The sequence below is a fragment of the Carya illinoinensis genome, chromosome 15 (assembly GCF_018687715.1).
Source record: "Carya illinoinensis cultivar Pawnee chromosome 15, C.illinoinensisPawnee_v1, whole genome shotgun sequence".
Lineage (NCBI taxonomy): Eukaryota > Viridiplantae > Streptophyta > Magnoliopsida > Fagales > Juglandaceae > Carya > Carya illinoinensis.
Window position 1 is genome coordinate 21344721 of NC_056766.1, and position 72089 is coordinate 21416809.

Sequence of the window (72089 nt, forward strand, 5' to 3'; positions counted from 1 at the left end):
TGTACCTAGTTGTTCTATGCGTGAGTTATTGGTGCGTGAGGCACATGGCGGGGGATTAATGGGACACTTTGGTGTCAAGAAAACCTTAGACATATTGCATGAACATTTCTTTTGGCCTAAGATGAAAAGAGACATCAATCGCATTTGTAGCTGGTGCATCACATGTAGAAAGGCCAAATCTAAGGTTTTGCCACATGGGTTATATACACCCTTACCCGTTCCTAGTGAGCCATGGGTAGACATATCTATGGACTTTGTTTTGGGGCTGCCTAGGACAAAAAGGGGTAGAGATTCTATTTTTGTGGTTGTGGATAGATTTAGCAAGATGGCATATTTCATTCCATGCCATAAAACAGATGATGCCACAAGCATAGCTGACTTGTTTTTCAAAGAGATAGTGCGACTCCATGGTGTGCCCAGGAGCATTGTTTCTGATAGGGATGTTAAATTTCTTAGCTACTTTTGGAAGGTGTTGTGGGGAAAATTAGGTACTAAAGTCTTATTTTCCACTACTTGTCACCCACAGACTGATGGTCAGACTGAAGTAGTTAATAGGACTTTAACTCAGCTTTTACGCACTGTTGTTCAAAAGAATTTAAAGAGTTGGGAGGATTGTTTGTCATTTATAGAGTTTGCATATAATAGGACCATGCATACACTACTACTTCATACTCTCCTTTTGAAATTGTTTATTGTTTTAATCCACTTACTCCATTAGATTTGATGCCTTTGCCTATTGATGGCAGGAGTAGCTTAGATGGACAAAAGAAGGCAGAGTTGGTGAAGTCACTTCATGAGAGGGTACGGCTTCAAATTGCCCAAAAGAATGAAAGGTTTGCTTCCCAAGCCAATAAAGGGCGACGACGTGTCACCGAACCAGGAGATTGGGTTTGGGTTCACATGCGCAAAGAAAGATTCCCAGCACATAGACGGACTAAGTTGCATCCTCGAGGAGATGGACCTTTCCAAATTCTTGAGAAAATTAATGACAACGCATATAAAGTGGATCTTCCAAGTGAATATAATGTTTGTGCTACCTTCAATGTTTCTGATCTTTCTCCTTTTGATGTAGGTGAAGATTCGAGGTCGAATCCTTTTGAGGAGAGGGGGAATGATGGGAACCAAGGTGGAGCTACCCTTAAAGATCCCTTGCAAATTCCAGATGGGCCAATTACAAGATCAAGAGCCAAGAAGATCAAGGAAGCAATGCAAGGATTGGTGCAATCCACTTGGGATGAAGCTAGGAAAAGCCCAACACTCAAGATGGGCTTCAAGGAAAAAGAACCAGTTTTGATCCACTTGATACAAGCTATGGAAGACATGACTTAGAGATTGGGCCTATTGTTGTTAAGGCTTTCAATTTGTTTAACGGTATTTTATTATTAGTTTAGAAGAAGTGGGCTTGAGGATGCTTGGCCCACGTATGTCTTATTTCCAATGGACTAGGGTTATTTTTGGGAAGGCCTTGTATTTTTGGCCAAGGGTTTATTTGGAAAGTTAAAATTTTATGTCTTACTAGGGTTTCAGAAGTAACTGTAGCGCGGCGTATGGCGCTGTTCACGCTACAGTACCAGACGCATTGTTTACTTAGGGTTTTTGGGGATTGTCTATTTAAACCACTTGTAACCTCATTTGAGAGGCAGACTATATGGAATTGTGATTGAGAGTGTGTTATCTCCTCTTGTTCTTCTTGAACTTCTGAACTTATCAAGGGTAAATTAAACCTTTGTGGCGTTCTTCCTTTGTAATCTAGGTTCTTGAGACGGGTTCTTCAGTGGGTCTAGATTTTGATATAATCTAGGTTCTTTGAACGAGTTCTCATTGGGTCTAGATTCTCCATCCATATACCTGAGTTTGGCTTTCTTGGGGTCGTTTTTCTAGTATTGTTGTTGGGTCTCAAAGCAAGTCTATTGGGGTTCACATCATGTACAGTTTTAAAAATGATCGAAAAACAATCAAACTTGCTCCTTTAACTCCAACACAGGTCTATGAGGACCAACTCAAGTTGAAAAGTGAGGTTGATAAAAAAAGAAAGAGTAAAAGTGAGGTTGAGGAACAAAGAAATAATGAAACCTCAAGAAAAAATAAAGAATGAGTTGAAAAACAATTGTGAGGTTGAGAGTTCAAAAAAAGATGTTGAAAGAGGGATTGAAAGAAATGAGGATGAGGTTGAAACCACAAGAAAAAAAGAGGGTGAAAATAAAGATCAGAGTGAAAATATGAGGTCATGATTCCTAGCGGTGTGATTAGTGGGTTGCCACCTATTAGATAGATAGAGCAATACATTGATCCTGTGCCAGGTGTGACAATCCCTAACCGACCTTTATTTGAAGAGCATAAAAAAGTCCTTGACACAATTGAAGGGACAAGTTAAGTTGGATAGAATGCATGCCAAGTGGGTTCAATTCATTGAGACCTTTCCTCATGTAATTCAGTAGAAATATGGTAAGAGAAATCTTGTATTTGAAGCATTATCAAGAAGGTATGTCCTTGTCTTCATTTTGGATGCAAAGTTATTGAGATTTCAATATGATAAGAACTTGTTTGTTAATGATGATGGCTTGACTAGTGTGTATGGAGTACATGAGAAAGCATCTTTTTCTCATTTATACAGACTAGGTTAGTACTTGTTTAGATAGAAAAGACTTTGTGTGCCTACTAATCTTATGCGTGAGTTGCTTGTGCATGAATGTGGCCTGTTGAGAAATTTTGATATAAAGAGGACTTTAGACGTATTGCATGACCATTGGTGGGAGTACTACTTGCTATTCATTAAGTTTGCATATAGTCGGAGTGGTCACTTTGGTGTAAAGAAAAGTTTACGTGTATTACATGAAAACTTTTGGGATTATGGTTTGCCATTCATTGAGATCACATATAATTGGAATGGTCATTTTGGTGTAAGGAAAGACTTTAGATGTGTTTCATGAACGTTTGTGAAGTATCATTTTCCATTTATTGAATTGTTACATGAACGTTTGTGGGAGTATCATTTTCCAATTATTGAATTGTTACATGAACGTTTGCGAGAGTATCATTTGTCATTTATAGAGTTTGCATATAATAGGATCATACATATTGATACTTCATATTGTCCTTTTGAAATTATTTAAGGTTTTAATCCATTTATTTCTTTTGATGACATAAGTAGCTTGCATGGACATTTCCAAATTCTTGATAAAGTTAATGATACTTCATATCTAGTGGATCTTCCAGGTAAGTATCATGTGTTTGCTATTTTCAATGTTACTACTGACTTTTAAAGAGAGGGGGAATGATGGGTCCCAAGGCGGACCAAGTCTTAAGAATCAATTACAAGATTAAGAGTCACGAAGATCAAGGGAGCAATACAAGAATTGGTAAAATCCAATTGGGATCAAGTTAGCAGGAGCCCAACACTGATGGGCTTGAAAGAAGAAGAACCAGTTTTGATCCACTTGATCCAAGCTATGGAAGACACGACTTGAGCTTATTGTTATTGAACACCATGGATTTATTGATTTCATTAAAAGGGCTTATTTTATTAGTCAAATGAATTAATCAAGAATAATTGGGCTTGCGGGATGTCCAGCCCAAATGTCTTTTTTCTAATGAACTAGGGTTTGGGGAAGGCCTTGTATTTTAGCCAAGGGTTTATTTGGAAAGTTATAATTTTATGTCTTACTATGGTTTCAGAAGTTACTGTAGCGCAGTGTATGGCACTATTCAATTGTAACTTCATTTGAGAAGCAGACTATATGGAATTGTCATTGAGAGTTGAGTTATCTCCTGTTGTTCTTCTTGAACTTCTGAACTTATCAACGGTAAATCAAACCTTTGTGGCGTTCTTCTTTTGTAATCTAGATTCTTGAGACGGGTTCTTCAATGGGTCTAGATTTTGATATAATCTAGGTTCTTTGAACGAGTTCTCATCGGGTCTAGATTCTCTATCCATATACTTGAGTTTGGCTTTCTTGGGGTTGTTTTTCTAGTATTGTTGTTGGGTCTCAAAGCAAGTCTGTTGGGGTTCACATCAAGATCTCCATTGGTCACTCGGGTTGAAGCTATGCACTTTTATCCTCAATGGTTGTAGGAGGCATACCTATCCCAAGTTTCCTAGTACCCCACTGCCACCCAGAGCGGTCGATTTCAGATCCCTCCTGGTTACTTAGGTTGAAGTTACGTGCTCATGCCTCAGCATTCAAACACCACTTGATGCGTTCCATTTTAGATCCCGCCTGGTCGGTCAGGTAAATGCTTCACACTCAGACCTTGACAAGTGCACCTCTCCCTAGATTCCAGTTCCCCCCCTGCCCCACACTACCCAGCACGGTCAATTTTAGATCCCCCTAGTCTCATAGGTCGATACTCTACGCACGTGGCTCAACATCCAAATTTTAGCTTGTGCTATAGGCTTCAAATCCCACCTAGTCACTTAGTTCGATACTATATGCTCGAAATATCACAGGCACAAGAGGGAACACCTCTCTCAAGTGTTCCAATCCCCCTTTGCCACCTAACACGGTTGATTTCAAATCCTGTCTGGTGACTTAGGCCATTGTTCTACCCTCACGCCTTAGCATCCAAATGCCACACAATGTGATTGATTTTAAATTGCACTTGGTCACTCAAGTAAATGCTTCGCAGTCAAACCTCGATGGAAGCGCTTTTCCCAAGGGTCTTATGCCCCCGTCAACAACTAGCATGGTCGATTTGTGATTCATCATGGTCTCATAGGTCAATTCTTTGCGCTCAGGCCTCATCATCAAAACACCACCAACTACGGTCGATTTTAGAGTCCATTTGGTCACTCGGGTGGAAGCTTTGTGATTTAACCTAGACGGATGGATGAGGGAACAACTCTCTCAAGTGTTCCAATCCCCTTTCGCCACCCAACACCATTTATTTCAAATACCGCCTAGTGACTTTGACCAATGCTACGCCTTCATGCCTTAGCATCCAAACGCCACACTGTGCAATCAATTTCAAATCCCATCAGGTTACTTAGGCCAATGCTTTATGCCAGAACCTCGTCATCCAAACAAAACCCGGTGCAGTCAATTTGATATCTGACGTGGTCGCTAGGGTCGATGCTTTGCCCTTGAACTCGATGGGTGTAGAGGGAAGAGCTCTACCAAGTGCCCCAGTCCCAATCTAAGACGGTGGATTCCTGATCCTGCTTGGTGATCTAGGTTGATCCCACCTGCCTAATCGGATCAATGCTCTACTCTCGAACATTGTTGTTGGGGGAACACGTCTCTCATGTGTCTTAATCCACCTCTTGCCACCCAGTGTGGTTGATTCTAGATCCCACCTTTACTTGGGGAGCCTCTAACCACCATTTAACAGGGTTGACCATACCCCACCCCATCCTGCCTAGTCACTCAGTTTGATGCTTCACGATCCAACCGCAACGGGCGCAAAGGGAACATCTCTCCCATGTGGGATTCTCCTTTGCCATCCACCAAGGTCGATTTTAGATCTCACCTGGTCTCTTAGGTCGATGTTCTGTGCTCGCAGCTGAGCATCCAAATGCCACCCAGTGCAATCAATTTTAGATCTCACCTAGTCACTCAGGTCGATGCTTCGCGCTCGAACCTCAATAGGTACAGGGGGGATTACCTCACCTATATGCGGTTGACTTCAAATCTCGTGCGGTTGCTTTGGTTGATGCTTTGGAGTGCTCCTCATGGTCCAAAAGCCAGAGTGCGGCCACCGTGTGCGGTTGATTGAAGTTCCTGCCTGGTAACTTAGGTCAATGATCTAGACAGACGAAGGGGTTAACACCTCTCCCAAGTTCTCCAGTCCCCACGCCGCCTAGTGGGGCCAATTTTAGATCCAACTGGTGACTTAGGTTGATGCTCCACACCTGCAACTTTTCTTTTCTTTTCTCACTAAATCAATCAGAAACAGCAACAATGAATTCAAAAAACACACAAGAATTCAGAAAACCCTAAGAACAAGTATATATTAGCAGCCCTTGGAACAAGGAATTTTGACAGCCCATTGGAAAAAAAAAAATGAATTTCTGCATTTTTTTTTTTTTTGTTTGAGCAAGGAACAGGATATAAAAACGAAAATAAAAGATAGTCAAAGCTCTGGTACCAAAATGATACGAACTCCACAACCAATTGTGATGAAACCTGAAACAATGATGGCTTGGAACCCCAAGATCGTGAAGACAAGATATGTTGAGTCTTGACCCGTCACCTAAATAGATGAAAAACCAAGACTACAAATGATTGAAAACGCCACACCAAGAAAATCTAAGAATCTCTCAAGGATTCAAGGTGATAAGTTTGATTGCTTGAACCACACAAGATTAGCTTGATAAGGTTCAAAGAGTTCTTTTTAAGAACCAAGAGGAACACAAGACCTCTCAATAAAAGTAATTTGCTGAATCATCAAAAGCTTCTTTCAAATTCGAAATACCCCTCTATATACTTGGAACAACCCTCCGAGAATAGGCAAAAGTCATAATTACAGCTTTAAAAACAACACAAACATTAACCTAAACACTTCCCCACGTGTTTTAAGACTCCTGGACTTCTAAAAGCACCTAAAAATAGCTAAATAGTCTTTAATGTATTTAACATGCCCAACCAAGACCAAGTCCATTCTCCTATTTAATATCCTTGAAACTCGACAAACTCATGCTCTTCAATGGTCAGACAATGCAGGTTACGAATTTGCATGCTAGTTAATTTCTTCAATTGCTTTGATGAGATGGACTAAGCCTTGAATATTATTTGAGCCCATCTTGGTCTTTTTGGAATCAGCCCAATTATCTTGGATTAGCCCATTTAATGCTTTCTTGAAACGTTTGGCTCTAAGTCTTGTAATTGGGCCACTAGGAAGTGACAAAGGGTCTTGTGCAAATGCAGTTTCATTTCCACGTGTATGATCAGCATGTCCAGCTTCTTAGTTTGCATCATTCTCCCCCCCCTTGAGAAGGATTTGTCCTCAAATCATCACCTACATCAAAAGGAGACAAATCAGCAACATTAAAATGGTCTATCACCCCGAGGGTGATGGACCATCCTCGGTAAGTCAAGCTTGTAGGCATTATCGTTGATGCGTTCCACTACTTGAAATGGTTCATCACCCCGAGGTAGAAGTTTTGAACGTCATTTCTCTGGAAAACGATCCTTCCTTAAGTGCAACCAAACCCAATCTCTTGGTTCAAACACTACCCTTCTTTCATCCCTTGTTGGCTTGATGAACATATGATTTAGTCCTCCTTTCAATGTTCAGCTTTGCCTTTTCATGAATCCTCTATACAAATTTTGCATTCTTTTTTCCATCTAAGTTCACACGTTCACTCAAAAGTAAAAAAATTAAATCCAAAGGTGACAACAGGTTAAAGCCATAAACAATTTCAGATGGTGAAAACTTAGATGCAGAATGTATACTTCCATTGTAAGCAAATTCAACATGTGGCAAACAATCTTCCCATGTTTTCAAGTTCTTTTTAATGATAGCACGCAACAAAGAAGACAAAGTTTTCAGTTTGACCATCCGTTTGTGGATGACAAGTAGTAGAAAACAACAACTTGGTTTCCAGCTTTCCCCAAAAAGTCTTCCAAAAGTAACTCAAAAACTTTGCATCCCTATAAAAAACAATGGTCCTAGGCATACCATGTATAACCTAACAATTTCTCTGAAAAACAAGTCAGCTATATGCGATGCATCATCAGTTTTATGACATGCAATGAAATGTATCATCTTGGAAAATCTATCTACCATCACAAAAACTTAATTTCTCCCCCCTCTTAGTCCTAGGTAAACCTAAAACAAAATCCATAGAAATATCAGTCCAAGGTTCACTAGGTATAGGCAAAGGGATGTACAAACTATGGGGTTTCAACTTAGACTTAGCCTGTTTACACGGGATACGTTTCTCACAGATTCTTTCCACATCACGTTTCATATGAGGCTAAAAAAAATGTTCGTGCAAAATTTCTCAAGTCTTAGCAACACCAAAATGTCCCATCAAACCACCACCATGAGCTTCTCTCACAAGCAATTCACGCAAAGAACTCATAGGCACAGTTTATTTTCCCGAAACAAAAATCCATCATGCCTATAAGACTTACCAAACGCCACTTTTTCACATGCTTTGAACATATCACCAAAATTAGAATCTTGTTCATACAAATCCTTGATGTATTGAAGCCAAGTAGTTTTGTATCTAAAATAGAAAGTAAAGCATCCCTTCGGGACAATGCCTTAGCCACCACATTTTCCTTACCTTGCTTGTATCCGATCACATAAGGTAATGTTTCAATGAATTCCACCCACTTGGCAGGCATAATGTTTGTTCAACCTTTGCTGTCCTTTCAAATGTTTCAAAGATTCATGATCTGTGTGAACCACAAATTCCTTTGGCCATAGATAGTGTTGCCAATTTTTCAAAGCCTTTACCAAGACATAGATCTCCTTATCATAAGTGGGGTAATTTAGGGCTGCCCCACTCAACTTTTCATTGAAATAAGCAACTGGACGGCCTTCTTGCATCAAAACAGCTCCAATACCTCTATTCCTGAAGCATCACACTCAATTTCAAAAGTTTTAACAAAGTTAGGTGCATTAGTTAACTTTTATTTGACCAGATTAAATGCCTTTTCTTGTTCTTTTCCCCACTTAAACGGCACATTTTTCTTGATGACTTCAGTACGAGGGGCGGCTAAGCTACTAAAATCACGCACAAACTGTCTATAGAAGCTAACTAAGCCATGGAAACTCCTCACTTTCCTCGTCCTCCTCAATTCCTTTTTTACTAACAACAAAACCAAGAGGAACACAAGACCTCGCACTTCTTGAGGTTAGCAAACAGCCTTTCTTTCCTTAGAAATTCCAAAACAGATTTCAAATGCATTACATGTTCTTCTAAGTTTTTGCTATAAATTAGGATATCATCAAAATATACAACTACAAATCTGCCAATAAATGCACACAAAACATGGTTCATCAAATGCATAAATAGCAGTTTTCCATTCATTACTTTCTTTCATCCTTATTTGATGATATCCACTCTTAAGATCAATTTTTGTAAAGACACAAGAACCATGCAATTCATCTACCATATCGTCTAATCTAGGAATGGGATGACGATACTTTACCGTTATGTTGTTGATGGCTCGACAGTCAACGTGTATCCTCCATGTTCCATCCTTCTTAGGAACTAATAGCACCGGAACCGCATAAGGACTCATGCTTTCACGCACGTACTCCTTCTCCAATAATTCACCTACTTGCCTCTGAAGTTCCTTGGTCTCATAGGGATTACTCCTATAAGTAGGTCGGTTTGGAATTGATGCACCAAGTATAAAATCAATTTGATATTCAATTCCTCGGATTGGAGGTAAACCAGAAGGTACCTCTTCAGGAAGAGCTTCTTCAAATTCCTACAAAAGAGAAACAATATCGCTTGGCAAAGCATCGACGAAATTATTAGTACATAAAAGAAACTCCTTGTACATGAGTACAATAAGTGGCTGGTGTGAAAATAATGCTCTCTTGACCTTACTTTTTTTTGCAATGCAATTGAATTTTTCCTCTCTTGCTCTCACTATGGCAGAAATCCTTTCACTTTCTTTTTCACTCTGATCAATGTTTTTCTCTCCTTTTTTTGTAAACTCTTTTTTTTCAATCTCGGCCTTGCTTTCTTTTTCATTTTTTTTTTTTTTTTTTCATCTGATCTTTGTAACTTTAATTGGTCCTCCGTAACCAGTTTTGGAGTTAATGGCACAAGAGTAATAGGCTGCCTTTGAAAATTGAAAGAATATTTATTTGTGAATCCATCATGCCTAACCCTCAAATCATACTGTCATGGTCTTCCTAACAATAAATGACATGCATGCATAGGAACCACATCACAAAGCACCTCATCCTCATATTTGCCAATGGATAATGCCAGTGGATTAAAACCGTAAACAATTTCAAAAGGAGAGTATGAAGTAGTAGTATGCATCGTCCTATTATATGCAAACTCTATAAATGGCAAACAATCCTCCCAAGTCTTTAAATTCTTATGAACAACAGTGCGTAAAAGCTGAGTTAAATTCCTATTAACTACTTCAGTCTGACCATCAGTCTGTGGGTGACAAGTAGTGGAAAATAAGAGTTTAGTACCTAATTTTTCCCACAACACCTTCCAAAAGTAGCTAAGAAATTTAACATCCCTATTAGAAACAATGCTCTTAGGCACAGCATGGAGTCGCACTATTTCTTTGAAAAACAAGTCAGCTATGCTTATTGCATCATCTGTTTTATGGCATGGAATGAAATGTGCCATCTTGCTAAATCTATTTACAACCACAAAAATAGAATCTCTACCCCTTTTTGTCCTAGGCAGCCCCAAAACAAAGTCCATAGATATGTCTACCCATGGCTCACTAGGAACGGGTAAGGGTATATATAACCCATGTGGCAAAACTTAGATTTGGCCTTTCTACATGTGATGCACCTGCTACAAATGCGATTGATGTCTCTTTTCATCTTAGGCCAAAAGAAATGTTCATGCAATATGTCTAAGGTTTTCTTGACACCAAAGTGTCCCATTAATCCCCCGCCATGTGCCTCACGCACCAATAACTCACGCATAGAACAATTAGGTAAACACAATTTATCTTCTTTAAAAAGTTAACCATCATGCTTGTAAAACTTACCAAATGCCACCTTATCACATGCCATATACACATCAGAAAAGTCAACATTATCGGCATACATATCTTTCACATATTCAAACCCAAGCATTTTAGCACTCATAGAAGTAAGAATTACATACCTCCGTGATAAAGCATCAACAACAATATTTTCCTTACCTTGCTTGTAACGAATGACATATGGAAAGGTCTCAATGTATTCCATCTATCTAGCATGCCTCTTATTCAACTTACCTTGACCCTTAAGAAGCTTCAACGATTCATGATCGGTGTGGATCACAAATTCCCTAGGCCACAAGTAGTGCTTTGAAGTCTCTAATGCACGAACAAGAGTATAAAGTTCTTGGTCATAATAAGTAGGCTACTTCAGGGATGCCCCACTTAGCTTCTCACTGAAGAAGGCAATCGGCCGCCTATCCTGCATCAAAACGGCTCCAATCCCTATTCCTGAGGCATCACATTCAATCTCAAAAGCTTTGTTAAAATTTGGTAATGCTAACACGGGTGCAGAGCACAACCTTTCTTTAATAGTGGCAAATGCATTCTCTTGATTAGCCCCCCAATGAAACCCGTCATTCTTTTTAATCACTTCATTGAGTGGTGCAACAATGGTGCTAAAATCTTTAACAAAACGCCGATAAAAGCTAGCTAAACCATGAAAGCTTCTTATCTTAGTGATGCTCTTTGGTGTTGGCCACTCCTTAATGGCCTTGACTTTTCTCTTCATCCACTTCAATACCCTTTGTACTAACAACATAACCAAGAAAAACAACTTCCTCCATACAAAAGGTACATTTCTTGAAATTAGCATACAACTTTTCACATCTCTCAACACATTAAACACATATATCAAATGCTCAATATGCTCATTTAAGTCCTTGTTGTACACTAGGATATCATCAAAGTACACAACCACAAACTTGCCTATTAACGCACGTAGGACATGATTCATTAATCTCATGAAAGTACTGGGCGCATTTGTAAGTCCAAATGGATTAACCAACCATTCATAAAGCCCATACTTAGTCTTAAAAGCAGTTTTCCATTCATCACCCTCTTTCATTCTAATTTGATGGTACCCACTTTTAAGATCAATTTTACTAAAAATACATGAGCCATGCAATTCATCGAGCATATCATCTAATCTAGGAATGGGATGGCGATACTTTACCGTGGTATTATTAACCACCCTACAATCAATGCACATCCGTCACGTCCCATCCTTCTTAGGCACTAGAAGCACTGGTACTGCACATGGGCTCATGCTCTCCCTCACGTACCCCTTGCTCATCAAATCCTCAACTTGCCTCTGAAGCTCCTTTGTCTCATCTGGATTACTTCTATAAGCTGGTCGGTTTGGAATAGCAGCCCCGGGCACGAAATCAATCTGGTGCTCAATGCATCTAATGGGTGGCAACTCATCAGGCATTTCCTCTGGTAATACATCCTCAAACTCCTGCAACAAAGAAACAGCCAAACTAGGAAGAGGTTGGTTAGTTTCATCAAGATTAAGATAAGACTCTTTATAGACAAGAAAAATCATAGGGCGATCTGCTAAGAAAGCTCTCTTAACCTCACTCTCTCTTGCATAGAGACTCACTTTTGTCTTTCCTTTTCTCTCAGCAGACTCTTTTTCTTTTTCACTCTTTCTTTTTTGCTCAATCTCTTTTTCACTCTTTCTTTTTTGAGCAACCTCATTTTTCAGTTTCAGTTGGTCCTCATAGACCTGTCTTGGAGTTAAAGGAGCAAGCTTGGTTGTTTTGCCCTCCTTTACAAAGCTATATACATGTTTTTGAATCCATCATGTATCACTCTCCTATCATACTGCCATGGTCTCCCCAACAATATATGGGCAGCATTGATGGGAACGAAGGTGGAGCTACCCTTAAAGATCCCTTGCAAATTCCAGATGGGCCAATTACAAGATCAAGAGCCAAGAAGATCAAGGAAGCAATGCAAGGATTGGTGCAATCCACTTGGGATGAAGCTGGGAAGAGCCCAACACTCAAGATGGGCTTCAAGGAAAAAGAACCAGTTTTGATCCACTTGATACAAGCTATGGAAGACATGACTTAGAGATTGGGCCTATTGTTGTTAAGGCTTTCAATTTGTTTAACGGTATTTTATTATTAGTTTAGAAGAAGTGGGCTTGAGGATGCTTGGCCCACGTATGTCTTATTTCTAATGGACTAGGGTTATTTTTGGGAAGGCCTTGTATTTTTGGCCAAGGGTTTATTTGAAAAGTTAAAATTTTATGTCTTACTAGGGTTTCAGAAGTAACTGTAGCGCGGCGTATGGCACTGTTCACGCTACAGTACCCGACGCATTGTTTACTTAGGGTTTTTGGGGATTGTCTATTTAAACCACTTGTAACCTCATTTGAGAGGCAGACTATATGGAATTGTGATTGAGAGTTGAGTGACCTCCTCTTGTTCTTCTTGAACTTCTGAACTTATCAAGGGTAAATCAAAACCTTTGTGGCGTTCTTCCTTTGTAATCTAGGTTCTTGAGACGGGTTCTTCAATGGGTCTAGATTTTGATATAATCTAGGTTCTTTGAACGGGTTCTCATTGGGTCTAGATTCTCCATCCATATACCTGAGTTTGGCTTTCTTGGGGTTGTTTTTTCCAGTATTGTTGTTGGGTCTCCAAGCAAGTCTATTGGAGTTCACATCATTTGGTAATCAGAGCAAGTTTTCCAATCAGGTGTAATTCTATCTTTTATCTACTGCATCTTTAATTCTAGGGTTTCATTGTTTTAGGGTTGCAAAAAAAAAAAAAAAAGTGCAGAAATTCGTTTTTCGTAGGGCTGCCAGATTAATCTATCATTTTGGTTTAATGTTTATCAACATTAGGTGGCTAAATTGCTTGTTTGTGGGCTGCCAAAATTTGCAGCATCTGTAGGGTTGGAAAGTTCTGGGTTTCTTGCATCTTTAAGTTTGTCAATTCCTTGGAATGTCGTTTCATTGATTCTCTTCTATTTCCTTGCCAATTTTTATGTGTTTGAATTCAGTTGTTTGATTGTTGCAATTGAATATTGCTGTTTTTGACTGAAATAGTGAGAAAAGAAAAGAAAGGAAAAGAAAAGAAAAGAAAGGAAAGGAAAAGAAAAGAGAAGAAAAGAAAAGAAAGGAAAAGAAAAGAAAAGAAAAGAAAGGAAAGGAAAGAAAAAAAAAATCGAAAAAAAAAAAATCCGAATTTTTATTTTATTTCAAAGGGGCTGCATATATCATTATAGTTGATATATTGTCTTGTGATTACTCTTTCCCTTGTATCATTTCCTTGAGTCTTGTGTCATTTTATTCTTTCAGTGTTTTCTCTTGTTCTTGTTTCTTGGTCCTAATTACTAGTTTGAATAAGACAAGGTTGTATTGTCTTGATTTAGTTCAATTAGTTTTGAAAGAACTTGAGTTGGAAAACTCTTGAGGTAAAAGGCAAGAGAGTGTGAGATCATTAACGGAAAAAAAAAAAAAAAAGCCAATTAAGAGTGAAACACGAGTGGAGTGCTATTATTCGAGTGTAAACACGTAAGGGAGCGGTGTGAGGTCTTTTCCACTAATAGTTTTTTTGTGTGCAGCGCGTACGATGTCTCATAAAAGTGACTCATCACCAAAGGGGATGGCAGATAACTCCTTTATGTTGCAGCTATGCAACAACAGTTTGAACGATTGAACATGATGTTAGGGGAAGTGAGAGATAGGATGGATCAACAAGATGAAGTAATTAAAAATTTACATGGTGAGAGAGATAGGAGGAGACGTGAACCTAGAAGAGAACATGAGTATGAAGATGAAGGAGATGGTGAGGATGAGGAAGATCTAATTTCTGAAGTTGGGATGGGTAGGTATAGAGGAGTCAGGCGTGAAAGAGGATTTAGGGGAAACCCACGGGGTCGTGATGGAGTAGATAGGGACCTTGAGAGCATCAAAATGAAAATACCATCTTTCCAAGGTAGAACTGACCCTGAAGCTTATTTAGAGTGGGAGAAGAAGATAGAGTTGATCTTTGAGTGTCATAACTATTCAGAGGAGAAGAAAGTGAAGTTGGCAGTAATTGAGTTTCACTGATTATGCTATTATTTGGTGGGATCAATTAGTGACCAATAGGAGGAGGAATTATGAGAGGTCTGTCAAGACATGGGGAGAGTTGAAAGCTCTCATGAGGCGGAGATTTGTACCTAGCCACTACTATAGGGACCTCTACCAGAAATTACAAAATCTTACACAAGGGTCTAGGAGTGTGGAGGACTACCATAAGGAGATGGAGGTGGCTATGATATGGGCGAATGTAGAGGAGGATAGGGAGGCCACTATGGCTAGATTTTTGTGTGGTTTGAATAGGGAGATAGCCAATGTGGTTGAGTTACAACATTATGTAGAAATAGAAGACATGGTGCACATGGCTATGAAGGTGGAGAGGCAATTAAAGAGGAAAGAGACAATCAAGGTACACTTCAGTTTCTAGCATTCCTTGGAAACCAAAGTGGGAGAAAGATGATCGAGCTGTAACAAAGGCAAAGACAGAACCACCAAAAGGAAACGATGAAGGAACTAGCAACAAACCCAAGTTGGCATCCCAACCTTCTAGAAATAGAGATATTAAATGCTTTAAGTGTTTGGGTTCAGGCCACATCGCTTCTCAATGTCCAAACAAACGTGTGATGATTATGCGTGACAATGGGGAGGTGATGACTGCAAGTGAGGATGATCCTGATGAGATACCTGAGTTGGAGGATGCTAGTGATGATGATGGAGTAGAATACCCCGTAACAGGTGAGTCCCTTGTTGCCAGGCGTGCTCTCAACACACAAATTAAGATGGATGAAGCAGAGCAACAAAGGGAGAACATCTTCCATACTAGATGCCACATCAATGGCAAGGTATGTAGTATGATAATTGATGGGGGAAGTTGTACTAATGTTGCTAGCACTACATTAGTTGAAAAATTGAATTTACCTACCTTGAAACACTCCCGACCATACAAGCTGCAGTGGTTGAATGATTGTGGGGAGGTTAGGGTGGATAGACAAGTGTTGGTTACTTTTTCCATTGGGAAGTATCAAGATGAAGTGCTTTGTGATGTTGTGCCTATGCATGCTGGCCATATATTGTTGGGGAGACCATGGCAATATGATAGGAGAGTGATACATGATGGATTCAAAAACATGTACAGCTTTGTAAAGGAGGGCAAAACAACCAAGCTTGCTCCTTTAACTCCAAGACAGGTCTATGAGGACCAACTGAAACTGAAAAGTGAGGTTGCTCAAAAGAGAAAGAGTGAAAATGAGAGTGATAAAAAAAGAATGAGTGAAAAAGAGATTGAGCAAAAAAGAAAGAGTGATAAAGAAAAAGAGTCTACTGAGAGAAAAGAAAAGGCAAAAGTGAGTTTCTATGCAAGAGAGAGTGAGGTTAAGAGAGCTTTCTTAGCAGATCGCCCTATGATTTTTCTTGTCTATAAAGAGTCTTATCTTAATCTTGATGAAACTAACCAACCTCTTCCTAGTTTGGCTGTTTCTTTGTTGCAGGAGTTTGAGGATGTATTCCCAGAGGAAATGCCTAATGAGTTGCCACCCATTAGAGGCATTGAGCACCAGATTGATTTCGTGCCCGGGGCTGCTATTCCAAACCGACCAGCTTATAGAAGTAATCCAGATGAGACAAAGGAGCTTCAGAGGCAAGTTGAGGATTTGATGAGCAAGGGGTACGTGAGGGAGAGCATGAGCCCATGTGCAGTACCAGTGCTTCTAGTGCCTAAGAAGGATGGGACGTAGAGGATGTGCATTGATTGCAGGGCGGTTAATAATATCACGGTAAAGTATCGCCATCCCATTCCTAGATTAGATGATATGCTCGATGAATTGCATGACTCATGTATTTTTAGTAAAATTGATCTTAAAAGTGGGTACCATCAAATTAGAATGAAAGAGGGTGATGAATGGAAAACTGCTTTTAAGACTAAGTATGGGCTTTATGAATGGTTGGTGATGCCATTTGGACTTACAAATGCGCCTAGTACTTTCATGAGATTAATGAATCATGTCCTACGTGCGTTCATAGGCAAGTTTGTGGTTGTGTACTTTGATGATATCCTAGTGTACAGCAAGGACTTAAATGAGCATATTGAGCATTTGAGATATGTGTTTAATGTGTTGAGATGTGAAAAGTTGTATGCTAACTTCAAGAAATGTACCTTTTGTATGGAGGAAGTTGTTTTTCTTGGTTATGTTGTTAGTACAAAGGGTATTGAAGTGGATGAAGAGAAAGTCAAGGCCATTAAGGAGTGGCCAACACCAAAGAGCGTCACTGAGGTAAGAAGCTTTCATGGTTTAGCTAGCTTTTATCGGCGTTTTGTTAAAGATTTTAGCACCATTGCTGCACCACTCACTGAAGTCATTAAAAAGAATGTTGGGTTTCATTGGGGGGCTAATCAAGAGAATGCACTTGCCACTATTAAGGAAAGGTTGTGCTCTGCACCCGTGTTAGCATTACCAGATTTTAACAAAGCTTTTGAGATTGAATGTGATGCCTCAGGAATAGGGATTGGAGCCGTTTTGATGCAGGATAGGCGGCCGATTGCCTTCTTCAGTGAGAAGCTAAGTGGGGCATCCCTGAAGTACCCTACTTATGACAAAGAACTTTATGCTCTTGTTCGTGCATTAGAGACTTGACAGCACTACTTGTGGCCTAGGGAATTTGTGATCCACACCGATCATGAATCGTTGAAGCATCTCAAGGGTCAAGGTAAGTTGAATAAGAGGCATGCTAGATGGATGGAATACATTGAGACCTTTCCATATGTCATCCGTTACAAGCAAGGTAAGGAGAATATTGTTGCTGATGCTTTATCACGGAGGTATGTGCTTCGTGCTTCTTACTTCTATGAGTGCTAAAATGCTTGGGTTTGAATATGTGAAAGATATGTATGCCGGTGATGTTGACTTTTCTGATGTGTATATGGCATGCGATAAGGCGGCATTTGGTAAGTTTTACAAGCATGATGGTTACTTGTTTAAAGAAGATAAACTGTGTGTACCTAGTTGTTCTATGCGTGAGTTATTGGTGCGTGAGGCACATGGCGGGGGATTAATGGGACACTTTGGTGTCAAGAAAACCTTAGACATATTGCATGAACATTTCTTTTGGCCTAAGATGAAAAGAGACATCAATCGCATTTGTAGCAGGTGCATCACATGTAGAAAGGCCAAATCTAAGGTTTTGCCACATGGGTTATATACACCCTTACCCGTTCCTAGTGAGCCATGGGTAGACATATCTATGGACTTTGTTTTGGGGCTGCCTAGGACAAAAAGGGGTAGAGATTCTATTTTTGTGGTTGTGGATAGATTTAGCAAGATGGCACATTTCATTCCATGCCATAAAACAGATGACGCCACAAGCATAGCTGACTTGTTTTTCAAAGAGATAGTGCGACTCCATGGTGTGCCCAGGAGCATTGTTTCTGATAGGGATGTTAAATTTCTTAGCTACTTTTGGAAGGTGTTGTGGGGAAAATTAGGTACTAAACTCTTATTTTCCACTACTTGTCACCCACAGACTGATGGTCAGACTGAAGTAGTTAATAGGACTTTAACTCAGCTTTTACGCACTGTTGTTCAAAAGAATTTAAAGAGTTGGGAGGATTGTTTGCCATTTATAGAGTTTGCATATAATAGGACCATGCATACTACTACTTCATACTCTCCTTTTGAAATTGTTTATGGTTTTAATCCACTTACTCCTTTAGATTTGATGCCTTTGCCTATTGATGGCAGGAGTAGCTTAGATGGACAAAAGAAGGCAGAGTTGGTGAAGTCACTTCATGAGAGGGTACGGCTTCAAATTACCCAAAAGAATGAAAGATTTGCTTCTCAAGCCAATAAAGGGCGACGGCGTGTCACCTTTGAACCAGAAGATTGGGTTTGGGTTCACATGCGTAAAGAAAGATTCCCAGCCCATAGACGGACTAAGTTGCATCCTCGAGGAGATGGACCTTTCCAAATTCTTGAGAAAATTAATGACAATGCATATAAAGTGGATCTTCCAAGTGAATATAATGTTTCTGCTACCTTCAATGTTTCTGATCTTTCTCCTTTTGATGTAGGTGAAGATTCGAGGTCGAATCCTTTTGAGGAGAGGGGGAATGATGGGAACCAAGGTGGAGCTACCCTTAAAGATCCCTTGCAAATTCCAGATGGGCCAATTACAAGATCAAGAGCCAAGAAGATCAAGGAAGCAATTCAAGAATTGGTGCAATCCACTTGGGATGAAGCTAGGAAGAGCCCAACACTCAAGATGGGCTTCAAGGAAAAAGAACCAGTTTTGATCCACTTGATACAAGCTATGGAAGACATGACTTAGAGATTGGGCCTATTGTTGTTAAGGCTTTCAATTTGTTTAACGGTATTTTATTATTAGTTTAGAAGAAGTGGGCTTGAGGATGCTTGGCCCACGTATGTCTTATTTCTAATGGACTAGGGTTATTTTTGGGAAGGCCTTGTATTTTTGGCCAAGGATTTATTTGGAAAGTTAAAATTTTATGTCTTACTAGGGTTTCAGAAGTAACTGTAGCGCGGCGTATGGCACTGTTCACGCTACAGTACCCGACGCATTGTTTACTTAGGGTTTTTGGGGATTGTCTATTTAAACCACTTGTAACCTCATTTGAGAGGCAGACTATATGGAATTGTGATTGAGAGTTGAGTGACCTCCTCTTGTTCTTCTTGAACTTCTGAACTTATCAAGGGTAAATCAAAACCTTTGTGGCGTTCTTCCTTTGTAATCTAGGTTCTTGAGACGGGTTCTTCAATGGGTCTAGATTTTGATATAATCTAGGTTCTTTGAACGGGTTCTCATTGGGTCTAGATTCTCCATCCATATACCTGAGTTTGGCTTTCTTGGGGTTGTTTTTCCAGTATTGTTGTTGGGTCTCAAAGCAAGTCTATTGGGGTTCACATCAAGCATGCATAGGCACAACATCACAAAGCACTTCATCTTGATACTTCCCAATGGAAAAAGTAACTAACACTTGTTTATCCACCCTAACCTCCCCACAATCATTCAACCACTACAGCTTGTATGGTCGAGAGTGTTTCAAGGTAGGTAAATTCAATTTTTCAACTAATGTAGTGCTAGCAACATTAGTACAATTCCCCCCATCAATTAGCATACTACATACCTTACCATTGATGTGGCATCTAGAATGGAAAATGTTCTCCTTTGGTTGCTCTACTTCATCCATCTTAATTTGTGTGTTGAGAGCACGCTTGGCAACAGGGGACTCACCTGTTACGGGGTATTCTACTCCATCATCATCACTAGCATCCTCCAACTCAGGTATCTCATCACGATCATCCTCACTTGCAGTCATCACCTCCCCATTCTCACGCATAATCATCACACGTTTGTTTGGACATTGAGAAGCGATGTGCCCTGAACCCAAACACTTAAAGCATTTAATATCTCCATTTCTAGAAGGTTGGGATGCCAACTTGGGTTTGTTAATAGTTCCTTTATCGTTTCCTTTAGGTGGTTCTGTCTTTGCCTTTGTTACAGCTCGATCATCTTTCTCCCACTTTGGTTTCCAAGGAGTGCTAGAAACTGAAGTGTACCTTGATGTCCCTTTCCTCTTTAATTGCCTCTCCACCTTCATAGCCATGTGCACCATGTCTTCTATTTCTACATAATGTTGCAACTCAACCACATTGGCTATCTCCCTATTCAAACCGCACAAAAATCTAGCCATAGTGGCCTCCCTATCTTCCTCTACATTCGCCCGTATCATAGCCACCTCCATCTCCTTATGATAAGTCATCCTCACTCCTAGACCCCTGTGTAAGAATTTGTAATTTCTGGTAGAGGTCCCTATAGTAGTGGCTAGGTACAAATCTCCGCCTCATGATAGCTTTCAACTCTCCCCATGTCTCGACAGACCTCTCATAATTCCTCCTCCTATTGGTCACTAATTGATCCCACCAAATAATAGCATAATTAGTGAACTCAATTACTGCCAACTTCACTTTCTTCTCCCCTGAATAGTTATGACACTCAAAGATCATCTCTATCTTCTTCTCCCACTCTAAATAAGCTTCAGGGTCAGTTCTACCTTGGAAATATGGTATTTTCATTTTGATGCTCTCAAGGTCCCTATCTACTCCATCACGACCCCGTGGGTTTCCCCTAAATCCTCTTTCATGCCTGACTCCTCTATGCCTACCCATCCCAACTTCAGAAATTAGATCTTCCTCATCCTCACCATCTCCTTCATCTTCATACTCATGTTCTCTTCTAGGTTCACGTCTCCTCCTATCTCTCCCACCATGTAAATTTTTAATTACTTCATCTTGTTGATCCATCCTATCTCTCACTTCCCCTAACATCATGTTCAATCGTTCAAACTATTGTTGCATAGCCTGCAACATAAAGGAGTTATCTGCCATCCCCTTTGGTGATGAGTCACTTTTATGAGTCACTTTTTTTCCATCGTCTTCTTCTTCTCTTTTTTTTTTTTAATTGAAAATGATAAAATTAAAGAAACAAAATACAAATTCCACACCTAGTTTACACTTGGAAGTAAAAAGGGTAAGAAAATCTGTATATAGGTTATACTCCATTGTGGAGAGGCATGGATGATATGGGCATATGAAAAGAAAAAGATACAAGTGTTTTATTGGCTCAAAGTTGGCTACTGGGGTCTATGATAGAAAGGATAGCTTGAAAGGCTCAAACGTTAATCCTAAGTTAACCTTCGCCATATCCCAAGTATATCCACCATTGTACCGCAAACCATGTAATAAAATTCTCAAAATAAGTGCCCAATTCAACAGATCAATGAACACTTATCACAATTTACTACATTTGTATGCCCTCAATCCTCTCCAAACTCACATGAAAACTTAAACAAAAGAGTTCTCTAGCTACATGTGTCAAACCACCATCTTACCACAAAATTTGGATAAGTGCATTAAGGATTCTATGAATGTTTCAGCAAAAAATGATCTGGTGGGTTTGGTGAATTCACGAAGATGGCTATGAATGAGAATGAGTACACATGTGAAAATGATGCACATGTGATGCAAATTAAAAAAAATTGACACGAGAAAATATGCCACAGAATTCCAACAAGCATTTTAAAAACTGAATTGGCACGACCACCCCCCAACTTAAATGAAACATTGTCCTCAATGTTGAAGAATCAAAATTGAATGGGGAGTAACTGAAAATGGTAGAATACACCTAATGAGTGACGTGGGTAGCTCCCTAAATACCAAAGATGGTAACCTGAAATGACGAAATGAAACTATCCTGCAATCAAAAAGAAAGAAAACAATAGCAAACAAAAGTAAAATAAAGAAAATAAGAAAGAGCAAAAACAAAACAAAGCAAAACAAAATAAATAAAGAAACACATACCTTGGTGGTGTGATCAAGGTTGATAGACTGGATCTACAAGTGGAATGTCTTCCACTTCCGGAACTTGCATATCAATTAATATTTTAAGGTGTTGACCATTTACTTTACAGATCCGACCATCCTTAGAATCTTCTATTTCTACCGCCCCATTTACAAAAACATTCCTTACTAAAAAGGGGCCAGTCTACCTAGACTGAAGTTTTCCTGGGTGCTTATGGAGTCAAGAATCATATAAAAACACTCGATCATTAAACTTAAACATTTTACTCAAAATATTTTTATCATGAAACTCTTTCATTTTAGCCTTATAGATTCTGGAGCTCTCATAAGCATCATTTCTCAACTCCTCTAACTCGGTCAACTGAAATTTTCTAAACTTTCCTGCTTCTCCCATATCAAAATTGAAATGCTTGATGGCCCGATAAACTCGATGCTCGAGCTCCACAGGTAAGTGGCAAGGCTTCCCAAAAACAAGCCTATAAGGTGACATACCTAAGGGAGTTTTGAAAGCTGTACGATAGGCCCAAAGCGCATCAACTAGTCTTAAAGACCAATCTTTGCGATTTGGATTGACCGTTTTTTCTAAAATTTGCTTAATTTCCCTGTTTGCAAGTTCTACCTGTCCACTTGTTTGGGGGTGGTAGGCAGTAGAGATCTTATGTACCACCCCATATTTTTTCATCAAAGCCTCAAAAGAACGGTTGCAAAAATGTGTACCCCGATCACTAATGATAGCACGTGGTGTACCAAATCGAGATAACACATTCTCTTTGACAAATTTGATTACCGTCCTATTATCGTTGCTCCTGCAAGCTGCTGCCTCTACCCATTTTGACACATAATCTACTGCTACAATAATATATTGATATCCAAAAGAAGGAGGAAATCGTCCCATAAAATCAATGCCCCAACAATCAAAAATTTCAATTACTAAAATTGGGTTTAAGGGCATCATATTACGACGGGATATAACTCCTAACTTTTGACATTTTTCACATGAGCAACAATAGATGTTTGCATCCTTAAATATGGTGGGCCAATAAAATCCACACTGCAGAATTTTTGCAGCGGTTTTCTTGATTGAAAAGTGGCCCCCACAAGCTTGAGAGTGACAAAATTCCAAGACGCTAGCAATCTCTTCATTAGGGATGCAACGCCTTAAATTTGGTCAGGGCAGTATTTGAAAAGAAAAGGATCATCCCAATCGAAATTATGTACCTCAATTATGAACTTCCTCTTGTCCTGAGCGCTCCAATCCACCGGTATCTCACCTGCAGCCAAATAATTCACAATAAGAGCAAACAATGGCAGAGAAGTAATAGATAGCAAATGCTCATCGGGAAAATCATCCCTAATTAGCAGGTGGTCAGAGGTGTCCTCAAATGTGAGCCTCGAGCGATGGTCAACCACTACATTCTCCACTCTTTTCTTGTCTTTGATGGTGATGTCAAATTCCTGCAAAAGTAAAATCCATCGTATTAATCGTGCCTTAGCATCCTTCTTTGTAAGAAGGTACTTAAGGGCTGCATGATCCGTAAAAATAATAATAGGAGAACCAATCACATAAGCACGAAACTTATCCAAAGCAAACACTATAGCTAGCAACTCTTTTTCAGTGGTGGAGTAATTCATTTGAGCACTATTTAGAGTTCTACTAGCATAGTAAATGACAAAAGCTTTTCCCTCCCTTCGCTATCCAAGTACAGCACCTATAGCCAAATCACTTACATCACACATAATCTCAAAAGGTAAAATCCAATCAGGTGGCTGTATTATGGGTGCTGAGGTAAGCTTACCAATTAGCGTTCTAAAAGCCTCTTGACAATCTTGTGTCCACTCAAATGGGGCATCTTTAGCTAGGAGGTCACATAGTGGTCTAGATATGGTGGAAAAATTCTGTATGAACCTCCTATAAAAGCCAGCATGACCAAGAAAGGATCTCACGTCCTTTACTGTCCTAGGTGTAGGCAACTTAGAGATTAATTCAATCTTAGATTTATCTACCTCTATTCCCCTAGAAGAAATAATATGCCCTAACACAATACCTAAAGATACCATATAGTGGCATTTTTCCTAATTCAAAACCAATTCCTTCTCCTCACAGCGAGTCAACACCCTCTCTAAATTCAATAAGCATGCATCAAAAGTAGATCCAAAAACAGTCAAGTCATCCATAAAAACTTCCATGCAATTTTCAACCATGTCACTAAAAATGCTCATCATGCAACGTTGAAAAGTAGCAGGTGCATTACACTCAAAATGGCATTCTACAAAAAAGCATAAGTACCGAAAGGACAAGTCAAAGTGGTTTTATCCTAGTCTTCTAATGCAATTTCAATTTGATAATAACCAGAATAACCATCCAAGAAACAATAGAAAGGATGACCAGCCACACGCTCAAGAATTTGATCAATAAAAGGGAGAGGAAAATGGTCTTTCCGGGTGGCAGCATTCAATTTTCCAGGTGGCAGCACATCCGCCACCCAGTCACAAGTTTTGTAGGGACTATCTCTCCCAGGTCATTCTTCACCACAGTAACACTTGACTTCTTAGGAACAACCTATGTAGGACTTACCCATTTACTATCAGCAATAGGATATATGATTCCTGCATCTAATATTTTCAACACTTCATTTTTCACCACTTCTTTCATAGTAGGATTAAGCCTACGCTGGGGGTCTCTACGAGGGCTAGTTCCTCCCTCTAAATTAATTTTATGAGAACAGACCAAGGGACTAACACCTTTTATATCAGCAATGCTCCAACCTAAGGCTGACTTATGCTCACTTAGGATCCGAATTAATTTCTCACCTTGAGACTCAGACAATTCAGATGAGATAATAACAAGAAAAGTATCACCTGGACCAAGTAAAACATGCTTTAAACCCTTAGGCAGAGTTTTCAGTTCAACTTTGGGTGCTTCCACACTTGAAGGAATTTGCTTTTCCTCTCTATCAGGCAACTCCTCAAACTTCGGTTGCCAGGCTCGAGTGCCATAATCCTGAGTTCTATCAAAGATAGCACAAATATCAACTACATCAGATGGATTACTGATAGAATCAAACTCAGAATTAACAATAAAATACTCAAAGGGGATCAAAATCATGAGCTATAGAAACTCCATTTTCTATGAGTGAGTCAATCATGTATGTCTGGTGGCTCTCATCATCATCTTCTGGCTGTGTTGCAATATGAAAGATATTCACCTCGAGAGTCATGTTTCCAAAAGAAAGCTTCATGAGTCCATTCCTGCAATTAATAAGAGCATTAGCAGTGGCAAGGAAAGGCCTACCTAAAATCACAGGAATTTTAGAAGTAGTATCAACAACAGAGCTAGTGTCAAGGATTAGTAAATCAACAGGATAATAAAATTTATCAATTTGAATTAGAACATCCTCTACCACACCCCGGGGTACTTTGACTGAACGGTCAGCCAATTGTAATACCACAGTGGTTGGTTTGATTTCTCCCAACCCCCCAACTGCAAATAAATTGAATATGGCATTAGATTCACGCTAGCTCCTAAATCTAGCAAAGCTTGCCCACCAAACTCATGATTTCTAATGCTGCATGCAATGGTTGGGCAACCAGGATCCTTGTACTTGGGAGGAATACGCTGCTCAATTAGAGCACTAACTTGCTCTGTCAGAAATGCTGTGTTCTTAACATGGTGCTTCCTCTTGGCTGTACACAAATCTTTAAGAACTTTTACGTAAGTAGGAACTTGTTTCATAACATGCAAAAGAGGGAGGTTAATTTTTACCTGCTTGAGATTCTCCAAGATTTCATTGTTAGGATCCAAAGTTCGCTTATTCAGTTTTAAAGCTTGAGGAAATGGTACCTTAATTGGGCTCTTTATTACCTCGGCTTCTTTGGGTAGCTCGGCACCACTATTGCTTTGATCCTGTTCCACATCCTCTGATTTGTTCGTTGTTGGGATGTGTAATGACTTACCACTTCATGTCACAATGGCATTCGCATCCTTCAAATTCTCTTGTGCTATGTGTTGACCATGGGGTACGGATTGAGCTTGAGAAGGAAACTTACCTCGCCCATTCATACTCAAGGAGCTCATCAATTTGGACACTTGGCTTTTTATCTCCTTATTTTCTTCAACAACCTGCGTAATCAAAGATTCAAACTTTTGGTTAGTCTTACCTTGTGCCTCAATAAAAGCATGTAAAGTATATTCTAAGGGGCTCCTAGAAGATGAAGGTGCATGATATGGTGTAGGATATGATCTAGGGGGTTGTGCTGGCGGCTGGTTTTCAGACTTCCAGCTAAAATTGGGATGATTACGCCACCCCAGATTATAGGTGTCAGAAAAATATGTAAAAGGCTTCTTGTACATACCTAAGGCATTACATTGTTCCTCATACATTCCTCTCATCTCAGCCAATGTGGGACACTCTTGGGCAAGGTGATTTACCCCACCACACACAAAACATGGTTCAAAAGACTCTGCATGATTAGCCACGTGTGTTGGCTTTAAATCCTTAGTCTTCAACGCCTCTAGCTCTCTAGTGAGCATCTCAACCTAGGTTTTAGGTTATCTTCTTCCCTGAGATGGTAAATTTCACCACCATTTAGGTTTCCTGCAGGTCGTGACCTATTTGTGCTCTCTATAGCACTAGGTCCAATCCAAGTGTGAGCTTTTTTAGCAAGCTCATTGAGGTATTCTATGGCCTCATCAGGATCTTTCTGCAAGAACTCACCATTACACATCATCTCCACAAATTGACGCTCTCTAGGTGTAACTCCCTCATAAAAATAGCTCACTAAGCGCCAATTCTCATATTCATGGTGAGGACACATACTTCATAGCTCCTTAAATCTCTTCCAAGACTGATACAAAGTCTCACTATCCTTTTGTACAAAGGTAGAGATTTGTTTTTTTAAAGCATTGGTCTATTGTTGGGGAAAGTATTTATTAAAGAAGACCTGAGTCATCTCATTCCATGACTCAATATATTGTGGTCTCAATTAGTATAGCCAACTCTTAGCTCTATCTTTCAAAGAGAAATGAAAGAACTTAAGTCTCACAATGTCATCAGTTGCATTTTGACTATGAAAAGTCGCAACTACTTCTTCAAACACACTAATGTGCACATATGGATTTTCATTTTCCAAGCCATGAAAAGTAGGGAGTAACTGTATCATCCCTGTTTTAAAATCCAATTGGCGAATATTAGCTGGAAACCTGATGCATGATGGTGTGGTTGTGCGTGTAGGGTGGAGGTAATCCTGAAGGGTCCTACTGGGATGATCTTCGTGTTCACTCATTTTCTCAGAATTAGAAAAATTATCAAACAAATGATCAGAAGAATTAAACTCTGACTCTAACACAGGTCTACAAGCAAACTGACCCAAGGCGTCTCTATAAATGTCCAAATTGCTCTCAAACCCCATGAATGTCCTCCTTTGAATTTGAGTGGGCTTGACTTGCTCTTTAATAAACTCTGAAATTAGACATAAAAAAACTGCTTAGGAGTATCCCAACGTAAATAGAAATTCAATTTAAGAATACACATTAATTCCTATGATTTCTATTCACATTTTAGCATTTTAGTCCAATAATAGGGTATATAAAGTGCACTTTCGCACACTCATCAGCTGCACACTAAAAAACTATAAGTGGAAAAGACCTCACACGCTCCTTTACGTGTTTACACTCGAAATACCACTCCACTTGTGTTTCACTCTTAATTGGCTTTTTCCCGATAATGATCTTACACTCACTTGCCTTTTACCTCAAGAGTTTTCCCACTCAAGTTCTTTCAGAACTAATTAAACTATAAATCAAGACAATACAGACCTGTCTTATTCCAACTAGTAATTAGCTCCAAGAAACTCTTAACAAGAGAAAATATAGAAAGAATAAAATGACACAAGACTCAAAGAAATGCTATGAGGGAAAGAGTACTCACAAGACAATACACCAACTATAAAGATATATGCAGCCCCTTTGATGATAAAAAAGTCTGATTCCTAAACTTTTTTTTTTTCGAATTTTCTTTTTTTTCTTTTCTTTTCCTTTCTTTTCTTTTCTCACCGATTCAATCACAAACAGCAATATTCAATTGTAAAAATCAAATAATTGAATTCAAACACATAAAAATTGACAAGGAAATAGAAGAGAATCAATGAAACGGCATTCCAAGGAATTGACAAACTTAAAGATGCAAGAAACTCCAGAAATTTCCACCCTCTATATGGTGTAAATTTTGGCAGCCCTCAAACAAGCAACTTAGCCAACCAATGTTGATAAACATGAAACCAACATAATAGAGTAATCTGTCAGCCCTAGGAACAACGAATTTCTGCGCTTTTTTTTTTTTTTTTTTTGCAACCCTAGAACAATGAAACCCTAGAATTAAAGATGCAATAGATAAAATATATGAAAATTACACCTGATTGGAAACCTTGCTCTGATTATCAAATGATGTGAACCCTAATAGACTTGCTTTGAAACCCAACAACAATATTGAAAAACAACCCCAAGAAAGGCAAACTCAGGTATACAGATGGAGAATCTAGACCCGATTAGAACTCGTTCAAAGAACCTAGATTATATCAAAATCTAGACCCATTGAAGAACCCGTCTCAAGAACCTAGATTATAAAGGAAGAACGCCACAAAGGTTTTGATTTACCCTTGATAAGTTCAGAAGTTCAAGAAGAACAAGAGGACATAACTCAACTCTCAATGACAATTCCATATAGTCTGCCTCTCAAATGAGGTTGCAAGTGGTTTAAATAGAAAATTCCCAAAAACCCTAAGTAAACAATGCGTCAGGTACTGTAGCGTGAACAGTGCCATACGCCGCGCTACAGTTACTTCTGAAACCCTAATAAGATATAAAATTATAACTTTCCAAATAAACCCTTGGCCAAAAATACAAGGCCTTCCCAAAAATAACCCTAGTCCATTAGAAATAAGACATACGTGGGCCAAGCATCCTCAAGCCCACTTCTTCTAAACTAATAATAAAATACCGTTAAACAAATTGAAAGCTTTAACAACAATAGGCCCAATCTCTAAGTCATGTCTTCCATACCTTGTATCAAGTGGATCAAAACTTGTTCTTTTTCCTTGAAGCCCATCTTGTGTGTTGGGCTCTTCCTAGCTTCATCCCAAGTGGATTGCAGCAATCCTTGCATTGCTTCCTTGATCTTCTTGGCTCTTGATCTTGTAATTGACCCATCTGGAATTTGCAAGGGATCTTTAAGGATAGCTCCACCTTGGTTCCCATCATTCCCCCTCTCCTCAAAAGGATTCGACCTCGAATCTTCACCTATATCAAAAGGAGAAAGATCAGAAACATTGAAGGTAGCAGAAACATTATATTCACTTGGAAGATCCACTTTATATGCATTGTCATTAATTTTCTCTAGAATTTGGAAAGGTCCATCTCCTGGAGGATGCAACTTAGTCCGTCTATGGGCTGGGAATCTTTCTTTGCGCATGTGAACCCAAACCCAATCTCCTGGTTCAAAGGTGACACACCGTCGCCCTTTATTGGCTTGGGAAGCACACCTTTCATTCTTTTAGGCAATTTGAAGCTGTACCCTCTCATGAAGTGAATTCACCAAATCTGCCTTCTTTTGTCCATCTAAGCTACTCCTGCCATAAATAGGCAAAGGCATCAAATCTAAAGGAGTAAGTGGATTAAAACCATAAACAATTTCAAAAGGAGAGTATGAAGTAGTAGTATGCATGGTCCTATTATATGCAAACTCTATAAATGGCAAACAATCCTCCCAAGTCTTTAAATTCTTATGAACAACAGTGCGTAAAAGCTGAGTTAAAGTCCTATTAACTACTTCAGTCTGACCATCAGTCTGTGGGTGACAAGTAGTGGAAAATAAGAGTTTAGTACCAAATTTTCCCCACAATACCTTCCAAAAGTAGCTAAGAAATTTAACATCCCTATCAGAAGCAATGCTCTTGGGCACACCATGGAGTCACACTATCTCTTTGAAAAATAAGTCAGCTATTCTTGTGGCATCATCTGTTTTATGGCATGGAATGAAATGTGCCGTCTTGCTAAATCTATCCACAACCACAAAAATAGAATCTCTACCCCTTTTTGTCATAGGCAGCCCCAAAACAAAGTCCATAGATATGTCTACCCATGGCTCACTATGAACGGGTAAGGGTGTATATAACCCATGTGGCAAAACCTTAGATTTGGTCTTTCTACATGTGATGCACCTGCTACAAATGCGATTAATGTCTCTTTTCATCTTAGGCCAAAAGAAATGTTCATGCAATATTTCTAAGGTTTTCTTGACACCAAAGTGTCCCATTAATCCTCCGCCATGTGCCTCACGCACTAATAACTCACGCATAGAACAACTAGGTACACAGTTTATCTTCTTTAAACAAGTAACCATCATGCTTATAAAACTTACCAAATGCTGTCTTATCACAAGCCATGTACACATTAGAAAAGTCAACATCATCGGCATACATATCTTTCACATATTCAAACCCAAGCATTTTAGCACTCATAGAAGTAAGAAGTACATACCTCCGTGATAAAGCATCAGCAACAATATTCTCCTTACCTTGCTTGTAACGGATAACATATGGAAAGGTCTCAATGTATTCCATCCATCTAGCATGCCTCTTATTCAACTTTCCTTGACCCTTGAGATGCTTCAACGATTCATGATCGGTGTGGATCACAAATTCCCTAGGCCACAAGTAGTGCTGCCAAGTCTCCAATGCACGAACAAGAGCATAAAGTTAGCTTCTCACTGAAGTTGGGTACTTCAGGGATGCCCCACTTAGCTTCTCACTGAAGAAGGCAATCGGCCGCCTATCCTACATCAAAACGGCTCCAATCCCTATTCCTGAGGCATCACATTCAATCTCAAAAGTTTTGTTAAAATCTGGTAATGCTAACACAGGTGCAGAACACAACCTTTCTTTAATAGTGGCAAATGCGTTCTCTTGACTAGCCCCCCAATGAAACCAACATTCTTTTTAATGACTTCAGTGAGTGGTGCAGCAATGGTGCTAAAATCTTTAACAAAACGCCGATAAAAGCTAGCTAAACCATGAAAGCTTCTTACCTCAGTGACGCTCTTTGGTGTTGGCCACTCCTTAATGGCCTTGACTTTCTCTTCATCCACTTTAATACCCTTTGTACTAACAACATAACCAAGAAAAACAACTTCCTCCATACAAAAGGTACATTTCTTGAAATTAGCATACAACTTTTCACACCTCAACACATTAAACACATATCTCAAATGCTCAATATGCTCATTTAAGTCCTTGCTGTACACTAGGATATCATCAAAGTATACAACCACAAACTTGCCTATGAACGCGCGTAGGACATGATTCATTAATCTCATGAAAGTACTCGGCACATTTGTAAGTCCAAATGGCATAACTAGCCATTCATAAAGCCCATATTTAGTCTTAAAAGCAGTTTTCCATTCATCACCCTCTTTCATTCTAATTTGATGGTACCCACTTTTAAGATCAATTTTACTAAAAATACATGAGCCATGCAATTCATCGAGCATATCATCTAATCTAGGAATGGGATGGCGATACTGTACCGTGATATTATTAACTGCCCTGCAATTAATGCACATTCGCCACGTCCCATCCTTCTTAGGCACTAGAAGCACTGGTACTGCACATGGGCTCATGCTCTCCCTCACGTACCCCTTGCTCATCAAATCCTCAACTTGCCTCTGAAGCTCCTTTGTCTCATCTGGATTACTTCTATAAGCTGGTCAGTTTGGAATAGCAACCCCGGGCACGAAATCAATCTAGTGCTCAATGCCTCTAATGGGTGGCAACTCATTAGGCATTTCCTTTGGAAATACATCCTCAAACTCCTGCAACAAAGAAACAGCTAAATTAGGAAGAGGTTGGTTAGTTTCATCAAGATTAAGATAAGACTTTTTATATACAAGAAAAAATCATAGGGTGATCTGCTAAGAAAGCTCTCTTAACCTCACTCCCTCTTACATAGAAAAACTCACTTTTGTCTTTCCTTTTCTCTCAGCAGACTCTTTTTCTTTTTCACTCTTTCTTTTTTGCTCAATCTCTTTTTCACTCTTTCTTTTTTTATCACTCTCATTTTCACTCTTTCTTTTTTGAGCAACCTCACTTTTCAGTTTTAGTTGGTCCTCATAGACCTGTCTTGGAGTTAAAGGAGCAAGCTTAGTTGTTTTGCCCTCCTTTATAAAGCTGTACATGTTTTTGAATCCATCATGTATCACTCTCCTATCATATTGCCATGGTCTCCCCAACAATATGCGTAGGCACAATATATGGCCAGCATGCATAAGCACTTCAATGTCTTGGAGTTTGAGAACTCGTTCAAAAAACCTAGATTATATCAAAATCTAGACCCATTGAAGAACCCGTCTCAAGAATCTAGATTACAAAGGAAGAACGCCACAAAGGTTTTGATTTACCCTTGATAAGTTCAGAAGTTCAAGAAGAACAAGAGGAGATCACTCAACTCTCAATCACAATTCCATATAGTCTGCCTCTCAAATGAGGTTACAAGTGGTTTAAATAGACAATCCCCAAAAACCCTAAGTAAACAATGCGTTGGGTACTGTAGCGTGAACAGTGCCATAAGCCGCGCTACAGTTACTTCTGAAACCCTAGTAAGACATAAAATTATAACTTTCCAAATAAACCCTTGGCCAAAAATACAAGGCCTTCCCAAAAATAACCCTAGTCCATTAGAAATAAGACATACGTGGGCCAAGCATCCTCAAGCCCACTTCTTCTAAACTAAAAATAAAATACCGTTAAACAAATTGAAAGGCTTAACAACAATAGGCCCAATCTCTAAGTCATGTCTTCCATAGCTTGTATCAAGTGGATCAAAACTGGATCTTTTTTCTTGAAGCCCATCTTGAGTGTTGGGCTCTTCCTGGCTTCATCCCAAGTGGATTGCACCAATCCTTGCATTGCTTCCTTGATCTTCTTGGCTCTTGATTTTGTAATTGGCCCATCTGGAATTTGCAAGGGATCTTTAAGGATAGCTCCACCTTGATTCCCATCAGAATCTCTCAAGGATTCAAGGTGATAAGTTCAAAGAGTTCTTTTTAAGAACCAAGTGGAACACAAGACCTCTCAGTGAAAGTAATTTTCTGAATCATCAAAAGTTTCCTTCAAATTCGAAATATCCCTCCATGTACTTGGAACAACTGTCCAAGAATAGGCAAAAGTCAAAATTACAGCTTTAAAAACAACACAAACATTAACCTAAACAAGTCCCCACGTTTTTTTAAGGCTCCTGGACTTATAAAAGCACCTAAAAATAGCTAAATGACTACATTTAATGTATTTAACATGCCCAACCAAGACCTAGTCCATTCTCCTATTTAATATCCTTGAAACTCAACAAACTCATGCTCTTTAATGGTCAGACAATCCAGGTTACGAATTTGCATGCTAATTAATTTCTTCAATTGCTTTGATGAGATGGACTAAGCCTTGATTATTATTTGAGCCCATCTTGATCTTTTTGGAATCAGCCCAATTATCTTGGATTAGCCTATTTAATGCTTTCTTGAAATGTTTGGCTCTATGTCTTGTAATTGGGCCACTAGGAAGTGACAAAGGGTCTTGTGCAAATTCAGCTTCATTTTCACGTGTATGATCAGCCTGTCCAGCATGATCAGCATGTCCATCGAGGTTTGTTGATGCCTTAGACCTTCATATGTCAACTAAATGTCTATTTCCTTCATTTTGAAGCCAAAGCATCAACTATTGTTGTATGCAAACCATGTCGACGGAAGTTTTGAGTTACCAGCAAAAAGTATGCGGGGGAATGGCAACTAGTAAGTAAAGAAATAGCAGCAATAGGTGGGCACAAAAAGGAAGCAATCAACAGAAATAATAAAGTAGAAAGATTATAACTATTATGATATATATATATATATGTATGTATATTAATATATAATATATTTGGCTTCTTCTTGAGCAAACTCAAAACTAAAGAATCATAACTTCAATGAAAACCAGCCAAATTAGTTAATCCTATAGATACTAATAAAATAATTCCAATTAATGAACTCGCATAAATGCGAATTCAAGATTCAGTTTGGTCTCGTGTTGTGTTTTCTTTTTTAAGAGCCCCATATATAATTAAGGCTGCCAAGCTATATGATCAGAGTATACCTGGAAGTTTATGTTAAAAGCAAGCTTTCTCAGCACGCTTGAGATTAAGATGCGCACCTCTTCCAGCTTTGTATCGATCGGTTCTCATCCTGAACCACCAAAAAGTGATACATTAAGCAGAAGGATCTAGACAACAGCATATTACAGCCAACCATTTCAATAAGCTGTGAAGTGAGACTAACTAATTAAACACTCATCACCTTAAAGATAGTACTTACACCATCATATGTGAACTCAATGCCTCTTTCCTTCCCATGCCAGGATTTTTGAAGCCAACGCATCAACCATTGCTAAGTTAAAAAAAATACACCAATACACTTAAAATCACTAAGTAAAAGGGAAAAAAAAAAGGCAGCGTTACACATGGGGCGGCACAGCAGCATTTCTCTTCTATGAAAGGCTGTCAACCTTATCATAATAATTAGGCAAGTGATCATAAAAATTATGAGCAGATCTTTCAAGCTCAATCAAACTTAAGTTCCATTATTTCGACTGTTACTTTCCCTCAATCATTTTTCTGAGGTCTGAAACCTAGAAGATCCAAAAACCTAGTGGAACTCCTAAGATTTTTGCTTCTATAAATTATTCCATAGACAATTATCCAAAAGACATAAATAAATAAATCATGCCATAGACATTCTAGTTTGCAAGTTAACATGTAATATCCACCTCCTATGTTCAGTTATTAGGTAACTGTTTTACTAATCATAAGAAGGAAATCCTCTGTGTGTGTGTGATTATTGTCTTAACAATATAGGAGGCACAAATCACAGAATCATGATGCCCAATATAGGAGGCACAAATCACAGAATCATGATGCCCGATTATGCCATCTGTTTGAAGGAAGTTTCTTCACAGCAGCAAGTATGAAAATCTGACTGCAATTGAAACTGCACCATTAATTTTTTCTCTTCATCTCATTTGATGGGAAGTGTCATCTGAAAGTGACAGACAGAAAATTAAGTGGATTTTCTAGATAAGACAACTTAGCAATTTGTGGTAAATTCCTCCAAACTGACGAAGAGAAAAACGTTCCTTTTCAAACTATTTTTGGCTTCAAAGCAAGATGTCATATAAATTCCCAAGTTCTGTGAGGCAATTTTTTTTCATTGTGTTCTCATAATTCAAACTAGAATTACTATATTCAGATAATGCTAACCTCACAAACCAACAATGCCCGAACATTCATATATATGAGATCTGAAAAATTCCTAGGTTCTTCCCCATTTAATAATGCAAACCTGAAGACGAGAGATATGAGAATGCTTACCAGAAGATGGTTCGTCGAACTGGTTTGCCAAACTGGTAAGAAGATGAGATCTGAGAATGCTCACCACAGAGGATGAGATCTGAGACAACGGCGTGGAACTTTGGGATTTAGGCTGCTGGTAATGTTTATGAGGAAATCATGTTTCTAGTAGCTGGTGTGGCGTTGTTGGTTTCTGAAATTGTGAATTTGCTTATAAAGAAGATGAAATCGTGCTTTTGCTTTTGAGAAGAAATGAAATCGTGCTTCAAGTGGAACGCACGAAACAAATAGCATGCAACAGAGGGAATTTTGTATATCAAAATAATATTGAACATGCAAGGCAGAACCATCCACTAGCGCAATGACAGGCAGAACCATAAATGAAACGGGAATGAGAAAATATTGAAATATAATTCAACCTTCACCTTTTGAAAATTCATGCAGCTCTCTGTGCAACTCCTCAAACTTTCTCAAAGACAAATCACGTTCATCGACTACCAACATGGATGAAATAAGTATACTCTGGGTCTTCGTAGATCTCGTTTGAGATCTTTTCCATTAAAAGTTAATGATCTCCATCGACAAGGAAAGATAACAAGTGAATTACATAGAAACCAGATAAACTAAGCCACGTCACACCAAGACCATGCTTTCCACGCACACAAGCAGGCCTCACAACCAGATAAGGAGACCTCTTGGAGTTGTGCATCTTCGGAAACACCCTCTTCCCCAACTTCCTCATCCTCTGCCTCCCTATGCTCACATTCCACAGCACGAGCTCATCATCCAAGTAATACCAATCATTTCCATCATCATCGTTGTCGCCCTCATCGTCAAGTTGTTCCTCACTACGCCCGCCATCATTTACCCATGACTAAAACCGCAATACCCAGCCTTGTATTTCACACCCGCATCCACATCATGATGATGAGGATTATGATGATCTACATCACGGTTTTCCATTTGATTATTCTTTAAACAAATGGGCATGCAGGTATCAGAATCCAACGAGCCAATCCCATTTCCCTTGCAATCTTCTTTGTCTTCGTCGATTTCATCTCCTTGTTCTTCTTTTTCCGAGTCAGCGATGGAGGCGTTGACGAACTCCAAGTGAGACAGGCCCTGTTAGTCGACTAGGACGAAATCGAGCTCTTCAATGAAGAGGAAGGCCCAACTAACATGGTCATATGCCTTCACCATATCCAATTTAAGCACCACATTCCCCCCATGAACCTTCTTGTGAATAGAATGAATCATTTCCTAATTAAGACTGATGTTCTCAAAATACTTCTGCTAGGGATGAGAATGTGCCTTGTTCCAGAGATATATCATTTTAGAGAGAGGAGGAGTCAAACGATTCACTATCACCTTCGAGTAGATTTTATAAAACACCGTACAAAGGCTTATGGGTCTAAATTTATCAAACCCTGTAGGAATATGAATCTTTGGGATTAAATCCACATAAGAAGATGTATAAAATTTTGAAAATATACCTCCTCAGAAAAATTCTGGGATTGCCGCCATAACATCAGGTTGAATAATATCCCAACATCTCTTAAAAAATCCTGATCCAAATCCATCCGGCCCCGCGCACGATTAAAAGGGATAGAAACCAAAGCTTGGTGAACTTCTTCAATAGAAGAAATAGCACAAATAGTGTTACTATCGGCAATCAACGAAATGAGATTAGTTAAATCTGGTAGCCTATTAGAGGACTCTTCTTGCAAAAATTCTAGAAAATAATTAACAACTACATGAATTTCCTCTGGGTATCTCAAATAGGTAGCATCTTGAAGTCTCAAATTCAAAACTCTTTTTTTCCTTTTATATGATAAAAAGGCACGGAAAAATTTAGAATTTTGGTCTCCTTCAAGTCACCACTTAACTTCCGACATTTCAGGCAATCTAATTTCTTCACGATGCTCCATTTAGCCAACTCCATCTGTTTCTACAACATCTCATGCTCAATCCCAAGGTCCCATTCATTTAGCAAGGCTGACTCCAAAACACCAACCTGCTCTTCAAGAACCCGAATATGAGAATCAGTTCTACCAAAGGCATATGCATTCCAATCTTATATTGCCCCCCTCAGTTTTTTAAGTTTAAGGGCCAGCTTCAAAAGACTAGTACCACCTATGTCCTACTGCCAAAAAGTAGCCACAAAAGAATGAAAACCTGCATGCCCAATCCACAGTTTCTGTAAACAAAAAGGAGAAGGACCATAAGGGAAAGATCAGATTGAATCTCCATAAGCATCGGACAATGATCTGATGTTGATCTCAATAAGTAATTGTTGGTTGCATTCGGCACTTTGGTTAGGCAACTAGCATTCAAGAAAGATCTATCCTGTTTCACCCAACTCCTCAATAAACCACTCTACCCATTACACCAAGAGAACCTCCTTCCCACATACTTCATTTCAATAATACCACACTGGTGAAACCAAGAATTTAAATCTTCAATTGCTGCTATCGGATGAGGTCTCTCACCCCGGCGTTTAGAATCCTCCCTTCTGATATTAGAATCCTCCCATAAGGCTCTTCTATCAATCATAGTGCATTTGGCAAAAACAAAACAGCAAGGGAAATTATTGAGACCATCGCCAATTCGAAGTAAAATAAATTGCTCACTGCTTAAAACCAATTGTTTAAATTCAAGGTCCTCATTTTCAGTGGCATAATCTTTATTTATAGTAAAGATCTCAACATCGAGTTCCGGATCACGTTCAAAAACAGAGTCATCCAACGTAAAGGTCGCACAGCAGGTGCATTAGCATCATCATCACCACTGGCTGCCAGAAGTCCCTCTCCTACAACCTCTTGAATATTTTCAGCCCTTTCAATCTGCTGTTCACCCTCTTTAGGCAAATTCTCTTCTCCCAACTTAACATCAACGTTGGTTTCCTCCTTTGGGATATTATAGGAAACTTGCATTCTACTGTGAGACGTATCCTCCTCCTGAATATGGATTGGTTCCACCAAATCCATAACCTGGGGAGGCAAGTTTTTACTAGTGTTGCAAAGATCAGAGTCTGAAATAACCAATGTACCTTTGCCTTTTCCAACATCATCCAGTAGGGGAGTACCTTTAACTTCCTTCACTGTTTCAGTCTCTAATCTCTTCTTACTCTCTCCCAAATTTTTTCACCATTTTGCGGGTACACACATTGGATCTTACACCGAGAACAGAAAGCTAGTAAGGTATTATAGATCACTTCCTATTTATGACCACTCCCTGGCAACCTGATCCAAAAATAAAGAATTGGCTCCTTCTCTGCATCAATCTCCAAAACACAGATGTGCACCATCTGTATGAGTTGCACAAACTATATAGGGTTGTCTCTGTGAATATAACGGCCTATCGGTGTATTGGAGATTTTTAAAAATGATTCTTGGCAAAAGTTGGCCGGGAGCCCTAACAACACAATCCAAACAAGGACCAAAGAAGGTTTTTTCATCTTGATTGAAATCAGGTTCTAGTGAAACACATGGTATTGCACACCATTCACCTCACAGACTACATATGAAAGAGATTTCTGAAAATCTGATTCATTTGACACGCGTACAAACACGTTTCTGGGATGTCTGATGAGCGTGCGAAAGTGCACTCTAAATACCCTATTATTAGACTAAAATGCTAAAATGTGAATAAAAATCATAGGAATTAATGTGTATTCTTAAATTGAATATCTATTTACGTTGGGACACTCCTAAGCAGTTTTTTTTATATTTAATTTCAGAGTTTATAAAAAGCAAGTCAAGCCTAGTCAAATTCAAAGGAGGACATTCATGGGGTTTGAGAGCAATTTGGAAGGAAAGAAAACGAAAAAAAAAATCACAAAATAAAACCACAAAAAGTCCAAGTCCGAAATTCGCTAGGAGACAATCTGGACATACTTTAATCTTTGACTGTACTTTTTACTCACATATTGGATTGATGCGATTCTTGATACATTAGAAAGATATCTTAAAGGGCTATAAGTTTGTCTCTAATAAGGATTTACAAATTAGAACTCCTAAAGGGCGTACGTATGTGGCTACCAAGATAAGTCCTAAAATTTAGGCCTTTTTTTTATGTAGAAATTAAGAGGACATTAGGGTTTCTTTCTTACCCTAATGTCATTAGCACGAAATAGAGGAAGGGGAGGAGGCATAAGAGCCAGATCTGAAGAGAGGAGAAAATCACTTCCATGGCCACCGTTTGCTTCAGTTTTTCCTGGAGATTCTTGTTGTCCAGTATATTTATGGGTAACTAAATTCTTAAGTAGGGTTACGGATGAACTTGCACATTAGTTGGTATTTCTAATTTATTTTTAATTCATGTATTTGATTTTCCACTGCAAAAACTCTTTTGTTTTATCATTCTCAATTCATCGTTAATGTTTTCTTCTCCGAGTAATCATAGAATTTTTTCTGTTTATGGATTCAGTCATGCTTTTTCTATTGAATGAATTAATTCTTTGATTATGTTTGGACCAATTATTTATCTATATTGATTTTGTTTTTTGCTGCAATATCGTTCCCTAAGTATATTGTCATCATTGGATTTTTTTCAATAGGGATAGTAAATTTACGTATTTTAAAAGTGGTGAATGATTTTTTTCAAAGGGTTAATTTCATTTAATTTTGGTTTATAAATCTATACCTTCTAATTGGGAATTTCGTAAATTGAGTTCCTAATTGAGTTATTCAATGAATTAAGAATAATTAAAATACCGGATTTGTGCAAGGGATTCCCGATGCTCAACTGTTCTTCAAATTTGAGTGCTTTTTCCGTTAATCACTTTGCTTCATTTTAATTTACATTTAAAATTAATCTTTGTTCTCCACTTATTTTTCTTTAGTTTCTTTGTTCCTCTTACTATTCTTTTAATTTGTCTTTAAGGGGAATTGACACTCCAAAGCTGTGCTATACAATTACCGCGTTATTCTTTAGCCGTGATCAATGCCTCATTACTGAAACAATTGGTAAGCATGATAAACCCCAACGATTGTGAATGTAAGACCTTATAGCATCTAGAGAAGGCCTCGCGTTAAGCACTCCAAAGTTTCCTGCCAATCACATTAAGCGCTCGAGACTATGTTTTTGGGGGCAACAAAAGCTTTCCCCCATGAGATATTGTTTTTGGTTGCCAGGCAGCCTACACAGTTATGTTCATGTGAATATGCAGTGACTGGTTTGGTAAGAGGTTTAATTTATATATTGAAGACGTGATAAATTTATTCATTTATTCTTTCATTTTAATTTCTTGTAGAGAAAATAGTTACTGTAATATATGGGAGGATAAGCAACTAGTTTATTTATTAAATTATAAGTTACTATATGTTTCTATTGAATTTGCAAGTTTTGTTAAAATCCCAATCATTCTTATATAATAGAATGTTACAAATTTAATTAAATTGGCATTTATTACTTTTAAAATCAAAATTATGTGCAAAATCATAAGTGGATTGAAGAAACGTCAGTCTTCTAAGCTGGCCTAGATTCTTTCCATTCATGTTTTAAGTGCCCAATATAAATATTACTCACAAAAAATAATATTCGAAGAGTTTTTTCAGCTTGTTTTTTGTCCTTCTTTCAAGTTTACATTCGCATGAACATTTTCTCTTTTTTTACAATTAAAACAATAGTGCTACAAGGAAGCCCTCTTAATAGCATGAAATTGCTAACATGGATTGATGTGAACCCCAATAAACTTGCTTTGAGACCCAACAACAATACTGGAAAAACAACCCCAAGAAAGCCAAACTCAGGTATATGGATGGAGAATCTAGACCCGATGAGAACTCGTTCAAAGAACCTAGATTATATCAAAATCTAGACCCATTGAAGAACCCGTCTCAAGAACGTAGATTACAAAGGAAGAACGCCACAAAGGTTTTATTTACCCTTAATAAGTTCAGAAGTTCAGGAAGAACAAGAGGGGATAACAAAACTCTCAATGGTAATTCCATATAGACTGCCTCTCAAATGAGGTTACAAGTGGTTTAAATAGACAATCTCCAAAAACCCTAAGTAAACAATGCGTCGGGTACTGTAGCGTGAACAGTGCCATACTCCGCGCTACAGTTACTTCTGAAATAGTAAGACATAAAATTATAACTTTTCAAATAAACCCTTGGCCAAAAATACAAGGCCTTTCCAATATGCTCATTTAAGTCCTTGCTGTACACTAGGATATCATCAAAGTACACAACCATAAACTTGCCTATGAACGCACGTAGGACATGATTCATTAATCTCATGAAAGTGCTGGGCGCATTTGTAAGTCCAAATGGCATAACAAACCATTCATAAAGCCCATACTTAGTTTTAAAAGCAGTTTTCCATTCATCACCCTCTTTCATTCTAATTTGATGGTACCTACTTTTAAGATCAATTTTACTAAAAATACATGAGCCATGCAATTCATCGAGCATATCATCTAATCTAGGATACTTTACCGTGATATTATTAACCGCCCTGCAACCAATGCACATCCGCCACATCCCATCCTTCTTAGGCACTAGAAGCACTGGTACTGCACATGGGCTCATGCTCTCCCTCAACCCCTTGCTCATCAAATCCTCAACTTGCCTCTGAAACTCCTTTGTCTCATCTGGATTACTTCTATAAGTTGGTCGGTTTGGAATAGCAGCCCCGGGCACGAAATCAATCTGGTGCTCAATGCCTCTAATGGGTGGCAACTCATTAGGCATTTCCTTTGGGAATCAAACTCCTGCAACAAAGAAACAGCCAAACTAGGAAGAGGTTGGTTAGTTTCATCAAGATTAAGATAAGACTCTTTACAGACAAGAAAAATCATAGGGCGATCTGCTAAGAAAACACTCTTAACCTCACCCCCTCTTGCATAGAAACTCACTTTTGTCTTTCCTTTTCTCTCAGCAGACTTTTTTTTCTTTTTCACTCTTTCTTTTTTGCTCAATCTCTTTTTCACTCTTTCTTTTTTTATCACTCTTATTTTTACTCTTTCTTGTTTGAGCAACCTCACTTTTCAGTTTCAGGTTGTCCTCATAGACCTGTCTTGGAGTTAAAGGAGCAAGTTTAGTTGTTTTGCCCTCCTTTACAAAGCAATACATGTTTTTGAATCCATCATGTATCACTCTCCTATCATACTGCCATGGTCTCCCAAACAATATATGGCCAGCATGCATAGGCACAACATCACAAAGCACTTCATCTTGATACTTCCCAATGGAAAAAGTAACTAACACTTGTCTATCCACTCTAACCTCCCCACAATCATTCAACCACTGCAGTTTGTATGATCGAGAGTGTTTCAAGGTAGGTAAATTCAATTTTTCAACTAATGTAATGCTAGCAACATTAGTACAACTCCCCCCATCAATCATCATACTACATACAGCCATTGATGTGGCATCTAGTATGGAAAATGTTCTCCCTTTGTGCTCTGCTTCATCCATCTTAATTTGTGTGTAGAGAGCACGCCTGGCAACAAGGGACTCACCTGTTACGGGGTATTCTACTCCATCATCATCACTAGCATCCTCTAACTCAAGTATCTCATCACGATCATCCTCACTTGCAGTCATCACCTCCCCATTGTAACGCATAATTATCACACGTTTGTTTGGACATTGAGAAGCGATGTGCCCTGAACCCAAACACTTAAAGCATTTAATATCTCTATTTCTAGAACGTTGGGATGCCAACTTGAGTTTGTTGCTAGTTCCTTCATCGTTTCCTTTAGGTGGTTCTGTCTTTGCCTTTGTTACAGCTCGATCATCTTTCTCCCACTTTGATTTTCAAGGAGTGCTAGAAACTGAAGTGTACCTTGATGTCCCTTTCCTCTTTAATTGCCTCTCCAGCTCGATCTTTAAGGATAGCTCCACCTTGGTTCCCATCATGGATAAATTAAAGAAACAATGAAACAAAAAACTTCAGCCTTTCTGATTCGCCCTTCCTCTGCACGGCTTCTCTCTCTCATAGTTGGTTCTTTGTAGCTTTCAAAAATTAAAGTTGTCTCTTGGGTTGGTGCCAAACCAAGAAGAGAGAGACCATATTCACCAAATTCAAGGCGTATAGGAGAGATTTTGGATTTCCAACACCATTCTTCAGAAATCAACATTTGCCTCTATTGGGTTCTTTCACTCACTATTATTTACTTAATTTAGATGCTACTTCTTTGATTTTTTCTTTAGATCTGCCCGCCATGAGATGAAAGCTTTAGGATATAAAGAGTTTATAAGAGACAAAATTGATCATGCTATGCAATCTCAGAGGAAAATTTAGATGAAGGCAATAATGACATAGACAACCAAAACACACCTCTAGCAAGACTAGTTGGTAATACCAAAAAGGGTGGTCAAAATGGCGGCATCTACACAAAACCTTATGTTGACTGTGAGGGGTGCAACACTAAATGACGTTCTATTTTTTTAATGCCTTTAAATAACAATCAAACTGGCAATACATTTACATCGTCATGGGAATCCAATGCACATAATTGGGATGATGGTGAATCAGTTAATGGTTCACTGAAGCATGGTTTTATAATGAATGATGTCGCAGTAAATGAATCAAGGAATCCCCAATATGGCACCGCTCCTCACTCTACACTGTTCAATTTGTGCATCAAGACCATAGCAAGAATACATGTTATATACCAACTAGTAAATAGATAGTAAGACGATATTAAGCTATCTCAGCTTCTGAAACAATTTGAAATTCAAATGTCTGTGTTCCAAAGTTCTCATTTGAAGAAAAAAGAAAACAAAACAAAAAATCATCAACGGTACCTTTTGCTCAAATGGCTACATCTCTCTCTGTGAAAATTTTTTTGGCTCTCGACATACTTTCCCAAGAAACACGGTTTCTTCTCATCCAAACATTTTTAGCATACTAGCAGCTGCTTTGCTTGCAGTTATGTTAGGGGATAAAGAACTTATCTCATTGGATTTCAGTTTATAGGTGACTGCAAATAGACTTTTTGTTGTATTATCTAGATCGCAGAAGTAGGCAGTTAGAAGAGATAAATGCATGTCAATCCACAATATTGATGTACCTATCTCTACCTACTCACTTTGAGGTAGACTGGCGCCCGACTATCTACACATCTATCCCCGCCCCTGATTTCCTCCAATTCGTCTTTGCAGATCTCCTCCATGACTTTCCTCCTCAGCTGGAGTCTTCTAGCTTCGCTCTGGTGGCCCACCTCCTGATAGTAGGCACAGTACGAGCAGCCTTCCTCCATGATGCCCTTCCTTTAGCATCTACATGTGTATGCTTGTGTGCACCTTCCTCAATGAGGTGAAGAAGTCGCTTATTTCCTCGCCAACTGTTTCCTTGCCTCTATCTCATTTTCGTTGGTTTTGGTGTTGGTACCCCTTTTGGGGTTGCTTGTGGCCAGTTTCGCGCCTGTGTATCATAGGGTGGTTAGAGCCCGGAGGGTATCCTTAGCATCAATGAAGTCATTAGCTCGATCCCTAAAGTCCCACAAGGTTGTTAGGATATTTCGTACGATTTCCCCAAGGGGCTAAATGAAACCCAGGAGTGCTGCTAGGGTGATCTTCTCGTCCAAATCATTCGTGGTCGTCCTCTCCTTATTAAAGAGGTTAATGGCTGACTATCTTTTTTTCCTGCTAGACATGAATTGGTGGCCCAGCTCCCTGAAGCTGATAATGGCTCATCAAAGGGTGACAAACCATAACTCAGGAGGAAAGCCTAGAGGCCATGTATTTCATGTGAGTTTTAAACGTTTTCAGGTGCTTGGCCTGATCCTTCGATATGTCATATATCTGTATCTATGGTTCGAGCATGGATTATTGGCCTGAGTGACCAGGAAGATTCAATAATCAACTGCATTGGGTAGTGTTTGGATGCCAAGGCATGAGCGCAGAGCGTCACCCTGCGAGACCAGGCAAGAATTTAATCGACCGTGCTGGGTAGTAAGGGGGACTAGGACACTTGCAAGAGGGGTTCCCCCCAGCAGCGGTCGAGGTTTGAGCACAAAGCATCAACCTGAGTAACTAGGTGGGAAATGAAATCCACCACACTTGGTGGCGTATGGACACTGAGGTGAGAGCATGAAGCATCAGGCTAATTAGTAAAGCGAGATCTGAAATTGACCACGTTGGGTAAAGAGGGGGGATTAGGACATTTGGGAAAGGTATGCCCCATGCGCTTATTGAGATTGCGCGAAGCATCGACATGAGTGACCAAGCCAGATGTGAAATTAACCTTACTGGGTGGAGTTGAAAGAATAAATCGTGTTGGGTGGCGTAAGGGGATTGGGACACTTGAGAGAGTTGTTCCCTCATGCATCCATCAAGGTTAAATCACAAAGCATCCACCTAAGTGACCAAATGGAATCTAAAATCGACAGCTGGTGGTGTTTGGACGCTGAGGCCTAAGTGGAGACCATGCTAACTTAGAAATCAACCATGCTAGTTGGTGATGGGGGCCTAAGACCATGGGGAAAGGTAATTCCATTGAGGTTCGACTATGATTTAAAATTGACCACACTGTGTGGCATTTGGACGCTAAGGCGTCAGGGCAGAAGCGCACAACTCCAGAAGAGTAGTAAAGTTAATGTTAAAATGATCTTGAATGAATATAGTGAATTTCACTATAAAGTCTTAAAGCACTTTTATATGGACAAAACTCATCCTCTGAGTACTCCAATAGTTGCTCGATAATTTGATGAGCAGAAAGATCCATTTGGGGGTTTATAACACTTGGGAGAGGTGTTCCATCTTGTGCCTATCAAATTTTGAGCATAGAGTATCGAACTAAGTGACCAAGTGGCATTTGAAGTCTATAGTACTTGCTAGAATTTGGATGTTGAGCCGCGTGTGTAGAGAGTATCGACCGATAAGACTTGGGGGGATCTAAAATCAACCGTGCTGTGGGTGGTGGGGGGGACTAGAATCTAGGGACAGCTGCACCTGTCGAGGGTTGAGTGCGAACCGACTAGGCGCGATCTGAAATTGAACGCATCAAGTGGTGTTTCAATGCTAAGGCATGAGCACGTAGCTTCAACCTAAGTAACCAAGAGGGATCAAAAATTGACTACTTTGGGTGGCAATGGGGTACTGGGAAACTTGGGAGAGGTTTTCCCTCCTATAGCCATCGAGGATCAAATGGATAGCTTCAACACGAGTGACTAGGGGAGATCTGAAATAGATCGTACTTGGTGGCATTTTTACACTGAGGCGTGAGTTGGGGCATATACCTGACTAACTAGCAGAATCTAAAAATGACCGCACTATGTGGCATTAGGATCCTAAGGAGTGAGGGTGAATCATCTGTTGAAGTAACTACGTAGAATGGTGAGGGGGGCCCCAACTGACACTTAGGAGAAGTGTTGATGGGAACCAAGGTGGAGCTATCCTTTAAGATCCCTTGCAAATTCCAGATGGGCCAATTACAAGATCAAGGAAGAAATGTAAGGATTGGTGCAATCCACTTGGGATGAAGGTAGGAAGAGCCCAACACTCAAGATGGGCTTCAAGGAAAAAGTACCAGTTTTGATCCACTTGATACAAGCTATGGAAGACATGACTTAAAGATTGGGCCTATTGTTGTTAAGACTTTCAATTTGTTTAACGGTATTTTATTATTAGTTTAGAAGAAGTGGGCTTGAGGATGCTTGGCTCACGTATGTCTTATTTCTAATGGACTAAGGTTATTTTTGGGAAGGCCTTTTATTTTTGGCCAAGGGTTTATTTAGAAAGTTATAATTTTATGTCTTACTAAGGTTTCAGAGGTAACTGTAGCGCGGCGTATGTAGCGCGGCGTATGATACTGTTTACGCTACAGTACCCGACGCATTGTTTACTTAGGATTTTTGGAGATTGTCTATTTAAACCACTTGTAACCTCATTTGAGAGACAGACTATATGGAATTGTCATTGAGAGTTGAGTTATCTCCTCTTGAACTTCTGAACTTATCAAGAGTAAATCAAAACATTTGTGACGTTCTTCCTTTGTAATCTAGGTTCTTGAGACGGGTTTTTCAATGGGTCTAGATTTTGATATAATTTAGGTTCTTTGAACGAGTTCTCATCGGATCTAGATTCTCCATCCATATACCTGAGTTTGGCTTTCTTGGGGTTGTTTTTCCAGTATTGTTGTTGGGTCTCAAAGCAAGTCTATTGGAGTTCACATCAAGTGTTCCTTCTTGTGCCCGTCGAGGTTTGAGCGTAGAGCATCGACCCAAGTGACTAGGTAAGACCCAAAATCAACCGTAATTGGTGGCAGTTTTAAATCCCAACTTGTCATGCAATCTGATGCTATGCGCTTGCGCTAAGGCATGCAAACGCCAGCTAGCGCAATCAATTTTAGATCCCTGCTTAGTCACTTTTTATTATTCTCATCATATTTTCTATACAATTGGGAGACACCGAAAGCAAAAGAAAAGAAGAAAAAAGTGGGCTTTCGTCAGCACCGGAATGCCTCGTGCTGCTGGTGGGTAGGACAACAGCTTGGTTAGCCCCTAGAAATGTTAGGAAGCAAGAGGCCCATTTCCCATATCAGGTATGCGGACTTGAGCTCACCCAGTTCCTTTCCTTGTAGTTATTGCATGTAACCTTCTCACACCATTCTTGGGAACTTAATCTTCAGGTGGAAGGTCAAGGTAACTAGCTTCAGGCAGTTTAGTGTCAGCTGCCTGATGATGGCATTGTATGAGGAGTGTGCCTTGAGTAGAAGGAAATTTGGCATATGGGTCATTGTGCTACTTTCTGTCCCAATGGTGATGGGGAGCGTTATGGCCCCCAATCGCAGTACCAGATTGCCAGAGACAGAGGCATCAGGATGGACGCAACCTATCTTGAATGTTCCCCATTTTGGAGAATGCCTCCAAGAAGATGATGTCAACGAAGCTGATGTTGTCAACTAAGCTGATGTTGTCTACCAGTATTCTTATGGTTGTGTAGTTGGCCACCAACATCATCACCACCAGGGCGTCATCAAGTAGATAGATGAGTCCCTCACATTCCAAGTTGTCAAAGGAGACAGGGTGTCCTCTAAGTTCGGGACTATTTGGGCGGTCTACAAATACTGAAAACCTCTTCTTATCTCGCACTTTGGGCATAGGCCTTCGCTCGATGCGGGGGGCGCCACCATAGGAGATTCCTTGGCGAAGGTGTGGATTTTGCTTGGAGGGCTTGCATCTCTTTTCCTCACGTTATGCATCCTCAAGCTCCTGCTTTCTCTAACTTCCAAAGCTTCCTGCTTTCCCGTTCCTTGAAGAAAACACCCTTTGCCACCCTTTCTTCCACCCTCGCAGGTACAAGAGAGTTCTTGCTGCAAAGCTGTTACAAAACACACGTCAACCGTTGGCACTGTCTTTTGGGTCTTATATTATTTTGGCCTATTAAGGTTAGCAAGCCTTTTGTATGCTAGCCACAACGCTCTCTCAAGCGACCGTATGGGACTTCATGGATCGGGCTAATGACTTCATCAATGCCGATAACACCATCTAGGCTCTGACCAATCCAAGGTACAATGGTGTGGAGTGGGCCACAAGCAGCCCCAATAGGTACCAACACCAACAGCTATGAGTACATGCTCTCGACCGTGAGGAGAGGGTGATGTGGTTGGAGGGTGAGCTTGGAGGGGCAGTCAGATGCCACCCAAGCTGAATCAAGATATGGAACCAACAATGCTGGTCGGTGAGGCCCCATTGGCACACTTGGAAGAGGTGGTCCCCCTGTGCCCATCGAGGTTCGAGAGTTGAGCATCGACCTAATTTTCCAGGCCGAATATGAAATTCACAACATTGGGTAGCTTTTGGAGGCCGAGGCAAGCATGGAGAATCGACCTAAGTCAGATCGTAGAATTTGAAATCTACTGCACTTGGGAGAGGTGTAACTCCTGGCACCCGCCAAGGTTTGGCGAGTGATTTGACCCAAGCGATCAGGCAGGATCTGAGATTCGAGAATGGAGCATGGACCTAACCAGGAGGGATCTAGTTTTAAGCATGAAGCATCAAACTAGCTGACCAAGGTGGAGCATCAGCTTTCGTGAGTAGGATTTGAAATTGACTGCACTAGGTGACGTGGGGGGATTGGGATGATTTGGACAGGTGTTTCCCCCTTGCTTCTACCAAGGTTCGAGCATAGAGCATCTACTTGACTAATCAGGGGATCTAAAATCTACCGCATTAGGGTGCATTTGGATGCTGCGACTGAGTGTGGAGCAACAGCCTGACTAACCAAGCAAGATCTAAAATTGATAGCACTTGGTGGCGGTCAGACGCAAAGGTGCGAATGTGGAGCATTGACCTAAGTGACCAAGCGGGATCTGAAATCAACCTCCCTAGATGGTGAGGGGGAGTGGGGCACTTTGGAGAGGCGTTCCCCTATATGGCCATTGACGTTCCTAGCACAGAGCTTCGACTTAAGTAACCAGCGGGGATTTGAAATCCATCACACTTGGTTGCATTTGGATGCTGAGGCGTGAGTTAGACCACTAACCTAAAAGTAAACAGTGGGATCTAAAATTAACCACATTGTGGGGCATTAGGACATTAAGGCATGAGGGCGGAGCATCAGCTTAAGTGGTCAGGCGAGATCTAAAATCAACCACATTGGTGACGAGGCAGGATTCGAACACTTGCGAGAGGTGTTCCTTCCAATGACCCGTCAAGGTTCAAGCACAAAGCATCGACCCGAGTGAGTAAGTGGGATTTGAAATCGACCGCACTTCGTGGGTTTTTGAGCGCAAGCGTAGAGTAGAGCATCGCTTGTGCTGGGTGGTGAAAGGGGATTGGGACACTTGTGAAAGTTGTTGATGGGAGCCAAGGTGGAGCTATCCTTAAAGATCCCTTGCAAATTCCAGATGGGCCAATTACAAGATCAAGAGCCAAGAAGATCAAGGAAGCAATGTAAGGATTGGTGCAATCCACTTGGGATGAAGCTAGGAAGAGCCCAACACTCAAGATGGGCTTAAAGGAAAAAGAACCAGTTTTGATCCACTTGATACAAGCTATGGAAGACATGACTTAAAGATTGGGCCTATTGTTGTTAAGGCTTTCAATTTGTTTAACGGTATTTTATTATTAGTTTAGAAGAAGTGGGCTTGAGGATGCTTGGCCCACGTATATCTTATTTGTAATGGACTAGGGTTATTTTTGGGAAGGTTTTGTATTTTTGGCCAAGGGTTTATTTGGAAAGTTATAATTTTATGTCTTACTAGGGTTTCAGAAGTAATTGTAGCGCGGCGTATGGCACTGTTCACGCTACAGTACCCCGACGCATTGTTTACTTAGGATTTTGGGGATTGTCTATTTAAACCACTTGTAACCTCATTTGAGAGGCAGACTATATGGAATTGTGATTGAGAGTTGAGTTATCTCCTCTTGTTCTTCTTGAACTTCTGAACTTATCAAAGGTAAATCAAACACTTTGTGGCGTTCTTCCTTTGTAATCTAGGTTCTTGAGACGGGTTCTTCAATGGGTCTAGATTTTGATATAATCTAGGTTCTTTGAACGAGTTCTCATCGGGTCTAGATTCTCCATCCATATACCTGAGTTTGGCTTTCTTGGGGTTATTTTTCCAGTATTGTTGTTGGGTCTCAAAGCATGTCTATTGGGGTTCACATCATTTGGTAATCAAAGCAAGGTTTTCAATCAGGTGTAATTCTATCTTTTATCTATTGCATCTTTAATTTTAGGGTTTCATTGTTCTAGGGTTGCAAAAAAAAAAAAAAAAGTGCAGAAATTCGTTTTTCCTAGGGCTGCCAGATTACTCTATCATTTTGATTTCATGTTTATCAACATTAGGTGGCTAAATTACGTGCCAAAATTTGCAGCATCTGTAGGGTTGGAAAGTTCTGGGTTTCTTGCATCTTTAAGTTTGTCAATTCCTTGGAATGTCGTTTCATTGATTCTCTTCTATTTCCTTGCCAATTTTTATGTGTTTGAATTCAGTTGTTTGATTGTTGCAATTGAATATTGCTGTTTTTGACTGAAATAGTGAGAAAAGAAAGGAAAAGAAAAGAAAAGAAAGGAAAGGAAAAGGAAAGAAAAGAAAAGAAAGGAAAGAAAAAAAAAAAAAAGAAAAAAAAATCGAAAAAAAAAAATCCGAATTTTTATTTTATTTCAAAGGGGCTGCATATATCATTATAGTTATATATTGTCTTGTGATTACTATTTCCCTTGTATCATTTCCTTGAGTCTTGTGTCATTTTATTCTTTCTGTGTTTTCTCTTGTTCTTGTTTCTTGGACCTAATTACTAGTTGGAATAAGACAAGGTTGTATTGTCTTGATTTAGTTCAATTAGTTCTGAAAGAACTTAAGTGGGAAAACTCTTGAGGTAAAAGGCAAGAGAGTGTGAGATAATTATCGAAAAAAAAGCCAATTAAGAGTGAAACACGAGTGGAGTGCTTATTATTCGAGTATAAACACGTAAGGGAGCGTGTGAGGTCTTTTCCACTAATAGTTTTTTTGTGTGCAGCGCGTACAATGTCTCATAAAAGTGACTCATCACCAAAGGGGATGGCAGATAACTCCTTTATGTTGCAGGCTATGCAACAACAGTTTGAACGATTGAACATGATGTTAGGGGAAGTGAGAGATAGGATGGATCAACAAGATGAAGTAATTAAAAATTTACATGGTGGGAGAGATAGGAGGAGACGTGAACCTAGAAGAGAACATGAGTATGAAGATGAAGGAGATGGTGAGGATGAGGAAGATCTAATTTCTGAAGTTGGGATGGGTAGGCATAGAGGAGTCAGGCGTGAAAGAGGATTTAGGGGAAACCCACGGGGTCGTGATGGAGTAGATAGGGACCTTGAGAGCATCAAAATGAAAATACCATCTTTCCAAGGTAGAACTGACCCTGAAGCTTATTTAGAGTGGGAGAAAAAGATAGAGTTGATCTTTGAGTGTCATAACTATTCAGAGGAGAAGAAAGTGAAGTTGGCAGTAATTGAGTTCACTGATTATGCTATTATTTGGTGTGACCAATAGGAGGAGGAATTATGAGAGGTCTGTCGAGACATGGGGAGAGTTGAAAGCTCTCATGAGGCGGAGATTTGTACCTAGCCACTACTATAGGGACCTCTACCAGAAATTACAAAATCTTACACAAGGGTCTAGGAGTGTGGAGGACTACCATAAGAAGATGGAGGTGGCTATGATACGAGCGAATGTAGAGGTGGATAGGGAGGCCACTATGGCTAGATTTTTGTGTGGTTTGAATAGGGAGATAGCTAATGTGGTTGAGTTACAACATTATGTAGAAATAGAAGACATGGTGCACATGGCTATGAAGGTGGAGAGGCAATTAAAGAGGAAAGGGACATCAAGGTACACTTCAGTTTCTAGCACTCCTTGGAAACCAAAGTGGGAGAAAGATGATCGAGCTGTAACAAAGGCAAAGACAGAACCACCTAAAGGAAACAATGAAGGAGCTAGCAACAAACCCAAGTTGGCATCCCAACCTTCTAGAAATAGAGATATTAAACGCTTTAAGTGTTTGGGTTCAGGGCACATCGCTTATTAATGTCCAAACAAACGTGTGATGATTATGCGTGACAATGGGGAGGTGATGACTGCAAGTGAGGATGATCGTGATGAGATACCTGAGTCCCTTGTTGCCAGGTGTGCTCTCAACACACAAATTAAGATGGATGAAGCAGAGCAACAAAGGGAGAACATTTTCCATACTAGATGCCACATCAATGGCAAGGTATGTAGTATGATAATCGATGGGGGGAGTTGTACTAATGTTGCTAGCACTACATTAGTTGAAAAATTGAATTTACCTACGTTGAAACACTCTCGACGATACAAGCTGCAGTTTTTGAATGATTGTGGGGATGTTAGGGTGGATAGACAAGTGTTAGTTACTTTTTCCATTGGGAAAAGTATCAAGATGAAGTGCTTTGTGATGTTGTGCCTATGCATGCTGGCCATATATTGTTGGGGAGACCATGGCAGTATGATAGGAGAGTGATACATAATGGATTCAAAAACATGTACAGCTTTGTAAAGGAGGGCAAAACAACCAAGCTTGCTCCTTTAACTCCAAGACAGGTCTATGAGGACCAACTGAAACTGAAAAGTGAGGTTGCTCAAAAAAGAAAGAGTGAAAATGAGAGTGATAAAAAAAGAAAGAGTGAAAAAGAGATTGAGCAAAAAAGAAAGAGTGAAAAAGAAAAAGAGTCTCCTGAGAGAAAAGGAAAGGCAAAAGTGAGTTTCTATGCAAGAGAGAGTGAGGTTAAGAGAGCTTTCTTAGCAGATCGCCCTATGATTTTTCTTGTCTATAAAGAGTCTTATCTTAATCTTGATGAAACTAACCAACCTCTTCTTAGTTTGGCTGTTTCTTTGTTGCAGGAGTTTGAGGATGTATTCCCAGAGGAAATGCCTAATGAGTTGCCACCCATTAGAGGCATTGAGCACCAGATTGATTTCGCGCCCGGGGCTGCTATTCCAAACCGACCAGCTTATAGAAGTAATCCAGATGAGACAAAGGAGCTTCAGAGGCAAGTTGAGGATTTGATGAGCAAGGGGTACGTGAGGGAGAGCATGAGCCCATGTGCAGTACCAGTGCTTCTAGTGCCTAAGAAGGATGGGACATGGAGGATGTGCATTGATTGCAGGGCGGTTAATAATATCATGGTAAAGTATCGCCATCTCATTCCTAGATTAGATGATATGCTCGATGAATTGCATGGCTCATGTATTTTTAGTAAAATTGATCTTAAAAGTGGGTACCATCAAATTAGAATGAAAGAGGGTGATGAATGGAAAACGGCTTTTAAGACTAAGTATGGGCTTTATGAATGGTTGGTTATGCCATTTGGACTTACAAATGCGCCCAGTACTTTCATGAGATTAATGAATCATGTCCTACGTGCGTTCATAGGCAAGTTTGTGGTTGTGTACTTTGATGATATCCTAGTGTACAGCAAGGACATAAATGAGCATATTGAGCATTTGAGATATGTGTTTAATGTGTTGAGATGTGAAAAGTTGTATGCTAACTTCAAGAAATGTACCTTTTGTATGGAGGAAGTTGTTTTTCTTAGTTATGTTGTTAGTACAAAGGGTATTGAAGTGGATGAAGAGAAAGTCAAGGCCATTAAGGAGTGGCCAACACCAAAGAGCGTCACTGAGGTAAGAAGCTTTCATGGTTTAGCTAGCTTTTATCGGCGTTTTGTTAAAGATTTTAGCACCATTGCTGCACCACTCACTGAAGTCATTAAAAAGAATGTTGGATTTCATTGGGGGGCTAATCAAGAGAATGCATTTGCCACTATTAAGGAAACGTTGTGCTATGCACCCGTGTTAGCATTACCAGATTTTAACAAAGCTTTTGAGATTGAATGTGATGCCTTAGGAATAGGGATTGGAGCCATTTTGATGCAGGATAGGCGGCCAATTGCCTTCTTCAGTGAGAAGGTAATGATGTGAACCCCAATCGACTCGCTTTGAGACCCAACAACAATATTGGAAAAACAAACCCAAGAACGCCAAACTCAAGTCTATGGATGGAGAATTTAGACCCGTTGAGAACTCGTTTCAAGAACCTAGATTATATCAAAATCTAGACCCGTTGAAATCCCGTCTCAAGAACCCAAATTACGAGGAGGAACGCCACAAAGGTTGTGATTTACCTTTGATAAGTTCAAGAGTTCAATTAAGAACAAGAGGAGAAAACTCACTCACAATTAAAATTCGAAATAAAATAATGTCTGCCTTGAAATGGCTGATTACATCCTTTAAATACCCTCCCCAAAACATGATAAAACCCTAGACTAAAATTTGAGACCCTTTCTCTCAAAAATGCCCTTTGGTGAACAGTAGCCGCGTGTACTGTAGCGTGAACAGTTTCATGCTACAGTACTTCTAAACCCTAGTTCAAATAAGTAAGACATATGTGGGTTAAGCATCCTCTAGCCCACTTATTCAAAACTAATAATAAAAATCCTTTAAACAAATTGAAAGCCTTAATATCTAAAGGCCATATTTCTAAGTCAAGTCTTCCACAGCTTGGATCAAGTGGATCAAAGCTGGTTTTTCTTCTTTCAAGCCCATCTTGAGTGTTGGGCTCTTGCTAGCTTCTTCCCAAGTGGTTTGTACTAATCCTTGCATTGCTTCCTTGATCTTCTTGGCTCTCGATCTTGTAATTGGCCCATCTGGAACTTGCAAAGGATCTTTAAGAGTAGGCCTGCCTTGGTTCCCATCATTCCCCCTCTCCTCAAAAGGATTCGACCTCGAATCTTCACCTACGTCAAAAGGAGAAAGATCAGAAACATTGAAAGTAGCAGACACATTATACTCACCTGGGAGATCCACTTTATAGGCATTGTCATTAATTTTCTCAAGGATTTGGAAAGGTCCATCTCCTCGAGGATGCAACTTAGTCCTCCGATGAGCTGGGAATCTTTCTTTGCGCATGTGAACCCAAACCCAATCTCCAGGTTCAAAGATGACACGCCTTCGCCCTTTATTGGCTTGGGAAGCAACTCTTTCATTCTTTTGCACAATTTGAAGCCGCACCCTCTCATGGAGTGACTTCACCAACTCCGCCTTCTTTTGTCCATCCAAGCTACTCCTGCCATCAACCGGTAAAGGCATCAAATCTAAAGGGGTAAGCGGATTGAATCCATAAACAATTGCAAAAGGAGAATATGAAGTAGTAGTATGCATGGTCCTATTATATGCAAACTCTATGAATGGCAAACAATCCTCCCAAGTTTTTAAATTCTTATGAACAACAGTGCGTAAAAGCTGAGTTAAGGTCCTATTAACTACTTCAGTTTGACCATCAGTCTGCGGATGACAAGTAGTGGAAAATAAGAGCTTGGTACCCAATTTCCCCCACAACACCTTCCAAAAGTAGCTAAGGAATTTAACATCCCTATCAGAAACAATACTCCTGGGAACACCATGGAGTCGCACTATCTCCCTGAAAAACAAGTCAGCTATGTTTGTGGCATCATCTGTTTTATGGCATGGAATGAAATGTGCCATTTTACTAAATCTATCCACAACCACAAAAATAGAATCTCTACCCCTTTTGGTCCTAGGTAGCCCCAAAACAAAGTCCATAGATATGTCGACCCATGGTTCACTAGGAACGGGTAAGGGTGTATACAACCCATGTGGCAACACTTTAGATTTGGCCTTCCTACATGTAATGCACCTGCCACAAATGCGAGTGACATCTCTCTTCATCTTAGGCCAAAAGAAATGTTCATGCAAAATATCCAAAGTCTTCTTGACACCAAAGTGTCCCATTAATCCACCACCATGTGCCTCACGCACTAGTAATTCACGCATGGAACAACCTGGCACACAAAGTTTGTTTTCTTTAAACAAGTAACCCTCATGCTTGTAAAACTTACCAAATGCCACCTTATCACATGCCACGTACACATTAGAGAAGTCAGCGTCATCGGCATATAGGTCTTTTACGTATTCAAACCCAAGCATCTTAGCACTCATAGAAGTAAGAAGTACATACCTTCGAGATAAAGCATCAGCAACAATGTTCTCCTTACCTTGCTTGTAACAGATGACATATGGAAATGTCTCAATGTATTCCATCCAACGAGCATGCCTTTTATTCAACTTACCTTGACCCTTGAGATGCTTTAATGATTCATGATCGGTGTGGATCACAAATTCCCTAGGCCATAGGTAGTGCTGCCAAGTCTCCAATGCACGAATAAGAGCATAAAGCTCTTTGTCATAAGTAGGGTACTTGAGTGAGGCCCCACTTAACTTTTCACTGAAGAAAGCTATGGGCCGCCTATCCTGCATCAAAACAGCTCCAATCCCTATACCTGAGGCATCACATTCAATCTCAAAAGCTTTGTTAAAATCAGGTAATGCTAGCACAGGTGCAGAGCACAACCTTTCTTTAATGGTGGCAAAAGCATTCTCTTGAGTAGCCCCCCAATGAAACCCAACATTCTTTTTAATGACTTCAGTGAGTGGTGCAGCAATGGTGCTAAAATCTTTAACAAAACGCCGATAAAAGCTAGCTAAACCATGAAAGCTTCTTACCTCAGTGATACTCTTTGGCGTTGGCCACTCCTTGATGGCCTTGACTTTCTCTTCATCCACCTCAATACCCTTTGTACTAACAACATATCCAAGAAAAACAACTCTTTCCATGCAAAAGGTACATTTCTTGAAATTAGCATACAACTTTTCACATCTCAACACATCAAACACATATCTCAAATGCTCAATATGCTCATTTAAGTCCTTGCTATACACTAGGATATCATCAAAATACACAACCACAAACTTGCCAATGAATGCACGTAGGACATGGTTCATCAATCTCATGAAAGTACTGGGCGCATTTGTAAGTCCAAATGGCATAACCAACCATTCATAAAGGCCATACTTTGTCTTAAAAGCAGTTTTCCATTCATCACCCTCTTTCATTCTAATTTGATGGTACCCACTTTTAAGATCAATTTTACTAAAAATACAAGAGCCATGCAATTCATCAAGCATATCATCTAATCTAGGAATGGGATGCCGATACTTTACCGTAATATTGTTGACCGCCCTGCAATCAACACACATTCTCCACGTCCCATCCTTCTTTGGCACTAATAGCACTGGTACTGCACATGGGCTCATGCTCTCCCTCACGTACCCCTTGCTCATCAAGTCCTCAACTTGCCTCTGAAGTTCCTTTGTCTCCTCTGGATTACTCCTATAGGCTGGTCGGTTTGGAATAGCAGCTCCAGGTACAAAATCAATCTGATGCTCAATGCCTCTAATGGGTGGCAACTCATTAGGCATCTCCTCTGGGAATACATCATCAAACTCCTGCAACAAGGAAATAGCCAAACTAGGAAGAGACTGGTGAGTGTCATCAAGAGTAAGATAAGACTCTTTATAGACAAGAAAAATCATAGGGCGATCTGCGAAGAAAGCCCTCTTAACCTCACTCTCTCTGGCATAGAAACTCACTTTTGTCTTTCCTTTTCTCTCTGCAGACTCTCTTTCTTTTTTCTCTCGTGGCTCTACTCTTTTTTCTCTACTCTCAGCCACATCTCTACTTTCTTTTTCACTCTTTTTGTTGTGCTCATTTTCACTATCACTCTTTCTTTTCTGCTCAATCTCTTTTTCACTCATTCTTTTTTTATCACTCTCATTTTCACTCTTTCTTTTTTGATCACTCGCATTTTCACTCTTTCTTTTCTGAGCAACCTCACTTTTCAGTTTCAATTGGTCTTCATAGACCTGGCTTGGAGTTAAAGGAGCAAGCTTGATTGTTTTACCCTCCTTTACAAAGCTGTACATGTTTTTGAACCCATCATGTGTCACCCTCCTATCATATTGCCACGGCCTCCCCAACAAAATATGGCCAGCATGCATAGGCACAACATCACAAAGCACCTCATCCTGATACCTTCCAATTGAAAAAGGAACTAACACTTGTCTATCCACCCTAACTTCCCCACAATCATTCAACCACTGCAATTTGTATGGTCTAGAGTGTTTTAAGGTTGGTAAATTCAATTTCTCAACCAAAGTAGTGCTAGCCACATTAGTACAACTCCCTCCATCAATAATCATACTACATACTTTGCTGTTGACGTGACATCTAGTATGGAAAATGTTCTCTCTCTGTTGCTCGGCATCATCCACCTTTATGTGTGTGTTGAGAGCACGCCTAGCAACAAGAGACTCACTCACAGCATATATCACTCCTTCGTCATCACTAGCATCAACTAACTCGGGCACTCCATCACGATCATCCTCACTCTCAGTCATCACCTCCCCATTGTCACGCATAATCATCACTCGCCTATTTGGACATTGAGAAGCAATGTGCCCTGAACCCAAACACTTAAAACATTTAATATCTCTATTCCTTGAAGGTTGAGATTCTACCTTGGCTTTGCTGCTAGGTCCCTCAACTTTGCCCTTAGGTGGTTCGATCTTTCTCTTTGCTTCAGTAGAATCATTCCTATCCCACTTTGATTTCCAAGTAGTGCTAGGAACCGAAGTGTACCTTGCTGTCCCTTTTCTCTTTAATTGCCTCTCCACCTTCATAGCCATGTGCACCATGTCCTCTATCTCCACATAATGTTGCAATTCAACTACATTGGCTATATCTCTATTCAAACCACTCAAAAATCTAGCCATGGTGGCCTCCCGGTCCTCCTCTACATTAGCCCGAATCATAGCCACCTCCATCTCCTTATGGTAATCCTCCACACTCCTAGACCCCTGTGTAAGATTTTGGAGCTTTTGATAAAGGTCCCTATAGTAGTGACTAGGTACAAATCTCCGCCTCATGAGAGCTTTCAACTCTCCCCATGTCTCTATAGGCCTCTCATGATTCCTTCTCCTAGTGGTCACTAATTGATCCCACCAAATAATAGCATAATCAGTGAATTCAATTACTGCCAACTTTACTTTCTTCTCCTCAGAGTAATTATGACAATCAAATACCAAATCTATTTTTTTCTCCCACTCTAGATAAACCTCTGGGTCAGTTCTACCTTGGAAAGATGGTATTGTCATTTTGATGCTCCCCAAGTCTCTATCGACACCATCCCGACCCCCTAGGTTCCCCTCAAATCCTCTTTCACGCCTAACTCCTCTATGTCTACCCAACCCAATTTCAGATGTTAGGTCTTCCTCATCCTCATCATCTCCTTCATTCTCATATGCATTTTCAACCCTAGGCTCACGTCGCCTCCGATGTCTCCCACCTTGCAAATTTCTAATCTCTGCTTGTTGTTGATTCATCCTATCCTCCATTTGTCCCAATAGCATGTTCATCCGCTCAAACTGTTGTTGCATGGCTTGCAACACAAATGAGTTATCTGCTATCCCCTTGGGTGATGAGCCACTGCGGTGAGACATTGTAATGTGCAGCTAAAAGAAAATGTTAGCAGAAAAAAAGGACCTCACACGCTCCCTTACGTGTTTACACTCAAACGATGGCACTCCACTCGTGTTTTTCACTCTGAATTGGCTTTTTTTTTTTCGATAATAATCTCACACTCTCTTGCCTTTTACCTCTAGTTTTCCCACTCAAGTTCTTTCAGAACTAATTTACTTAATCAAGACAAAGCAACCTTGTTTAATCCCAACTAGCAATTAGATCCAAGAAACAAGAACAAGAGAAACACGGAAGGAAAGAAACGACACGAGAATCACGGAAATTATACGAATGGAAGAGTGACTGTAACACAAGATACCAACTATAATGAAGGATGCACAACTCCTATGATGAAAGGCTCAAGAAAAAAATTTTGGATTTTTCTACACCTCTTTTTTTTTTTTTTTTTTTTTTTTTTTGGACGATTTTTTTTTTTTTTTGGACGATTTTTTTTTTCTTTTTTTCTTTTCTTTTCTTTTCTTTTCTTTTCCTTTCCTTTCCTTTCTTTTCTTTTCTTTTCCTTTCCTTTCTTTTCTTTTCTTTTCTCAACAATTCATCCACAAACAGAAATATTCAATTGGGATAATCAAACAATTCAATTCAAACATATAAAAAATGACAAGGAAATAGAAGGGAATCAATGAAACCCTACAAATTTCAAACCCTAGCTGGTGCAAATTTTGGCAGCCTAAGGAAAAACGAATTTCTGCACCCTTTTTTTTTTTTTTGGAACCTTAGAACATTGAAGCCCTAGAATTTACGATGCAATAAATAAAAGATAGAATCAGACCTGATTGGAAACCTTGCTCTGAATACCAAATGATGTGAACCCCAATCGACTCGCTTTGAGACCCAACAACAATATTGGAAAAACAAACCCAAGAATGCCAAACTCAAGTCTATGGATGGAGAATTTAGACCCGTTGAGAACTCGTTTCAAGAACCTAGATTATATCAAAATCTAGACCCGTTGAAATCCCGTCTCAAGAACCCAAATTACGAGGAGGAACGCCACAAAGGTTGTGATTTACCTTTGATAAGTTCAAGAGCTCAATTAAGAACAAGAGGAGAAAACTCACTCACAATTAAAATTCGAAATAAAATAATGTCTGCCTTGAAATGGCTGATTACATCCTTTAAATACCCTCCCCAAAACATGATAAAACCCTAGACTAAAATTTGAGACCCTTTCTCTCAAAAATGCCCTTTGGTGAACAGTAGCCGCGTGTACTGTAGCGTGAACAGTTTCATGCTACAGTACTTCTAAACCCTAGTTCAAATAAGTAAGACATATGTGGGTTAAGCATCCTCTAGCCCACTTATTCAAAACTAATAATAAAAATCCTTTAAACAAATTGAAAGCCTTAATATCTAAAGGCCATATTTCTAAGTCAAGTCTTCCACAGCTTGGATCAAGTGGATCAAAGCTGGTTTTTCTTCTTTCAAGCCCATCTTGAGTGTTGGGCTCTTGCTAGCTTCTTCCCAAGTGGTTTGTACTAATCCTTGCATTGCTTCCTTGATCTTCTTGGCTCTCGATCTTGTAATTGGCCCATCTGGAACTTGCAAAGGATCTTTAAGAGTAGGCCTGCCTTGGTTCCCATCAGGTAAGTGGGGCATCCCTGAAGTACCCTACTTATGACAAAGAACTTTATGCTCTTGTTCGTGCATTAGAGACTTGGCAGCACTACTTGTGGCCTAGGGAATTTGTGATCCACACCGATCATGAATCGTTGAAGCATCTCAAGGGTCAAGGTAAGTTGAATAAGAGGCATGCTAGATGGATGGAATACATTGAGACCCTTTCCATATGTCATCCGTTACAAGCAAGGTAAGGAGAATATTGTTGCTGATGCTTTATCACGGAGGTATGTGCTTCTTACTTCTATGAGTGCTAAAATGCTTGGGTTTGAATATGCGAAAGATATGTATGCCGATGATGTTGACTTTTCTGATGTGTATATGGCATGTGATAAGGCGGCATTTGGTATGTTTTACAAGCATGATGGTTACTTGCATAAAGAAGATAAACTGTGTGTACCTAGTTGTTCTATGCGTGAGTTATTGGTGCGTGAGGCACATGGCGGGGGATTAATGGGACACTTTGATGTCAAGAAAACCTTAGACATATTGCATGAACATTTCTTTTGGCCTAAGATGAAAAGAGACATCAATCGCATTTGTAGCAGGTGCATCACATGTAGAAAGGCGAAATCTAAAGTTTTGCCACATGGGTTATATACACCCTTACCCGTTCCTAGTGAGCCATGGGTAGACATATCTATGTACTTTGTTTTGGGGCTGCCTAGGACAAAAAGGGGTAGAGATTCTATTTTTGTGGTTATGGATAGATTTAGCAAGATGGCACATTTCATTCCATGCCATAAAACAGATGATGCCACAAGCATAGCTGACTTATTTTTCAAAGAGATAGTGCGACTCCATGGTGTGCCCAGGAGCATTGTTTGTGATAGGGATGTTAAATTTCTTAGCTACTTTTGGAAGGTGTTGTGGGGAAAATTAGGTACTAAACTCTTATTTTCCACTACTTGTCACCCACAGACTGATGGTCAGACTGAAGTAGTTAATAGGACTTTAACACAGCTTTTACGCACTGTTGTTCATAAGAATTTAAAGACTTGGGAGGATTGTTTGCCATTTATAGAATTTGCATATAATAGGACCATGCATACTACTACTTCATACTCTCCTTTTGAAATTGTTTATGGTTTTAATCCACTTACTCATTTAGATTTGATGCCTTTGCCTATTGATGGCAGGAGTAGCTTAGATGGGCAAAAGAAGGCAGAGTTGGTGAAGTCACTTCATGAGAGGGTACGGCTTCAAATTGCCCAAAACAATGAAAGGTTTGCTTCCCAAGCCAATAAAGGGCGACGACGTGTCATCTTTGAACCAGGAGATTGGGTTTGGGTTCACATGCGCAAAGAAAGATTCCCAGCCCATAGACGGACTAAGTTGCATCCTCGAGGAGATGGACCTTTCCAAATTCTTGAGAAAATTAATGACAATGCATATAAAGTGGATCTTCCAAGTGAATATAATGTTTCTGCTACCTTCAATGTTTCTGATCTTTCTCCTTTTGATGTAGGTGAAGATTCGAGGTCGAATCCTTTTGAGGAGAGGGGGAATGATGGGAGCCAAGGTGGAGCTATCCTTAAAGATCCCTTGCAAATTCCAGATGGGCCAATTACAAGATCAAGAGCCAAGAAGATCAAGGAAGCAATGCAAGGATTGGTGCAATCCACTTGGGATGAAGCTAGGAAGAGCCCAACACTCAAGATGGGCTTAAAGGAAAAAGAACCAGTTTTGATCCACTTGATACAAGCTATGGAAGACATGACTTAAAGATTGGGCCTATTGTTGTTAAGGCTTTCAATTTGTTTAACGGTATTTTATTATTAGTTTAGAAGAAGTGGGCTTGAGGATGCTTGGCCCACGTATATCTTATTTGTAATGGACTAGGGTTATTTTTGGGAAGGCCTTGTACTTTTGGCTAAGGGTTTATTTGGAAAGTTATAATTTTATGTCTTACTAGGGTTTCAGAAGTAACTGTAGCGCGGCGTATGGCACTGTTCACGCTATAGTACCCCGACGCATTGTTTACTTAGGGTTTTGGGGATTGTCTATTAAAACCACTTGTAACCTCATTTGAGAGGCAAACTATATGGAATTGTGATTGAGAGTTGAGTTATCTCCTCTTGTTCTTCTTGAACTTCTGAACTTATCAAAGGTAAATCAAACCCTTTGTGGCGTTCTTCCTTTGTAATCTAGGTTCTTGAGACGGGTTCTTCAATGGGTCTAGATTTTGATATAATCTAGGTTCTTTGTACGAGTTCTCATCGGGTCTAGATTCTCCATCCATATACCTGAGTTTGGCTTTCTTGGGGTTATTTTTCCAGTATTATTGTTGGGTCTCAAAGCATGTCTATTGGGGTTCACATCAGTTGTGCACATCGAGGTTCAAGTGTGGAGCATTTACAAGAGCGATCAAGCTAGATCTGAAATTGACCACAGTAAGAGTGGTTTAGACACAAAGACGAGAGAGCATAGAGCATCAGCTTATGTCACCAGGCAGGATCTGAAATCGACCTATGTTGAGTGGCAATGGGGGGGATTGGGAAACTTGGGGGAGGTCATCCCCCCTACGCCCGTCGAGTTCAAGTGTGGAACGTCAACCCATGTGACCACATCATATGTTTCTGCCCCCAATAATTTGAACGACGATGTGGCAAAGCAAGAAGACATATAACTCACAATCACAAGGCAAAAAGAACTCCAAAAGTCAAATTCACTAAGTATTCGTGTGGTTATAAGGTCCCAAGCCGAAACAAGGTACCCTAGTTCTGAAAGAACTTGAGTCGGAAAACTCTTGAGGTAAAAAGGTAAGAGAGTATGAGATCATTATAAAAAAAAAAGGTCAATTTAAAGTGAAACATGAGTGGAGTGCCATTATTTGAGTGTAAACACGTAAGGGAGAGCGTGTGAGGTCTTTTTCTACTAACATTCTTTTTGTGCAGCACATACAATGTCTCATTAAAGTGACTTATAACCAAAGCTGATGTCAAATAATTCATTTGTGTTACAAGCCATGCAACAACAACTTGAGCAGTTAAATTTGAAGTTGGGAGAAGTGAGGGATAACATAGATCAACAAGATGCGTTGATTAGAACTCTGCAAGGTGGGGGAGATAGGAGGAGACGTAAGCCTAGTATTAAACATGAGTATAAGAATGAGGAATGATGGCCCCAAGGTGGACCAAGTCGTAAAGATCCTTTGCAAATTTCAGAATGGGCAATTACAAGATCAAGAGCTAGGAAGATGAAGAAAGCTATGCAAGGATTGGTGAAATCCACTTGAGACGTGTTTAGCAAGAGCCCAACATTTAAGATGGGATTGAGAGGAGGAGATCTAGTTTTCATCCACGTGATACACTACAAAAGACACGACTTAGGCTTATTGTTATTGAAGGCTTTGGACTTATTTATTTCATTAAAAGAGTTTATTTTATTAGTTTAGAATAAGTGGACTTGAGAATGTCAGCCTACAAATATGTCTTATTTCTAAGGAAAAATATAGTTACAAGCACAATTGTGCACTAATCTGTGCACCAATGTGATGTGATTGATTAAAAAGTAGATTTTATTGAAAACAGTATCTATTTAAATTTTAAGTATGAATAAATCAGTATTGGTACACAAATTAGTGTGCGACTGTGCTTGTATATAGCAAAACTCTATTTCTAATGAATTAGGATTTTTGAGAAGGCCTTGTATTTTGGCAATCCTAGAACATCGAAGCCCTAGAATTAAGGATACAATAAATAAAAAAATAGAATCAGACCTGATTGGAAACCTTGCTCTGATACTAAATGATGTGAACTCCAATCGACCCGCTTTGAAACCCAACAATATTGGAAAAACAAACCCAAGAATGCCAAACCTAACAATTTAGACCCATTGAGATCTCGTTTCAAGAATCTAGTTTATATTAAAATCTAGACACAATGAAATCCCGTCTCAAGAACCCAAATTACAAGGAGGAACGCCACAAAGGTTGTGACAAGAGTTCAATTAAGAACAAGAGGAGAAAACTCACTCAACATGAAAATTTAATAAAAAATGTCTTACCCTCTCAAATGAGGCTACAAGTGGTTTAAATAAAATCCCCAAAACCCTGAGTGAGCCGCGGGTACTGTAGCATAAACAGTTCCTGGGCTACAGTACTTCTAAAACCGTAGTTTACTTTAAATAATAACTTTACAAATATGCCCTTGGCCAATTTGTGTTGCAAATAATAACTTTCCCAAAGGGGATGTCAAATAATTCATTTGTGTTGCAAGCAATGCAACAACAACTTAAGCAGTTAAATTGGAAGTTTGGGAAAGTGAGGAATAAGATGGATCAACAAGGTGCGTTGATTAGAACTCTGTAAAGTGGGAGGAGATAGGAGGAGACGTAAGCCTAGTATTGAACATGAGTATAAGAATCAGGAGTATGGTGAGTCTCTCATTGTCAAACGTGCTCTCAATACATAAAGTAAAATAGATGATACAGAGCAGCAGAGAGAACATTTTTCATACTAGATGTCACATCAACAACAAGGTATGTAGTATGATCATTGATGGGGGAAGTTGTACTAATGTTGCCAGCACTACTTTAGTTGAGAAATTGAATTTACCTATCTTAAAACACCCTAGACCATACAAGTTGCACTAGTTGAATGATTGTGGAGAGGTTAGGGTAAATAAGCAAGTGTTAGTTTCTTTTTCGATTGGGAGATACAAGGATGAGATACTTTGTGATGTTGTGCCTATGCATGCTGGCCATATTTTGATGGGGAGGCCATGGCAGTGTAATAGGAGAGTGATCTATCATGGGTTTAGATACATGTACTGTTTTGAAAAGGATGGAAAAAGAATCAAACTTGCTCCTTTAATTCCAACACAGGTCCATGAGGACCAACTGAAGTTGAAAAGTGAGGTTGATAAAAAAAAGAAAGAGAGAAAGTGAGATTGATAAAAAAAGAAAGAGTGAAAGTGAGATTGAGAAAAAAAAAAAGAAAATAGTGAGGTCAAAACCTCAAGAGAATGAGAGAGTGAAGAAAAAACAGAGAGTAAAAAGAAAATAGAGAGTAAAAAGGAAAAAGAAAGTGAAAAGAAAAAAGAGAGTAAAAAGAATAAAGAGACTGAAGAAAAAAAAAAGAGTGAAAGGAAAAGAGAGAGTGAAAAGAGAAGAAATAATGCAGAAAATGAGAGGAAAACAAAAGTCATTGACACACTTGAAGGGACAAGATAAGTTGAATAGAATTCATGCCAAGTGGGTTCAATTCATTGAGACCTTTCCTCATGTAATTCAGTACATACATGGTAAGAAAAATTTTGTGTTCGATGCTTTAGCAAGAAGGTATGTCCTTGTCATCATTTTAGATACAAAATTATTGAGACTTGAATATGATAAGAAATTGTATGTTATTGATGATGGCTTAGCTAGTGCGTATAGAGTATGTGAGAAAACATTGTTTGGTAAGTTCTATAGACTAGATTGATACTTTTTTAGAGAGAAAAGACTTTGTGTGCCTACTAGTCTTATGCGTGAGTTGCTTGTGCATGGATGTGATATGTTGAAAAATTTTGATATAAAGAGGATTTTAAACGTGTTACATGACCATTGGTGGGAGTACTTCTTGCCATTCATTAAGTTTGCATATGGTTGGAGTAGTCACTTTGGTATAAAGAATAGTTTAGGCATATTGCATGAACAATGTGGGAGTATTGTTTCTCATTCATTGAGTTTGCATATAATTGGAGTCGTCACTTTGAGGTAAAGAAGAGTTTAGGCGTACTGCACGAACATTGTTGGGAGTACGGTTTACCATTCATTGAGGTCGTATATAATTTGAGTGATCATTTTGGTGTAAGGAAGACTTTAGATGTGTTTCATGAACGTTTGTGCGAGTATCACTTTCCATTCATTAAATTGTTGCATGAACGTTTGTGAGAGTATCATTTGTCATTATTAGAGCTTTCATATAATAAGACCATGCATACTACTATTTCTCATTCATCTTTTGAAGTTGTTTTTGGCTTTAATCTACTTATTCCTTTTGATTTAATACATTTACCTGTTGATGACAGAAGTAGTAATGGGAACCAAGGTGGAGCTATCCTTAAAGATCCCTTACAAATTCCAGATGGGCCAATTACAAGATCAAGAGCCAAGAAGATCAAGAAAGCAATGCAAGGATTGGTGCAATCCACTTGGGATAAAGCTAGGAAGAGCCCAACATTCAAGATGGGCTTCAAGGAAAAAGAACCAGTTTTGATCCACTTGATACAAGCTATGGAAGACATGACTTAGAGATTGGGCCTATTGTTGTTAAGGCTTTCAATTTGTTTAACGGTATTTTATTATTAGTTTAGAAGAAGTGGGCTTGAGGATGCTTGGCCCACGTATGTCTTATTTCTAATGGACTAGGGTTATTTTTGGGAAAGGCCTTATATTTTTGGCCAAGGGTTTATTTGGAAAGTTATAATTTTATGTCTTACTAGGGTTTCAGAAGTAACTGTAGCGCGGCGTATGGCACTGTTCACGCTACAGTACCCCGACGTATTGTTTACTTAGGGTTTTTGGGGATTGTCTATTTAAACCACTTGTAACCTCATTTGAGAGGCAGACTATATGGAATTGTGATTGAGAGTTGAGTTATCTCCTCTTGTTCTTCTTGAACTTCTGAACTTATCAAGGGTAAATCAAAACCTTTGTGACGTTCTTCCTTTGTAATCTAGGTTCTTGAGACGGGTTCTTCAATGGGTCTAGATTTTGATATAATCTAGGTTCTTTGAACGAATTCTCATCGGGTCTAGATTCTCCATCCATATACCTGAGTTTGGCTTTCTTGGGGTTGTTTTTCCAGTATTGTTGTTGGGTCTCAAAGCAAGTCTATTGGGGTTCACATCAAGTAGTTTGGATGGACATTTTCAAATTCTTGATAAAATTAATTATATTTCATATTTAGTGGATCTTCCAGGTATGTATCATGTGTTTGCTATTTTCAATATTACTAATCCTTTTTCCCTTGATCCAAGTGGAGATTCGAGGTCGAATCCTTTTGAGGAGAGGGGGAATGATGCGTCCCAAGGTGGACCAAGTCTTAAAGGATCACTTATAAAATTAAGGATTGGTTTTCAATTGGGAAGTACAAGGATGAGGTGCTTTGTGATGTAATGCCTATGCATGCTGGCCATATTTTGTTGGGGAGGTCGTGGCAGTGTGATAGGAGAGTGATCCATGATGAGTTTAGGAATATGTATAGTTTTGAAAATGATGGAAAAACAATCAAACTTTCTCCTTTAACTCCAACACAGGTCCATGAGGACCAACTCAAGTTGAAAAGTGAGGTTGATAAAAAAAGAAAGAGTTAAAAGTGAGGTTGAGGAAGAAAGAAATAGTGAAACCTCAAGAAAAAGAGAGAATGAGTTGAAAAATAATTGTGAGACTGAGAGTTCAAAAAAAGATGTTGAGAAAGGGATTGAAAGAAAGGAGAGTGTAAAGGAAAAAGAGAGTGAAAGAAATGAGGGTGAGGTTGAAACCACAAGAAAAAAAGAGAGTGAAAAGAAAGATGAGAGTGAAGAAAGTGAGAGAAAAATAAAAAGAGAAGTGAGTTTTTATGCTAAGGCAAATTTTAATACTAACGGACTTAACAAATCTTTACCTAGTTTTGTTATCTCTTTGTTGCAAGAATATGAGGTCATGATTCCTAGCGGTGTGTTTAGTGGATTGCAACCTATTAGAGAGATAGAGCAAGACATTGATCTTGTGCCAGGTACGACAATCCCTAGCCGACCTTTATTTGAAGAGCATAAGTCCTTGACGCACTTGAAGGGACAAGTTAAGTTGGATAGAATGCATGCCAAGTGTGTTCAATTCATTGAGACATTTCCTCATGTAATTCAGTACACGTATGGTAAGAGAAATCTTATATTTGAAGCATTATCAAGAAGGTATGTCTCTGTCTTCATTTTGAATGCAAAGTTATTGAGATTTGAATATGATAAGAACTTATTTGTTAATACTGATGGCTTGGCTAGTGTGTATGGAGTACGTGAGAAAGCATCGTTTTCTCATTTATATAGACTAGATTGGTACCAGTTTAGGAAGAAAAGACTTTGTGTGCCTACTAGTCTTATGCATGAGTTGCTTGTGCATGGATGTGGTCTGTTGGAAAATTTTGATATAAAGAGGACTTTAGACGTATTGCATGATCATTGGTGGGAGTACTACTTGCCATTCATTAAGTTTGTATATAGTTGGAGTGGTCACTTTGGTATAAAGAATATTTTAGGCATATTGTATGAACATTGGTGGGAGTATTGTTTCCCATTCATTGAGTTTGCATATAGTTGAAGTGGTCACTTTGGTGTAAAGAAGAGTTTACGCATATTACATGACAACTTTTTGGAGTATGGTTTGCCATTCATTGAGATCGCATATAATTGGAGTGGTCATTTTGGTGTAAAGAAGACTTTAGATGTGTTTCATGAACGTTTGTGGGAGTATCATTTTCCATTTATTGAATTGTTACATGAACGTTTGTCATTTATAGACTTTGCATATAATAGGACCATGCATACAGCTACTTCATATTATCCTTTTGAAATTATTTATGGTTTTAATATATTTATTTCTTTTGATTTAATGCATTTACCTGTTGATGACAGGAGTAGCTTAGATGGACATTTCCAAATTCTTAATAAAGTTAATGATACGACGTCATATCTAGTGGATCTTTCAAGTAAGTATCATGTGTTTACTATTTTCAATGTTACTAATTTTTTCCCCTTTGATCCAGATGGAGATTTGAGGTCAAATCCTTTTGAGGAGAGGGTGAATGATGGGCCCTAAGGCGGACCAAGTCTTAACGATCAATTACAGGATTAAGAGCCAAGAAGATCACAGAAGCAATGCAAGAATTGGTGCAATCCAATTGGGATCAACCTAGTAAGAGCCCGACACTCATGATGGGCTTGAAAGAAGGAGAACCAGTTTTGATCCACTTGATCCAAGTTATGGAAGACACGACTTGGGCCTATTGTTATTGAAAGCCATGGATTTTTTTTATTTCATTAAAAGGGATTATTTTATTAGTCAAATGAATTTAATAAAAAATAATTGGGTTTGGGGGATGTCCAACCCACACGTCTTATTTCTAATGAATTAGGGTTTTAGAGAAGGCATTGTATTTTGGCCAAGAGTTTATTTGGAAAGTTATAATTTTATGTTTCACTAGGATTTCAGAAGTTACTGTAGTGCGGCGTATGGCCATGTTCACGCTACAGTCCCCGAGGCATTGTTTACTTAGGGTTTTTTAGAATTGTCTATTTAAACTACTTGTAACCTCATTTGAGAGGCAGGCTATATGGAATTGTCATTGAGAGTTGAGTTATCTCTTTTTGTTTTTCTTGAACTTCTGAACTTATCAGAGGTAAATCAAAACCTTTGTGGCGTTCTTCCTTTGTAATCTAGACTCTTGAGACGGGTTCTTCAAATGGTCTAAATTTTGATATAATCTAAGTTATTTGAACGAGTTCTCATCGGGTCTAGATTCTCCATCCATATACCTGAGTTTGGCTTTCTTGGGGTTGTTTTTCCAGTATTATTGTTGGGTCTCTAAGCAAATCTATTGGGGTTCACATCAGTATCACATGGATGAAAACTGGATCTCTAAGCCCATCTTGAATGTTGGGCTCTTGCTAGTCTCATTCCAAGTGCATTGCACCAATCCTTACATTGCTTCATCAATCCTCTTAGCTCTTGATCTTATGATTGGCCCATCTGGAATTGGTAAGGGATCTTTAAAACTTGGTCAACCTTGAGGCCCATCAAGCACCATCCCTGCTCCGAGGCACCAAGCCACTAGGAGGCCCAAGAGTGAAGGTCGTAGAGTGTTCAGCCCATGTGTTGTCAAGGAATTCCTTGCCCTTGCATCGTTGGCTGCCCCCTATTCCAACAGCAAGAGAGGACCACCACCCACAGAACTGGCTAGCTGGTAAGCCTAGCTGAAAGTGGTGGACGAGGAGACATCCTGTTTGATGAACTACCTAGTCGAGGATGAGGATGCCAAAGACCCATCCTCACTCAACATAATAGGATTCTCATGCTAAAGGCCCTCGAGAATGGTGGGGCCAGGAGGCATCCTGCCAACAAAAGTTGAGGCAGAGCTGGTGCTCAAGGAATGCAAGCCACCCCTCAACATCAC

The 72089-nt window shown here is 39.4% G+C and overlaps 1 protein-coding gene, 1 non-coding gene and 2 pseudogenes across 2 annotated transcripts; 1 reads left to right on the plus strand and 3 right to left on the minus strand.

Annotated features, from left to right (window-relative positions):
- Nucleotides 1-8262: 8262 nt before the first annotated feature.
- LOC122296747 lies at nucleotides 8263-12108 on the minus strand (annotated as a pseudogene).
- Nucleotides 12109-26847: 14739 nt separating this feature from the next.
- Nucleotides 26848-26955, plus strand: LOC122298000. Its single transcript, XR_006239058.1, has one exon. It is a non-coding gene; the product is annotated as a small nucleolar RNA R71 (small nucleolar RNA).
- Nucleotides 26956-30334: 3379 nt separating this feature from the next.
- On the minus strand, nucleotides 30335-38459 carry LOC122296748 (annotated as a pseudogene).
- Nucleotides 38460-48632: 10173 nt separating this feature from the next.
- Nucleotides 48633-59961, minus strand: LOC122296749 (the record flags this gene model as incomplete). The annotated part of the gene is made up of 6 exons (XM_043106545.1): nucleotides 48633-48749; nucleotides 55531-55865; nucleotides 56004-56784; nucleotides 56914-57565; nucleotides 57995-58245; nucleotides 58747-59961. Coding segments are annotated over 6 exons (3351 nt in total), but the record flags the coding sequence as incomplete, so codon positions are not given.
- Between the last annotated feature and the right edge of the window lie 12128 nt (nucleotides 59962-72089).